The sequence below is a fragment of the Prosopis cineraria genome, unplaced genomic scaffold (assembly GCF_029017545.1).
Source record: "Prosopis cineraria cultivar Desert tree isolate PC_DT_omini unplaced genomic scaffold, ASM2901754v1 PC13, whole genome shotgun sequence".
Lineage (NCBI taxonomy): Eukaryota > Viridiplantae > Streptophyta > Magnoliopsida > Fabales > Fabaceae > Prosopis > Prosopis cineraria.
In genome coordinates, this window is record NW_026555344.1 from 15,674,036 (window position 1) to 15,746,124 (window position 72,089).

A 72,089-nucleotide genomic window follows, 5' to 3' on the forward strand; every position below is an offset into this window, starting at 1 on the left:
TTTTGTGCAGGTTACAACATCAACACTGTAGCTGTCATGACAGCAATTTAATGCTGTTATGACAGCACCTCCAGACCAAATTTCGAAGTGCGTCATTTCTCCATCTGATATCCGATCGATGTGATTCCAAAGCCCACACGAAGCTTATAAAAGGTTTTACTTGTGACCCAAATTTAGAGAAATCCAACCGTCAGATTAAGATTTGGACACCTGGATGCAAAAGTGAAGCTTTTTGGTAAAAACCATTTTCAAAATTGTCCAAATCTCATCCTAATGGTCACAAACTTGTAGGAACACTTTGGACACGTCAAATAAGACTAAAAACACCTGATAGAACATTCAAATGATAGAAAACCCCCATACATCAAAATTTGACCACCCGGGTACCATTTTCCAAAATGGATCCTAAACCTCCAAAATGCACAAATCATACAAGAGTAGTCACAAATCAATCTAAATATCATGTATTTATATAAATACATATGCTAAACATTTTCACTTGGCTCAGAGCTCCTTGTGGGGCCCACACACCCACTCTCTCTATCCAAAGTGTATGTTTGCTCATAGCACATCATTTACAATGCAACCACTTTGCATTTGCTTATAAAATCACATATATATCAAAATAAATATCTGCTTGTAATAGAAACTTAGTCTACTAAGTAAATCCATCAAAACCACACACCATAACCAAGTTTCCTAGCCATAAGTCTGCAAACAGACAAAAATTCATATACAAGCACACAATCCACACATATTCACACACACATACATAATCATATCCTACTGCACCCAAATCCTAAATACATTACAATATATTTGCTTAAAAGAAAAGGATTGCAGTTCTTTACAAATCACAAGCAAACCCCTAGCTTTGCTCCTTTCCCCGTCCACCACTAGATCCTTCACCTGGACCTATAATATTGAAAAGAAAGGGGTGAGACAACCATAGTCTCAGTAACAGAGAAATCTACATTGATTATTAAAAAGTAAGCCATAATCAAATAAATGAATAATAACTTTAACATAGTATATAATTTAGCCATTTAAAATGTATGAATGCATGACATAGGCCGGTATGGCCTTTCATGACCAACAGAATGCCCCCTGACACTCTTTAACTCACAGGTAAACCTTATACCTACTTGTACCTCCACAGGCACAAAACATAGTCTAAGGCATGATCTAATCCACCGAACCGCCTATGCCCCTTCAACGTGAATCCTGAGCAGTTAAAGTTAACTCCCTCCCAGAACCAGCCCGACTTACTCTCCATGTGAGGGCTATTTTGGCCTAGGCACTCAACCTCACACTTCATATGTCGGATTCCCTCCCCCATTGAGAGGTGTCGAACACTCAATACACTAACCACTTTAGTGCATTGAGCACACAATACGTAAGACAACACTGAGTACTGACAGTGTGCCATAAAATATCAAAAATCCACACCTTCTCATTGGTGAACTCCCACCAAGATCATGCCTTTTACTCTTGTCTATCTTTCCTGAGTATTAACCAATCAACATTCTAAAGAAGTATAACATTTATAAATCTCGTTTCCATAAAAACATTGTTATTAAACAATAAAAAAAATAATTGCACTATAATCAAAGTAGTACCCCATAACCCCTTATAAAGCACATTTAATCTTTTAAAACATGTAATGCATGATAACTAGTAATATTTATTCAAAAATAGCTAAAACAGAGTAATAGAAAATATAAATTTTCCCTGTTACCTCAACCCTTTGGTACCAAAAGGGTTCCCCTAATACAAAATAGGGCTCGGCTTGTTCCTTAATTTCTGAACAAATTCCACCAACAATTCCTACAACATATAAGTGATTCACATCACTTATCATGTCAAATAGCATTAATGAAGACTATAACTCATACCACACAACTTGAGTCTATGAGCCATAATCCATCCTAATGGTCCATATATTAAACCAACCATTCACATAGTATCACTTAACCACCAAAATCATTTATTAGCCATCACTAGGCTAATTTTCAATTTATATAATGTTTTAATCAATTAAAAACCTTTACTTAGTGCCACCAACTTTCACCATTAGCCCTTATAATGAAAATCAAACCTTAATTTAAATATTATTAGGCTCAAATAACAAAATTATAACTAAATCAATAGGCTTAAACCATTGAGGAGCAAAAACCCAATTTCTCAGGGTTTATTTTATGCCCAAAACACCTCTTTTCATCCAATTATTCACTCAAAACATTAGATCACTATATAGAAACTCAAAACATGCTCCCTAAGATCCAAAGAAATAAAAGCTTACAAGAATAAAGCCTTTGGGATCAAAATCTAAAAATTTTTCTTCCAAAAATTGAAGAAAATCAAGAGAAAGGGAAGAGGATTGAAGTAGGGAGTTTACCTATCGTGTAGCCGAGCTTGCAACGGTCGCAAAGACTCCTAGATCCAAGCCTAACTCCCTCCCTTTCTCCTCTCTTCTCTCTCTCTCTCTCTCTGCGTTTTATTCTTCTTTCCTTTTTGCATTTTCTGCGTCCAGTTTGCCTCTTAAAATGCTGGTAAAAAATTTTGGGAAAAATTACAAGAAAGGGCCCAACATTTTTTATTATTGCACAAAAGCCCGGGTCAACTTTGGTAATTTTTCCCATAGTTAAAAATCAAATAAAACTAAACTTTTGCTTAGTAAAATTCAAACTCTAGACCTCTATCAAATTATTCTAAATTTTAATTTAATTATAGATATTTTATTTTATTTTTATAAATCTAAGTTTTAAAATTTCGGGATGTTACACAAATCATGAAGGTTTTATATTTCAATTGAAGTTTGACATTCTGAATTTAAAATGTCTTCCAAAACTTGTTTTGAATATGTTAACCTTAGTAGACATTTGTAATGGTTTATTCTTTCTACTATGGTTCGTCTTTAGATAACTACAGTTAATTCTTTTCACCATGGTTGGGTACTCTTATGGTTTGGTCCATAATTACCTTGGAGTTGTTAGTTAAGCGTCAGGGTAATAAGGTAAATCTTACATTTAACAAGTTACCATGATTGAGTATGTAGATGGTATTGTCAACAAGTTTTCTTATTGAATTAACAAGTAGCATTAGTGAATTAACAAGTAAAGCTAAGATTTTAATAAGTCAATAGGATCGAATATGTAGAAGGTATTGTCAACTAGTTTTGCCATTGAATTAACAAGTATAATTATTAATAAATTAATAAGTAAAGTTAGAGTTTTAACAAGTTATTAGGATTGAATATGTAAAGGGGATTGTCAACAAATTTTGCTATTGAATTAACAAATAATATTGGTGAAATAATAAATAAAATTATTAACAAGTTAACTGAGTCTTGGTTTGAAAGTTTGGGTTGTTATATATTCCCTCTGGTCTTATTTATAAGTCATTTCTACTAACCTCATCAATACTAATACAATAAAAGTATAAGGAATAAAAGTAAGTGAAATTCCAAACATAACCCTTAACTAAAAAGCAAAAAGTAAGTCAATCATATAATATTATTTTTTATTTTTCTCTCTCTTACTTTTTAAGGGTAATTTGGAAATTTCAATTTGAAACAAAAAAATCCCATCAATAAATGACTTATAAAATGAACCAAATTATGCTTCTAAAAAGTGACTCATATACTGAACGGGAGGAGTATTATATTTGGTAGTATATAACTAAGAAGTATAAATGACTTAATGATTATTATGTTTTTGGTGCACTAAGGGGTCTTGGGTTCAAACCCTATTGCCACCTTAGGGTATTTGACTTCCAGCAATGGTCTAGTTGCCGAAGCTTTGGTGGTCGTTGTTGGGGGTGGGTGGCAACAGGGTTCTTGTGAGTTGAGTTTTTTTTAAAGGCATTATAGTCATTTCTCTTCAAAATATATTTTCAATTAAATCCTTTAGTCCTACAATAAGTTTTTAGAATTCTTTAGTCTTGATTTGATATAACGTCCAATTAGTGGTCTTATAATAAAATTCTTCCTAAAACTTTTTCAATTTTAGAGTAGTACTAAATAATAAATAAGTGTCAACAATTAATTATCCTAACATCAACGTTATCTTTCTCTCTTGGAAGAGGTCCTATGTTTGAATCCAGTATTGACCTGCTTGTGTGCGTGCGTCTCTCTTCCTTATGAAGAGACTGAATCCATGATCCTTTAGTTCCCAAAACACATTAAAATATTGAACAAACTAGGGGTGTTCATGAGACGGGACGGGACCGGGACACCTCTATCCCGTGACCTATCCTGAAAAATGATAGAGACTCAATTTTTATCCTGTGTCCCTTCCCATCCCGAAAGGAGTTGGGACAGGATCGGGACAGGATTGGGACGTCTCGAGTCATGACGAACTTAATTAAATTTTATAATTCAGTTATAAAAGATCTTTTAGAATAAATCAAATACTACAAATACAAAGCAAATTATAAAAGGTACTATCTAAAATGCTAACTTCTTTAAATCAAATACTTAACATGAAGCCTCAAATTGATCACATAATGTAAATAAAAACTTATTTTCTTTAAAGGTAATACCTCATTGCTAATGTAGATAAACCCAATAAGCATAGGATAAGATTAAAAACTCAACTACAGCAATATAGGCAACAATAATCAAGCATAAACTCAAACAAAGAAGGTCTTTGTCATTTGATTAACATGTTAATTTTATACATACATCATGTCCTACCCCAGCCCATATTTTGTTCACAATAATTATGCATCCATCTGTTTATTAGCTATATATAACGAGGGCTATGTTACATGTCCACCATCTACTCCTATATATAGTATATATTATATGTCTTACCTCTATCCATATTCATTGCTAGCTTTTAAGATTCCACTTTAATTTAATTTTCATATATACTGTACTACTACATATCAACCATAAAACCATATATACACACAAAAGGAAGCCTAATTAATTATAAATATATATATATATATATATATGTATGTATGTATGTATGTATGTATGTTATAATCTATTCTTCATAGGATGGAATGATCATATTAAGTGGAGTGATTTAGGGAGATGAAGAGAATATATAGGAATTAAGAGAGTGGGTGCATGCAAACAATTAAATATCAAATGACAAAGAGCTCGTGTGGGTAATACATAAATAGAATGAGTGCAGGCAAGCTGAGTTTATGCCTTTTAAGTTCATTAGACATGGGTTCAGCCCTATAATAATATAAAAAAGGGAGGTAGGGCGATGAAACAGACCTGCAACTTAGATGGGTGACAAACAAAAATGAAAGCTAGATCGAGAAGGAAGGAGATTTGAGGTAGAGATGAAAAGGAGGCGTCACGCCGATAGCCTCAATCGTGAAAAGGAGCTAAGGTAGAGAGGAGAAGAACTTAAGACTGTAAAGACTAGAACTATGACTTACTTGATTGGTGTAGGTGCTGATGGCGTGGATGGTCGCCTGACTTGCATCTTGTGTGAAGCCATGGTGGAATTGTGAAAATTGGAACTCGTGAAATGGAAGGAAAGTGTCGCAGCTATGCCCATCGATAGGGTAGAGAAATGGGGAAAGTGAGATTATAGGAATATGATTATTAAATTCGAAGGTTGCGGATTGAGGTTGTAAGGTAGTGATATGTACAATTTCAAAAAAATAAAAAAAATAAAACTATTATAAACAAGACGGGATGGGACGTCCCGATAGTGAGCCCGAGTCCTATCTTGTCCCATTCCTTTTTTTGTCCCATCCTATAGAAGTCTCATCTTGATTTTTTTTGGGCCGAGATTAACCTGTCCCGATCTGATCAGGACATATCGAGACGAGTTTAGGCTGATTAGGACGGGTCCATCTTAAACACCCCTAGAACAAACAGACCTTTAAAATATATAATGCAAATTTACATATATACATACATATATACATATATGTATATATATTATAAAATTTTAAAGCTTGTTCATGAAAATTTCTAGTTCTTAACGAGTTGCCAATTTCTTGTAGTGAAGTTGTTAAAATTTGAATATCCACTTATCAATATTTATATTGTCCATTTAACAACTTGTCAAATAACAACTTATCAAAATTCAAAGTACAATTTATTAATATTTAAATATGACTTGTCAATTTAAATGACCAACTTGTTTTTTTTTTACAACTTGTTTCTTAAATATTGACAAGTTGTCATTATCATGCTAAATCAAATAATATATATTAATCATAAATTTAGTTTCCAAGCTTTTCCATTAGTATTGTTAATTTTGAAAGTGTAGTTATCAATTCTCTATATTTTAAGTTGTTAAAATTTGAATAGCCACTTGTTGGTAGTTATATTGCCAATTCAATAACCCGTCAAATAATAACTTGTCAAAATTCAAACTAAAACTTGTCAATATTGAAATATAACTAATCAATATTCAAAAAAGAAGTTATCAAACCACATGTTTGATTTTTACAACTTGTTTCATGAATATTAACAAGGTGTCAATATTATATTAAGGGTAAATATAACTTTTGGTTCCTATATTTTACTCACATTTTGCTTTTTGTTCCTATATTTTTGTTTCAGTGTTTTAGGTCTTTATACTTTTATTTTTTATTGTTTTGGATCCTTTCAAGATCCCTATACTTTGTTCATAGAGGGACAAAAAATAATAAAAATAAAAATATAGAGACCTAAAACATCGAAAAAAAATTACAGAGATTAATAGTAAAATACAAGTAAAGTATAAGAACTAAAAGTTACGTTTTCCCTTATGCCAACATACATACATACATACATACATAAAGTAAATTTTAGTTTCTAAGTCATGAGTGTTGTTAATTTTGAAGTAGTGTTGTCAATTGTCCATAATTAAGTTGTTAAAATTCCAACAATCTCTTGTGAATATTGTCAGTTCAATAAAACTTGTCAAATAATAACTTATCAAAATTCAAATTACAATTTGTTAATGTTTGAATATAACTTATCAATAATCATTAAAGAAGTTGACATTTGAAAATCGACTTGTTTAGATATTAATAATTTCACAATAGGGAATTAACAATGTTTTTGAACTAGCACCTTTCAAAAAAATGCTTCTAAACAAAATTTATAATATATTTTATTTTGCATTATAAATTTTAAGGGCTTTAGCAAATTTAGCCAATAATATATGATTAAATAAAACTAATAACTCACCTTTTTCTAAATTAAGATAATGGCCGTTTTCTAATTTACCTTTGATACAAAAGACAAAATTACCCTTAAACATCACAATATCTTGATTTCCCTTTTTCACACTGGTTTTGCTTTCACCCGCTCAAAGATGTGGAGACGACACTGTACTTTCAGTCACGACGACGAAGAAACTGACAGTAGGCAATGAAACAGCTCAAACCAATGGATAAACAGAGTTAAAGATTTAGCCAGGAGACCACAGGAATGCGAGACGAGGTGAGGTAGACTGGAAGCTACATTTAGGTTGAAAAATAAAAAATGCAAGGTAAGGAAGTCTGAAACTGCAGCTTCTACATAAAGCCATATTAAAGCTACAGATCCAGGGTGAGGAAGTCCGATCAGACTTTGTTACAAAAATTAAAATTCAAGCAAGGGTTTGTTGAGATTTTGTTTGATCTATTTTAAGAAAATAATTATGTGTTTTTTGTGTTACTGATCTGCGACACTATATTATTGATATACGACTGTATATCAATTATAAATAAGTTTATATTTAATTGTTTGATTATGTTGATCTACGATAATATATCAGTGATATACTATTATATATCACTAACATATAAGTTATATCAGTTAAAACTTACTAATTTGTTTATCATATATATACAGTTGTATATCAATGATATAATATCGCATATTAGTAATGGAATTTTCTTTTCAATGTCTAATGTCCTCTTCATAATTTCTGGGAAGAACAGAGAGAAAAAGAGAGGAAAAGCTCTGCAATGAAGATGGTGATCCAGGAAAATTAGATAAAAAATTTTGATAAACAAAACCATTGTACGAGAGATGAATATGATGATTCAAGAAAATCAGATCCAAAAATCTAATGAAAAAAATATTCAGAGATGATAAATCAGAGAGGGAGCATGCACAATACGATTTTTGATGATAAAAATAAAAGATTCAATCAGCTAAATATTAATTAAATCAAATATATTATGTTTTAATCATAAATTTATTTTGACGATACAAAAAAAATACATCTAATTAATTTTATGAATGAGCCATATTTAAAAATATTTAAAAATTTAATCCATAATTTATGAGAGTTGTATTTTTTTAAAGCCATTAAACTAATTTTCTCTAAATTTTAAAGAATGTGTTAATTTAACAGTCTCGTGTTTTGAAGAATCAAGGAATCATAAGTTCAAAACTTCCCTTCAGTAACCCCTTTGCGTAATTGACCAGTTTGCCCCATTTTTAAGGAAATTAAGGGCATTTAATAATTGAACCATGATATTCAGTTGAAGATCTTGGACATGTGGAGATGTTTTTAAGATGGCTCTGGTTGAGATTTACGTACCTTCATCCCTTCTCACCCAAAGTTAAATTACATCCCGCTTTAAGGGATTTGATTGTAATTTTTAAATTCTCGAGTCTATTATTTGGAAACAAGTCTCTTATTTGGAGTTTCAACGTAATTTTCCCTTTTTTACCCGCCAATGTTCTGGCTCAGCGACTGCGTGATTCCGTATGACCAAGCCGGGGATTGAACGCGAAGGGATGGATTAACCTTGGATTTCGACTTCGAATTGGGGCAACCAAGACTAGATTGGGCTCCTGTGAGTGCTGCTCCATTGCTTCGTTAACGAAGGCAAGCCGAATCTAGTTCCTCGACGTCGTAATTCCTTGTTTCCCTTAATCAGTTGCAGTTTTTATCATGGGAGAACAGAAGCCAAGCCTTAAAAAAGTTCAAAATTCTTGCGGCTCCAAAATGACTCTCTGGTGGTTCTTTCTTGTAGCTGCCTGCATAAAAGTTCTTCTTTTCCCTTCCTATCGTAGCACTGACTTTGAGGTCCATCGCAACTGGATGGCCTTGACTCACTCTCTTCCACTCTCACAATGGTACTTTGATGAGACAAGTTCATGGACTCTTGACTACCCTCCGTTTTTTGCATATTTTGAACGCTTCCTGTCTATTTTTGCTAACCTGGTGGATGGGAAAATTGTGCATCTTCAGGAGGGGCTGAATTATAGCTCAAACACGGTGATTTATTTCCAAAGAGCCACTGTAATACTGTCTGATTTGTGTCTTCTCTTTGGGGTTTATAGAATGACTAAGAATCTGGATTCAAGAAGGAAAAAGTTGATCTGTTTACTGGTCATTTGGTCGCCAATGCTATTTATAGTGGACCATATGCATTTTCAGTACAATGGATTTCTCATTGGGATTTTGTTGATTTCAACTTCATATTTGGAGGAAAGGAGGGATGTGTTGGGTGGTTTTGTTTTTTCTGCTCTTGTGTGCTTTAAGCATTTATTTCTTGTGGCAGCACCAGTTTATTTCATTTATTTGTTGAGGCACTATTGCTGGGGTGGAAAGCTTAAAAGCATTAGTCGTCTCTTGTTTTTGGGAGCTGTGGTTATAGCAGTCATAGCAGCTGCATTTGGGCCTTTTTTCTACCTTGGGCAGGTAATTAGATCTTCTACATCTTGAATTTATCTATGCTGATTTTGTATCCCACATAAATCATTGCGTTGGCCAATTTAGGACTATTGACAAGTTTTGGAAGAATATTAGAGAATGTTTCGTTGAATTACTGATCTTTGTGGAATTTTAGTGGCAGATTAATGTAATTTAATTTAATTGCTCCATACAAGAGAAGTAGAGACTAAGAATTGTTGGCCTGGTGAAGAAATTTTTATTGTTAATAACTTTCTACATTAAAGAGAGTTATTTGTGATTGAAAAGGAAAGAGATTAGAAGTTTGGACTTGGGTCAATATTAGAGCCTATCGTGATTACCATAGATTTTTTACATTTTATGAAAGTGTTTCCTTTTTCTTTCCCCCCAAAATACTATCTCATAAAAGGCATTGCACAATAGAATAAGTTTATGTTTAGCAAAATCATTTGATAAGCACTTTCAAATTGCTATGAAGGGCATGCCTTTGATGTTAAAGTAAATATATAAAGATAATGGGAATAGGAGAGAGTAGTTAATGAGGGAAAATGTTAATAATGTAATATGGAAATTAATAATTTTAGGGGTATTTCTGTCTTGTGAATTTTAACTTTTTTCTTTTGTTTCAAAAATGAAGGTCCAACTTCTTACTTCCTTCCCACAACAAAAAACTTGCTTCTACCTTAAAGCTGCTTACCATTTTCCCCCTCTTCAAAGCAAACATCCCATAAAGTTATAAGTTCTTTTTTGAAAAAAATAAGCAACTTCTTTCCCCAAGTATGTTCGGCCAAACCGGCTATTGGAGAGATGATCAAGGTAGGATAAGATTCTGCAATTTATTATTATTATTATTATCATTATTTTTTGTGGAATGATCTTAGGATTATATTTTGGTTTTGGGAAGAAAAAAATAGGGGAAGTTCATTAGGCATTTGTTATCAAGTTTTCCATATAAAATAGCAAGTGGAGGACATTTTTTGAAAGACCCTATCTTGTAGGTATTGCCCACAAATACCTAAAAAGTTACATTTATGTTTTGTCCCTCTTGGATTATGTGTGTAATTCCTCTCAATCCTTTTTATACGCAGGTTGAAAACCATATTTCATCCTAAAACCTTCTCCCCTCTTTCTGTTCTTCAATATCATATTAGAGTTTCTGATCAATTGGCTAGAAATTCTGGCTGCCACTTTTTGTCTCAATTAAAATTAGCTTTTAGCACAAGGTGTGGTGGCTTGTGTTTTACCTACACTTAAAGCCCAAAGGGCTTTCAAGTTAGAAGGTGCGATAGAAGTAATGTTAAATTAAACCATTCATGAACATTCCCTTAACAGTTTAAGCTTTGAAGTTGAAACTTGAAAGGGCTCTGAATCCTTGTTACAGCCTTGGAAAATATTACATTGAGGATTTTTGTTTTTTAAAAAAATTGTGATCTTACAACATGGGTAATTCAATTTTATTTCTGCCTTTTGAGTAGCCAGACATCAGAATTATCTTATTGGTCAATATATATTGGATATTATTTGGTCCTTATATTATTTTTTTTTTCATTTCTCTTGATTTTTGATTTTATAGGTCAAGTAACAGAATTTAGGTTTCCACAGACTTCATGTCTCTTGATCTTTGGAACAGAGTTGCATGTTAATCTGGCCTGGATCGTTTACTGATCTATTGAAATTTACCAAGATCACTTCTCTTTCTCACATGCTTGTTAAGATGCCTACCAATAAAGAGGCGGGGGGAAGGAAAAAGAGATGTCTGCAAGGCTTTGTCTTGCAACATTTTAGCTTGTATAATTAGGAATGAAAATGTAGCATTCTGGTATGTTATCTTCTTCATTGCTTGACCAGTAGCAAGATACTGATCACCAAGTGGAATGGTAAATTGTAGGACATAAACGGAGGTGGTCTAGTGGACCACAAAAACTCATTAAGATAACCAGTTCCATGTCCATATCCATGTGAGATTTAACAAAATTTTATGTTGGTTATTGAGGGTCCAACATAACCTTCCTCCTTTATCCAGACTTAGGACCAGCTATAAATATAGATGGAGTTTAATTTAGCCAGTTCTGTGAACCAGAAAAGGCAGCAAACAACCAATCTAAAATAAATAAGGCTCTTTAACTGTCAAGATGAAGCTTCAGTAATTGATACTATGCATTGCTGGTCTTTAAGAAGAATTCTGCTGCTATTTTTACTGTTTACCAATTGGAAATAAGCACCTTTTTAACCCAAGTGAGGAAGACTGTATTTACTATTTACTGCACTCAATTCTAGGTAGAAAAGACTGTGTTAACTTCACTCAACCCAATTACATGTACATTTTTTCCTTCCATTTGGTTTTCTTAATGATTATTCAGATGTTAAAATGCAGATACATCAAATCTTCCACAGACTGTTTCCATTTGGCAGGGGGCTTTGTCATGCATATTGGGCCCCCAACTTCTGGGTATTTTATATCATATTAGACAAGGGCTCTCATTCATGCTCAGAAAAGTTGGTTTCAAAATCCCAACACCAGCAGCTTCATTCACTGGTGGGCTTGTAGGGGATTCCTCGCCATTTTCTGTATTACCTCAGGTATGCTCTAAGTGAGTAAAATTTGGCTGCAATCCAGGAGAAAAAATGCATGCATGTATATGTTGTCATCATCAGCTAGCTGATTATGTGCTTGCATCAAAATAAATTATTGACTTTAGTTGCTATCTACATTTAGCTTTCTGTGGTTATTTAGGACTGGGAGGTGGCCGGGATGGAGGAGGCGAGTAAAGGTAGAGACATAAAGTGGACCACCCTTTTCCCTTACTCTCCATTTCCCTCATTTTCCTTTCATCACCATTAGATCAAAGCCTTTCAATGGTTGACATTTAATATTTGATAAAATTATTATTGTATTTTTATATAAAATATATAAAAAATTATAATTCTAAGTTGTTTTAGATCAAATTTTAATAGTTCAAATATATTTACATATTTTTAAGTAAAATTAAAATGATGATTTTATCAAATATTAAATCAGAACTGTTTAAACTTTGATCTAACGGTAATTAGGGGAAAAGGAGGGAAATGAAGAGTAAGGAAGATGAGACACCCTTCTGCTGTTTGAGTTACGGGTTAAACAGGTCAAGATTTATCAACCCATTTATTTGAATAGGTTAGATACTCCGACCTTACCTAGTGCCAAAAAATTAAAAAGGTACCATTCATTGCAATCAAACAAAAAAACTTACTTAACTAGCTCAAGTTTTGTCATCCAACTAAAACAAAATAAAGTAAGTAATGAAATTCTTCAAACTTCATCTAGGGCTTATGAATCTTGTCTTGAAGGTTAGTTCTTGAACTAAAAGTTGAAATATCATCTGGCGTTTTTTTAAATTCCTAGGAATGATTAAACAAAAGGGTCAACCTAGGGTTATGTTGGTGGGCCCACTTAACCACGGCCAGCATGATGAGCACGCATGTGTGGCCAATGTGATGACATGCCCATTTATTTTGGTGGTTTGATCCATTTTGGCAGCTCTATTTTAGTGATTCTCCAAGCTGAGAATTATGCTTCTTGACTGAAGGTTTGGAAAACAAATCTTCAAGCATATGGGCTGATTAGTAAATTGATTTAGTTATGGTAAACCATTCCGACCAGACTTTAGGTCACACATAAACCAGCACAGCATTAGATAGTAACATAACATCAGCATCAGTCCAACTTTAGCATGCAATGTTTGTAAACATTAAGGTGATTTGATTGGTTGGAATTGGTAGAAGATTTTTTGATATTAGCATTTTTGTTGGCTTTAGTATGAGCTTATGCATGGCCTTGTCTGTTTCACTGAAATAACATAAGCTACTGAGTTATGTTTTTTCAAAGCTTATATACCCTTCATTGTTTCATCGAACTTTCATTCCCCAGTGCTGTCTCTCAAATGTAATTGGTTTCTGTTGTTTTTCCCCTAGTCTAGTTATCGTTTAGGGGCCCAGGCTTGTGTTCTTTAAGTCTTGGTGGCCCTCCTTTATTTTTCTTCATTGCATGGGCTAGTACTCTTGAACCTTGGATTCCTCGAGTGCTACCTTTTTTTCTTAAAATTTTATTACAGGTCCCAGATCTTAGGACGGTTAGGCCTTTTTTAAGTGTCTTGATACCATGCCAACTTTAGTATATGCGTATGCATGAACTTTTCTGTTTCACCAAAATAGCTTAAGCTACTTGTTTAAGTCTGCCACAAATTTACCCTTCATTTCTTTGTTGAATTTCTATTCTCGAACACATTGTCTATGTTTTAGTCATTGTAACTTTTCAAATGCTGCAGCTCAATTCAACTGACATTATTGGTTGAGACTGGTGGTTTTGCATGTATGTTAAAAGGGATGGTTAAGTTGTTTTAATGAGTGTAGCTGAGCTTTAATCATTCAATTTTGGTATCATTGAAGTATTCATTTTTTTAGTTAACCAGTCCAAACAATCTGCAGGTCACCCCCTTGTTAACCCTTACAATGGTTGTGCTTGCTTTATCTCCTTGTCTTATCAAGGCTTGGAAGAAACCCTCGCAACAGATGATTACCAGATGGATAGCCTATGCTTACACGTGTGGTTTTGTTTTTGGGTGGCATGTGCATGAGAAGGCATCACTCCATTTTGTCATACCTCTTGCATTTGTTGCAGTGCAAACTCTGGACGATGCTAGGCATTACTTTTTGCTGTCAATAGGTATGCTTGTTTATGTTAATTTGTTTCCCAGATCTTGAAAATTCACCCCTCTTTTTTAGCCGAAGAAAAATCATGAATAAGTAAAGTCAAAAGTAATATCAAACACTTTTTGGTGGAATATGTGTGTCTAGTTGTCTATAGTTATTTATCAATTGTAAATGCTTCTAATACCGTCAAAGGCCACTCCTACTCCATCTTAAGCTATTTAACGAGGGCTGTGTAGTTTTCTCTGTAGTCTCTAACATGCTGCTCTCGTATAGAGTCCTTTGGACTTGAAGCTTGGACATGGTTACATGAATAGACTCTTGGTACATAGTATTAAAATTAAAATTTGCAGAGGAATTGAGGGAATCGATTGATTTAATTTGTTGAATCAGCAAAGGGGGATATATACAACTGTGACCCGTGATGTTGAAAAGAAATAAATAATGTGCAGGAAATAAAAAACAAATTCTAATAGATTATATCCTTGATAAATATAAACATTTACAAAGATGTTTCCGCACTCCCCTTCAAGTTGAATCATAAATGTTAATCATGTCTGGCTTGCCAATGAAGTATTAAAACTTGTGTTGAGCTAGTCCTTTTGTGAGAATGATAGAGACTTAGTAGCATGGGATACCAAGTCCCACATTGAGTAGTATGGGATGCTCAATGGGGTATATAAGTGGGTTAGTTCTCCCACTTCAACAGCTAGCTTTTGAGGTAGGGTTCCCCATCCTACTTAGGTACCTATCGATATCTGCCATTCCTTCTTTGGAAGGAATGTAGACTAGGTGAATTATGCCATAATCTATCTTCTCTCTTATGAAGTGCATGTCAATCTCAAATGCTAAATCCTATGACGTTGAACTGGATTATAGATGTGTTTAGATTAAAAAATTTCGACCTGAGGTTACAAATTGAGGTTATGATAAAAGTTTATAATTGTAATGTGATTTATGTTCGGATATTTTTTTTTTAGAAATTAGTTGAATAAACTAAAATTTGTTTAGATGATTGGATTCAAAAGCTAGTTGAGATATATAATAATAAAAATGGACATGGGTTTTTTTGTATATAATTTTGTGACTAATTTGATGTTTTTAGGAAAAAATATTCTGCTTAAAATTGCAATTACAGTTTTTTAAAAAAGTAGATTAAAAATATAAAATACATTGATAAATAAAAAATCTTAATTTTTAAAAAGGACATGAAATTATGATATATATATATATATATGTATGTATGTATGTATGTATGTATGTATGTATATGTATATATATTTGTGACTTATTTGATTTTTTTAAAAGTATTAAATTTCATATCACAATTTTTTTAAAAAAAGGTAGAATAAAAAATTTAAAATAAATTGATAAATTTGATAGGCATAGAGAAAAGGAGATTTAAAAAAAAATTGATAAATTGATAAAAAAATCTTAAATTGATCCAACTTTACAAAAAATACAACAGTGACTGGCAAAGACAGATTAAAGGCGCAGAGAGGGGGGGGGGATAAACCAAAGCAAGGCAACGCACTGCACTACCAAAGCTACTTCAAGTAGCTTTTGGGAAAACCTTGGGTTGGGATAGGAAGTGCTTTAATGATGAAAGTTACCCAAACAAAAAGAATTGGCTTCAATTTACTTCTGGACTCAACCTAAGGTTTGGATGCACGTTTTGCTTATCCAAACATGCTCTACGTGATATGTTAATGGCAAGCATACTATCTGAATAAAGTTTGACCGGCAAGTTCACGCTTTTCTTCAATTCTTCAAGCACTCTCTTAAGCCATGTACCTTCACAAATCCCAAGTGCAACTGTTCTAAACTTAGCTTTTGCGCTGCTCCTTGCAGTCACACTTTGCTTCTTCTCTAGGTGACAAGATTGCCCCAAACATAAGTGCAATATCTAGATGTGGATTTTCTATCATCTTGGTGACTTGTCTAGTCTGCATCTATAAAAGTTTCCACATTCCGTTTGCCAGACTTCTTAAACAAGAGGCCTTTTCCTGGAGACACTTTCAAGTACCTGAGAATATTGTAGACTTCATCTAATTGTTTTTGCCTTGGATTATGAAAATGCTGACTGACTACACTTACTGCGAAAGCAATGTCAGGTCGAGTTATTTCAAGTACCTGAGAATCCTATAGACTTCATCTAAGTGTTTTTGCCTCAGATCATGAAAGTACTGATTGACTACATTTACTGTAAAAGCAATATCAGGTCGAGCGTGAGAAAGGTATATTAACTTTCCCACCATCTGTTGGTATCTCCCTACATCCATTGCTTTGCCAAGAGCCTCTTCATCACTGATCTTGTCAGTTCGTATGGGAGTATTGCTTGGCCTACATACCATTTTCCTTCAAAAGATCTAGATTGTACTTCCTCTGATAAATGTAAATTCTCTTCTTTGATCTCGCAATCTCCATCGCAAGGAAGTATTTCATCTCCCCAAGGTCTTTTATGTAGAATTCTTGGGCCATTGCAGTCTTAATATGCTCAATCTCTTTTGTATCATCTCCTGTAAATACAATATCATCAACATAGACAGCCAAGATAGCTATCTTACCACTCTGATGCTTAAAGAACAAAAGTATGATCACTCTGTCCCTGAGTATATCCCTACTTCTTCAAACCATGAGTGAGTCTCTCAAACCATGCTTGAGGGGACTGAAATTCTTCAACTTGCACACTTGATTCAGTTTCTTTCCGAGGAACTCTGTAGGAAATTTCATGTAAACCTCCTCCTTGAGTTCACCATTCAAGAAGGCATTTATGTCCAGTTGATGTAAGGGCGAGTCAAGATTACTAGCCAGAGACAAAATTCTAACTATATATTTAGTTTGGCAAATGGTGCAAATGTTTCAGTATAGTCCATCCCATAGATTTGGGAGAATCCTTTTGCAACAAGTCTGGCCTTGCATTTGTCAAGGCTCCATCTGCCTTGTTTTCAGGTGTAAATACCCATTTGTAGCCAACTGGCTTCTTTCCTTTAGGAAGATCAGCGGTGACCAAGGTGCCATTCTTTTCAAGGGCCTCCATTTCCTCCAAAATTGCTTGTCTCTACCTAGGAACAGCCCTGGCCTCATCAATATTACTTGGTATCGAAACGCTATCAAGATGAGAGACAAAAGCGTAGTACTTTGAGGAAAGGGCTTGATAAGAAACAAATCTTTCTATAGATGTTTTGTGCAAGCTCTAGGCTCCCTAGGCTTCTTCCTTACTGCAAGATCCAAGTCTTTAGCCACTTCACTTTCTTTAATAGTTACTTGCTCACTACCATCACAAAAAACGTGTTGACACATTGCATTTTTATTTGGAGTACAAAGGCCATAAAAAACGTGCAGGAGGCTAGCTAGCTACTTGCTGCTATTTGACTGAAATCTTTTAAGAGAACACCTTTGAATTCATTTGGAAGAATATCCAGATACTCAACTTCAACATCTAGTCGATAACCCTGGCGATACATTGCATCATTGACATGGCCATGAATTTTCCATTCGCTATTAAATATTTGCATTTACTTGGACACAGCATAATTAGTTGACAGCCATGCAAAAATTGCTTGGCATATCATTTGGACATGAATGCATATGCTTTATCCTTTTTTCTGAAGTTCACTTGGGTTATTTGTTTCATGTGCAGTATCCTGCTATTCTATATTCCCACTACTATTTGAGGCACAAGAATATCCGATCAAAATTCTTTTGCTTCTATTGCACTCCATTTTGATGTGGTCAGGATTTTTAGCGCAATTTTCTGATGATAATGATAATGAAGCATCAAGAGCACCTGCAGTTAATGCAAAGAAAACAAATAATCATGCTGGGTCTAAAGGTAGTCCAGGTGTAGCTGCAGAGAAGAGAGTGAGTTTGATTGGGTGGATTGAGAAGAGTTACTTGGTAGGTCTTGTGGTTGTCGAGATTTGGGGGAAATTTTTGCACCCTCTATTTTTGGGTGATAAACTTCCCTTCCTACCTCTTATGTTAATATCTGTATATTGTGCTTTTGGTATCATGTACTCGTGGATTTGGCAGTTACAATTCATAGTTCAGTCCCCATGAAGTTTTGTAAATTGGATTTTCCATAATTATGCACAATCATGCATCTAGAGATTGAGACAATTTTGGTAGTGTATATATGCGATCAATTTGTGATTGCAGAGGATTTATACTCAGTTTGCTGATGAACTTTTTCATAAATCAAATTGATGTCATTGTTTTGTTGCAGTTGGACAGTTTAGCATTAGTCGATCAGGTTTAACATTAGCCAGCTCGGTGCCTAACTCGAAATATTATTGGACCAGTATTCTTAAGTTGTGACCTTAGCTTTATGCTAAACTAGTTTGGGTTGGTACATGTAGTAAAGCAATTGAACGCCATTTATCTTGTGTCTCGCGAAGTAATTTCTTGTCTGTTTTTTGGGTACAATCTCATGAAGTAATTTTATTTACCCTTATATTGGGGTCATTTGTCTTTTGTTCCTTCCTATTTTGATGTTTTAATTCTTTAGGAAAATCACAAATAAGGACGTATTGAAAATATTAATAACAATTAAAGTGCGTGTTTGGTTTTTATTTTGTCAAAAATTCATTTATTAAAAGATAATTTAATGAAAGTCAGTTGTTGTGATGAAAATTGTATTTAAATATATTTTTTAAAAGTCACTTTGATAAATTAAAAGTTATTTGGATTATGATAATAAAATATGTTTTTGAATATACAATTATTAAAAAAATATTAATTTATGATAATTTGTAATTTTTATTACATAAATAAATATATTTAAAATATTTAAAAAGTGTGATAAAAATTTTAATTTGATTTATAATGCTATAAACTTGATTTTTAATTATCTGTAATTTTTTTAATTTGTACTTTTAAAAAAATGTGATAAAGATTTGTAATTTTATTATGCATTAATGTTAAAAATTAACATGATTAACTGTGTAATTTATAATGTTAAAAACTTGACATCTAATTTTTATTATTTAAATGATAATTATATTTTCGATGAATTAGCTATTTTTAAAATAAAAGAATAAGATATTAAATTTAGAGTAATATAGTCAAATAACATTTTACTTTTCAAAAGCTCCATCATTTTACATTCACCAAATCCATTTTCAATAACATTTTTAAAGTATTTTTAGAATGCATTTTCATTTTTTTATTTTTTTCCCCAAACAACATCATACATCTCAAATGTGAGAAAGTATTTCACAAAATTAAAAATGAGTTATTCAAATACATTTGAAAACTTTGAAACAAGTCGTGATTTTATTTATAATTTAAAAATAAATAAATTTAAAAATTTTCCTTATTACCAAATGAATAATTTAAACCAATAGAAGGGTACTTATGAATTTAAGAAAAATCAATTTTGAAGTTAAGAAATACCACTTGCAAATCAAAGGAAAAACAAGTGTAAATTCATAGATAATTTCATAAATTTATGCATCATTATTTATAAATTTAATAATAATCAATTATAAATCATTATATATATAAAAGTAGGGTTAAAAATTACAAGAGAATGTCATGTGTCTATTTTTAGGTTTGCTGCAATTTTGTGCTTCGAAATGTCTTTCCTGCGATTTCGTGCTTTGGAATTAGGTTCGACTAATTATTAATTTTTTAATATATATATATATATATATATATATGTAATTCAGGTTTGCAGTTAGGTATGGGATGACTTATTAATTTTTAGATATATATATATATAAATTATTTTTACCTATTTGAATTCAAATCTCATTATATTTGAGTTCAAATTAATATCCATCTATTTAAAGTTTTTATCTACTCTAAAGATATGTTAAAATTTAGGTTCATATGATCAAATATATATATGCAAATATATTAAAATTCAAATTTAATGAAAAAATGTGAATGGATATGGAAATTATAAAATATATAAACCTATTTATTTTAATCAATGTAAATGGATACGAAATTATATAAATTTGGATTTTTTATAAAATATAAAATATATTATATAAATCAATTTAAATATAAATATTAATTGTAATCAATTAATATTTTTAAATGTTTTATTTATATTATTTATATTTTTTGTTTTAGATATTACAATATAGTTTTTTAAAATTTAATTATTTTTTAACCATATTTTGAAAAGTATTTTCAATTTAATTTGTTTTATTTTATTTTTAAACGTGAATTTTTGTTTTAAAATTATATTTTTTATTATATATATATATATATTAGTATGATTTTTTTATTTTTAAAAAAATAAAAAAAATTATACGAGCCTTCGAGCTTATCCCTAAATTCTATCAATAAATGTTAAATTTGAAAAAAATACTTATTTCAGTAAAAGTTAGTTTATGAGCATGAGTCCTTAATGGTCAAGCTTATAAAAGTTGGGCTAACTCATATTAATAGTTTTATGTGCATCTCTTAAATAATTTTGTACTTAAGAAGTTAGGCTTTGTTGTTAGTTTGTAAATAGATTCAAGTTAAATTTTTAAATATTTATAAATAAATTAGAAAGGTGGTCGCAATATATATCTAAATTTATTTTAAAATATGATTTCAAATATTTACATTAATGGATTAACATCTTATTTTATGTAACCAAATTTTATCTAATTTAATTTGAAAATGTATTGACTTGAATTTTAAAGATACATTCAATTTTAAATTTTGAAATTTAAAGTTACTCAGAATAATTATTTATACTAAATATAATTCAAATTTTAAAATTTATTTCAATTATTTAAATTAATCTCATGTATAAAATTTTTTAGTGAGAGATTGTGTGAAAGTTATTAAATTGACTGAGCAATAATTATATTAATATACAGTCATTTGAATGCCACATGTAATTTTGTGTATATTTTAAATTGTAACACGTGTTCCTTTTTGAGTATTCTAAATTAATGTATTCCTTTTTTAGATCTATTCAAGTTCAAAAAAATATATGATTGATAATATTTAATATAATTTCATAAATCTAAAAAAAATTCTATTTGAATTTCAAAAGTTCAACAAATATGGGCATGAAGATCTATAATTTAGATAAAATTATCAAATTCAAATCAAATTTTCCTCCCATTTAGATATTATACTAATCACAAATAAGTGGTATTGCTTACTATTTTCTTTTCACACTTACGAATTTAATTAAGAGTTAAAGGGCAATGTCACTTTAAATGTTAATAAAAATTAACTTTAAATATTAGTTGAACAAGAAATTATTATAAAAGATTCAAAAATATAGACAAGGATAAATAAAGACACGAAAGGATCAAAAAATTTTTTTGGTCTCTTTTCTATAATTTTGAGGTAATTTTTAGTCAACTAACAATCAAAGTTATCATTAATTAATCGTAGGGTAATATTACACTATTTTTAAAGATTGAAGAAGGATATTGCAAAAAAAAATAAATTTAGAATATCATATACTTTTGGACCTATAGTTCAAGAATAAATTTATCATTAACCTTTTAATTAATTTTGTAAAATTATCAAGTCTTTTTTGTAAGACTAATTTATATAAATGTAAGATTTTATTTTGATATTCTTCCAATGATTTTGTACTTTGAAAATCAAGTTTGATTATTAATTTGTGAATATGTTTAAACTTAATTTTAAATTATTTATGTATACAAAACAAAAGGACGATGGTTGCAGGAAGATATATTTTTATCCATCTTCATCTATATTTAAATTTTTAAAACTCAAATTATTGAGAAATATTAAAATTTGATGAACTTTCATAAAATTCAATATTCTCATAAGGTTAAGATATTGATTGTTTCTAATGTAAAGTTTGAAATCTAAAAATACTCATATTTTCCAATTAAATAATTTTATTTGTATTTGCTTATTAAAAATAGTATTAATTAATTTAATGATATTTTAATTAACTAATCATTTTATTTAATTAATAAATATTGAGATTTGAAATTCAAATATGTTATCAAAATAAGTTAAAAGTGAAAAATATATCAACCAATTGAATGCACAAAAAATTATCTTTAAAGCATTTCTATGGTAAAATAATTCTCCCAAACTAATCATAAAGTTTGAGGAGTATTTAAAATTTTGGCAATGCTCATTTGAGTAAGATAAGTTAATAATATTGGTCAATATATTTAACTATTTTGGATTTTCAATATAATGTAGTTAATAATAAAAAGACTTTAGGTTCTTAATAAAAAGTATTTAAGTTTAAATTTTAAATTTTAAGCTAGATAAATTAAAATTTTAGTATATGATGATTAGAAAATATTGTCAATCTTATATATTATAATAATTAAATAATTAAAAAATGAAATACATTGACTTCTTTTCTGATTTACTTTAATTAAATATACATCTTTTTTATTTTTTAAACAAATAAAACCTTTTCTAGAATTAATAGTTTTAAAACAAAAACCTCCTTTCTATTTTATAATTTTAATTTCCATTCACCCAATTGTTAATTGACTGTTGAATCATATATTGAATCAAAATAATCTATTTAAATGTAGATGTTATCTAGCAATCATTCAATATATCTAAAAAAAAAGTCTAATGCATATATATTTTAAACAATTTAATCATATTTTAAAATTTTTAGTTTTGCAAACTTATTTATTCAATTATTTTTTCAAAATATAAATACACAATTGTCTAAAATAATATTTTAAACATGTATATACAAAAAACTTAATGAAATAGGGAAGTAATGCATAATGAGAATAAATTAGTTAGTATAATTTATGCTTATTTTTGTTTAAATTTTATTAGTTTGATCACAAAATTTTTAAATTACTTATTTCAAAATTTTCACATTTAATTATTTAAAGTTCCTTAACTTGAGAAGGAGAGAGAATATACAAATACATTACAAGGGCAAATTAGTGCTTTTAGGTTTTTTAATATAGTTAAAATTAAAAAAATTAAAGTATTTTAAAATTTTTAATTGAATATTCCTAACAGGTTTAACAATTAGATTAAAATGTAGGTTTTAAAATCAAAAGGAAAGTTTGTGTAATTTTAGCAAAATGGAGATTTTACTCTAATTAAAATAAATGGTATTGACTACCATTTCATTCTAGTTATATATTATACTAATTAAATAAGAAAGATTACTTTATAAAGTGTTGAAATAAAATGATAAAGATTGGAAGAGGAAGGATTGAATAATTAAACAATAAAAAATTATAAGTGAGCTAGCTCGCAAGTTGGTGGGCTCTAGTTAAATGGTGCAAGCTAAGACTAGCCAACATTTAATCGAGCTCCAAATTATACAAACTAACCTGTCACTTTTTTGCAAGGTTCGACCCATGGGCTGGACTAATATTATCAGTTCTAATTGAAATTAAAAAAATACTACAATCTAATGGGAAAGGTCTCAGAGATTAGGAGCTTATACTTTTACTTGACATGTCAAGTTTGGATGCAAGTGAAAACAAATTAATAAGAAATGAACTAAATTATGATAGGGTTGCATTATATGATGAATTGATAAGATTGCTTTAAAACCCTAACTTTTGAGGGGAAAAAAAAAGATTTACGATGATGCCGTTGAATTTAATGAAGGAGATTTTTTTTTTTTCATGTATGGATATGGTGGTGTTGGGAAGACGTATGTTTGGAGGACACTTTCTGCTTCATTAAGATCTAGAAGTAAAATAGTTCTGAATATAGCACTAAGCGGGATAGCCTACCCAGAGGCAATACGACTTACTCAAATTTTGTATTCCTCTTTCTAAGAATGAAGACACTATACATAGCATGAAACATAGCAGCAATTTAGCTAAATGATTAGTTTACATATCGTTGATCATATGAGATGAGGCTCTAATGGCACATAAGTTTTGTCTTGAAATTCTTAACATATGCCTAAAGGATATTCTAAAGTTAAGTAGCCTATTAGCTGGTAATTTTCCTTTTAGAGAAAAAGTTGTTATGTTTAGTGGAGACTTCAGGCCTTCATGTTATTCTAGGTGAGTCAAAGGAAGACATTATTTTTGTGACCATTAACTTTTTGTTTTGGAACAACTACCAACATTTGACACTAACAATAGACATGAGACTTATAGAAACAAATAACAGAGTATCTATTAGCACTCTTTAGAATTTTATTGATTAGATTATCTTAATTGGTAATGAAACTGCTGCAGGAGCTAATGAAGGATTTATGGATATTAAGATCCTAGAAATAAGGTTATATTAGCTCTTATGTAGGTTTTGATTGAAGAAGTAAACAAATACATGTTATTTTTTCTTTTTGAAAGAAAGTTGTATACATGAGCTTTGATAGAGTTATTAAACATTTTGGAGATATGAATTTGAGTTATTAAACATTTTGGAGATATGAATATACTTCATGACTTGTACTCTACACATTTTTTAAATTGAATTACAATGTTAAGCCTACTGAATTATAAAAGACTTAAAATGAGTGCCCCAATTTTAATGCAAATCAAAACATTGATAAATTTATGAGTTGTGCAATAGTACACGTCTTATAGTTACACGATCTAAAAAACATGTTATTGAAGCCCAATAAATGTCTGGATCAACTATAAAGATGAAAATATGTATACAAGATATTGCTATGTGTCTATCTGATTTAGGGTCATTTATTATGAGAAGGGAGTAGTTTCTCATTATGTTAGCCTTTGCAATGCTCATTAATAAAAGCTAGAATTTGATCCCTTATCATATTGGTTTGTACATAATTCATATGTTTTTCACCAATGATCAATTATATGTTGTTATTTCTCATGTTCAAAGCATGGAGAGTCTCTTAATGTCACTTATAAGGATGTCTTTGATAATTTGATTTAAATAATTATGAAATTTTATTAATTTACCTCCTATCTTATCCATTTACACAATATGCATTTAGTTTTTATCATTTAATTTACTTTAATATGTACATATAATGTTAATGATTATAATTATACAGCTCCACTGCATATATGACAATATATGAATAAAATATCTTTTACAAGTTATTATTTTAGACTTATTTATAAAAACGACAGTATAAAACCCGTGATGGGTACTTTATTAGTTTTAGCAAAAACACTTAAAAATTTATGAAAACTTATAGAAAGTGTTGTGCATGTTACTTAAAAATTTAAAGTTCACGCGTGAATCCATGGGAAGTTCTTTGTGAATAGATAGACGATAATAAATATACATATTTGTATATCTTAGATAACTAAATAAATAAATACATATTTACTTGTGAATTAAAAACAATAACTTGTAAATCTATGAATAATTTTAATTGTAAATATATGATTTACGAGCTTCTTATATTTTTGAATTTTTTTTACAACTGATTTTTTATAAATTCACAAGTGACTATTATTAAATTCACATTTTTTTTTCTAAAATTCATGACATTCCATTGACTGTTTTTTATAAGACTATTTTTTTCATTTGCAACTAATTTTTTATATATTTGCAAGTGAACTGAAAATTTATAAGTAACCATCTTTAAAATTCACAAATGATGATGCATAAATTTCTGAAACTAATTAAATTTACAACGAACTTCCTTAAATCCATGATCATTTCATGTCATTTAAATAATTTGAGATCTTCAAATTATTATCTTTTAAATCGTTATTTGTCATTTCCTCTAATTTTTGCCTTCGAAACATCAATATGAACAAAATTTATAACAAATTGATTATAAAATATTTTCATAACAAATTCATATCAACAATAAAGTTTATCCCAGATTTTTACTAACCAAAAAAAAAAAAAAGTTTACCTCAGATTCTAGCTCAGGAAAGCCTAATTTGGCATAATGCCCAATAGAACTCATCCTTGGGTAGGGAATTCGGTAATTCTCAAACGGTTTTTATCTTTCACCAATCAACTGGATATGTTTTCTCATGTGTTGTAGAGTTTTGCTAATGGACATTCAGTTTAACTAATTAAAAAAGTTGAATCAATTTATTTTAAAATTTTAAGTTTGAATTCTAAAATATGTAATTATATTAAATAAATATATTAAAAGTATCTTCAAGTATATCGCGAGACTACCATTGATAATAATATTCCCACGCAATGGCAGAGCTAAGTACACTTGAGGGGGGCATATGCACCCCCTCAACTTGAAAGAAATTATAGATGAGTAAGAGATATTTTGTCAATTTATCTTCTCTAACCACAAAATTTTGAACCCTTTAAACTCTAGGCCCTTTTTAGTGAATGTTTTAATTTAAATTCAATTATAAATTTACTAAATTCAAAACTCTAATATGATTTTTAGAAAAGAATACACTTATTTATTTAATTTCTTTAAATCTGGTTAATTATTATATATTTTTATATATAAATAATATAATAAACATAGTGACTTATATGAAAAGAAATATTTTTAATAGCATTTGACAATAAATAGAAGATAATTATAAAATATATAATTATTTTTAAAATATATTAAATAATTCTTTTTAAATTATTCTGCACCCCTGACATAGGTCCTGATTCTGCCACTCTCACATAATAGGAGTTCAAATTAATGGTAGTAATGCTCCTAGCCTCCTACGTTTCTCAGGGTACTGGATGATGGAAGAGAGAGAGAGAGAGAGAGAGAGAGAGAGAGAGAGAGAGAGTTGTAAGGCCTGCAATACTCTTTCGAATGAAACCAGACATATTCAAAAGAATATGCTTCCTTATAAAGATCACACACATAAAAACTGCCACCACTTTAGTAGAACAATTCAACAATGTGACGTTGATTAAAGATATAAAAAACCTTATTTCCATTATCACCCTTCCTAACTAAAAGATTAATACAACGATTTGCCTTCTCTATAAGCAAAGCTTTAAATTTACAGCCCAATTTTGTAACATAACAAACCTAGCTTCTTCTTAGGTTTCTTGAGACGGTGACATCAGTTGATTAGGTCCATATTGCGGGGGTAATGTTAAATATTAATCCTTTTGGTTCTAAATATATAGACTGGATAATTAATTCATATAGATTAAGAATATTAGTTTACTTAGTTATTTATAAAAAGGAAAAAAAAAGGTTAAAGTACACCTTTAATCCCTTAACTTTACATGAAATTTCATTTTGGTCATTTAATTTTATGAAGTGTCTTTTCTTAACTATAAGTCAATTCTATTCCTCAACGTTGAAAATTCCCTCCTTCATCACCCTAATATTAAAAACACTTAACGTCATTAGTCATTAGTGAGTCTCATATTTTTTTAATATTTTTATCTGGTTAAGAGTTATCGTTGTTTCTCAACTTTTATTTGAAAGGTCAGCGGACAACCGCAACTCAAATACTTTATAATAAAAAAATATTACAAAATGAAATGTAGGTCCTACTAATGATAAGAAAACGACAAGGTAATAAGAGAGAGAATTTTTAAAGTTAAGAGATAAAATTAATCCATAATTGAGTTTAAGATCTTCACTCTCAAGTTACTTTTTGAGTAAAGTTGAAAGGCAAAAATGACCCTTAACTCTAAAATGTAATTACTACTAATTTGCTTATATGTATATTATATAATTATAATTGAGGGAATACAATATAATTCCGTTTTATATTTCATAATTATATTATAAAGGTAAAAATGTACATACAAACCATAAAGAAAATAAATTTCAAAGGAAAACATCCAGAATTAAGAATCGGTGAATGGGAAACACATGAAAGTAGAAAAAGTAAAGTGAACAAAATTTTAGGAAAGGAAAAGATATTATATATATATATATATAATTTTTATATATAATATTTTCTCATGTTCAGGTTTGGAGTTTGGGTGGCACACCCAATGTGACCCCTTTTTGGATTCAACCTCTCTCTTTTAAAAGAAGCCTCCTCTATCTCTCCTTTAAAATAGAAAAAAATTTGGACCGTTCAGATTTAATCTGGATGGTTTAGGTTTAATTTTTTTATTTATATTTTTAAATAAAAAATATATAAAATTATAAATTTTTTCATAAATATATCTATCAATATGACAGTTCAAATTTAATATAGATGGTCTAAAATTAATATTAAATTATTTTAATAAATTTATTATTCTGTTTAAAATATATTTACACTATCCAGAATATATTTAAAAAGTTAATTTAAATTTTTTATATTAAATTTAAAGTATTTATATTAAATATGAACTTTCAGATTGATTAATATATTTATTAAAAAAATTTTACAATTTTTATAAATTTTTTAATTTAAAAATATAAATAAAAAATAAAAATATTAAATTTAAATTACTCAGATTAAATCCGGACGTTCCAAATTTTTTGTTTGCCTCAAATGAGAGGCAGAGGAGGCTTGAGAGAAGCCGACTTCCCCCCTTTTTGACCGTATTGGCTTGACTGGCATTGTGTCCAGGCGTACATACAAATGAAATTACTACATCATTCCCTTCTGGAAAAACTACCAAAATTAAATAATTAAGAACAGGAAAAGAGAAAGTATGGTACCAACAACAGATAGGTACAAAGAAAAGAACTAGCTTCTTGATTTGAATTAAACTTTGAATTCCTGTTAAAAAATATGTTTATATTTAATATATAACTGTATCTTAAAAAAATTATTTTCAATAAAAAAGATATATATGAGCAATAAAAAAAATTAACTAATAAAACTTCAATCTAGCAAAACAGGTTAGTCCCTTGCATAGAGACAAATTAATATTTAAATTCTTAATAAAAAAATATACTTATATCTAATGTCTAACTATACCTTAAACAAAACATTTTTTTAGTAAAAAGACACCTAAGTAATTTAAAAAAAAAAGAGGAGAATGGCAGATTAGAAAAAAATAGTGAAGCTCAAAACAACAAAATGTTTATCTATACACAGGTGAATCGATGAACTTGGGCTTATATATCGATAAACCTTCAATTGTTCTGAATTACCATCACTTTTTATTGAGAGAATGATAGAGAAGTCTCAAATGAACTAATTAATTTAAATTAGATTTTAAAGTGACAAACTTTGAGAATTTACAAATTCATTTTTTAATTTTGCAATTTCCTTATGAAGTTATACTTGTACAAAATTGAAGTAATAGTTGTAAATTACTGATAAATTATTTGTGAATTACTTGATTGATATAATGTATTTTTAATAGGTATATTATTATCTTTGCATTACAATTTCCAACTATACTTAGGTCTCAAGGGATGTAGATGTGGTTTTTGAATTTGTAAAATTTATACTAATAAAAACCCTTACTTTCTCATTATACCAATAAAGTTCTATGGGCTTATATTGGACCTAGTCTATTAAGGGTGAATAACCCAACATAAACAGACTTAAAAAAGTTGGCAAAACAAAAAAAACAGAAAATACGCATAACAATTGTACCTGTGTTTTAAATATTGATTTTATAAAGTTGATTTTACACCCTGTACTTTAATCGTAAGATTTTATACAACCTCCCTTTCCCAATTATTTATAAATCAAGTTCATCCTTCCATTTTTTTTAAATAAGCATACCATAAAAAATAATTAAATTTAAATATTGAGTAAATATTAATTTGATAATTTTATCATGTATGTGTATGTAAAAATATGAAATAGAATTGTACAAGTAGTTAAAAATAAATAATTATAATAACGAAAATAAATATATTTTTTCTCAATGTATAAATAATTATATGTCAACATAAATGATTATATAATTAAATTATAAAGAACTATATTTTTTTTATTTTTGGACAATGCAATTTTTTATAGCAATTACGTTATAGAAATATAAAATAGATTATTTTTATAAAAAATATAAGCAATAATTTCTTTTATTTTAGAATTTGATATCCCAATCATATTTAAATATAAATATTCTTTCTCTTTAAAAATAGGGTTAATATGAAATTTAAACCTTGAACTATAAGTTCAGAGTGATTTGAACTCTAAACTTTAAAAAGATGCATTTTAAACCCTAAACAATTAAAGTTGAAGCAATTTCGCCCTATCATTAACTTTCAACAAATATCCGTCAAATTCATTTAAAAATATTGCACTTTAGACCCCAATTTAATGAACGTTTGCTGAAAATTAACGATAGGGACAAAATTCTTTAATTTTAATTGTTTAGAGTTCATAATACATCTTTTTAAAAGTTTAGTATTCAAATCGCCCTTAAACCTGTAGTTTAGAATTTAAATTACATATTAATCCACAGTAATATTATAAATTTCTCAAGATATAAGAAGAACGAATGAAAAAAGATAAATAATAATGATGATGATAATGAAACTATATAAAAGAAGGCTATAAATTATAATAATGAGTAAAGTAATTTTTGGTGGAGATTATGGTAGTGGGTATGAATGAGACAATGTCAAGTTGACTATTTTTGTTTTTGCTGGATGGGTTTTTGGTAGGCCATCAATGATAGCAATAGGAGCATAACATAATCTTTCGCTATAAGTGCACTTTCATTTTTTTTCTATTTGTTCTTTCATGTAATAAAATCTCATGATAACATTTGTAAAAAAAACATTATCATTCTTTATTAGGAAAAAATTTAGAATAGATTCCTCTTCATATAATTTTTTTCTCTATTTCTTTATTTATCATAAAAGCATTTGGTTATGTTTTATAAATTTTCACTTTCATCGGTCATTCAAACCAAAAAACTTACGCACTCTTTCAAATTTTTTTTTAAAATTGATATAATTTGCAAAATATTTTTTCATTACTGTTGAATTATTATTAACTAGAGTGCATTTTTTAAAATATAAAAAGGTTATTATGCAATTTGGATCATGAACTATAAGTACAGGGACAATTTGAACACTAAACTTTTAAAAAGGTACATTATAAACCCTAAATAATTAAAGTTGGAGCAATTTCACCTTTACCGTTAATTTTCAACAAACTTTTGTCAAATTGGGCCTAAAGTATAATTTTCTCCAAATAATTTGACAGACATTTGTTAAAAGTTAACAATAGAAAGAAACCGTCCTAATTTTAATTGTTTATGATTCAAAATGTATCTTTTAAAAGTTTAAGATTCAAATCACCCATGTATTTATAGTTCAGGTCCAAATTGTATATTAATACTTAAAAATATAAGACATACTTCATGACCAACTAAATTTTTCTGCAGCATTTACTGCTGCAGTCTTTAATTTTTTAACAAATTTTTAAAATAAAATCACTGTAAATTACAGTGATATTTCTTTGTAAATCATTGTAGATCTACTGTGATAATTCAACGGATTTTACTATATTATTTGATTAAAGACATGGAGCGCATTTAAGCATGGTCCATGAATGATTAGTAGTTTAATTTCTGGCTTTGTCAGATTTAGTGGCGGAAAAATTACTCTTTTTTTTAATGCATAGTCAGACATAATTTGATAAGAAATAATTATTCAAGCGAAAGTTTTCATGTTAATTACCATTATATCTCATGAAAGAAAGTGTTATTTTTAAAATGTGATTACTAATAATTTCCTTATATATATATATATATATTATAACTATAATTGAGGAAATAAAATATAATTTCCTTATCTCAAGAAATTGTATTATAAAGGTAAAAAAGTACATAAAAACCATAAAGAAATTTAAATTCCAGAGGAAGACATCCAGAATTGGGTGAATGGGGGAATGAGAAACACATGAAAGCGGAAAAAGTGAAGTAATATATATATATATATATATATATATATATATATAATTTTTATATGTAATATTTTCTTGTGTTCAGGTTTGGAGTTTGGTTAGCACACCCAAACTGACCCCTTTTTGACCGTCTTGGCCTGACTGGCATTGTGCCTTGGCGGACATACAAACGAATTTACTACGTCATTCCCACGTGGAAAAACTCTGAAAATTAAATAATTAAGTGAAAGGAACTAGTTTCTTGTAATGAATTAAAGTTTAAATATATATATATATATATATACATGACATTGTCTTGAATAAAATTACTTTTACGAGAAAGATATATATAAGCAACCAAAAAATAGAAACTAACAATCTAGTAAAACATGATAGTCCCTCACTAATAAATTAAAATTTAAATTTTCATTGAAAGATATGCTTATATTTAATGCCTGACCGTATGTTAAACAGAATATTTTCTAGTAAAAAGATACCTAAGTAATTAAAAAAAAAAGAAAGAATAGCAATGACGGCTCCCAAATGGGGGGGGGGGGGAATAGTAAAGCTCGTTTACTCCTTCAACTTTCCATCTTCGAAATCCAACATAATCACCACATTTATATTTTGATCTCATAAAAGCTGTATTGTGGTCTTTGGCTTGCCTAAGTCCAATTTGTTCATCTATATACATATGAGTCAATGCTTGAGTATTAATTGCATTCCCCATTGTGTTTTTATTTTTCTCCCAACTCAAAACATATCAACATTTTATACACTAGCTAATGTGAATTGAGATTGAATTGAACAGAAGAATTATGGGCAATAGAACCATAGCTGACAATAATGTGAAATTTCATAGTGTGTCTCATAGAAAACAACCCTAATCAAAATAGTTTCACAAATTTGAATGACATTCAAAATTATATTAATCAATTCTTAAGTTTCACAAATTTAATTTATAAGGAAAGTCTTTGACTCCAAGTAAGAATAACAATCATATTATGACTCTTTTAGAAAAATCTAATGAATAACTTAAGCCCATAACCCATAATAGGCTATTAGGCCTAAAACATTGAAAAATACCTGAAAAACATGTATGAAGATACAATGAAAAATAGAAAAAACTGAAACCCAATTAACATGAATGGACTCTAATTAGACTAATTAAATTATTTTAACAATGTTTTTTTAAAATAAGATCGCTGTAGAATACAATGATTTTCTTTGTAAATCATTGTAGTTCTACTATGATAATTCAACAGATTTTACTATATCATTTGATTAAAGACATGAGAGGCATTTAAGCATGGTTGATGAATTGTTAGTAGAAATGTTTTGAAATTCAAATTAGACAGTTCAACCATCAACCATTCAACACAATAGCTTGGTTCAATCATTTAGAGCATTTGGACATTTGGATCAAGTTGACTCAGATAATTTTAAAAAAATCATAGTTAACCTGAAAACTAGAAAGCCAGTCCAAAGCCTAAAAAAAATTTAGGCTCAATTATTTTTTTTCTCTAATCTTTAGTTCTCTTTTTTAATCTGTAATCTCTTCTCCACGGTCTATGCTTAATCTGTAATCCCTCCTTCGGCCTCTACATCCAGCTCTAATAATTCAACCTTTGGCTAGAATTGGAAAACGGGCAGGCTCGGCCTTTATGAGCTTGGCCTATAGGTCCTTAAGCACGTTTTTCTTAAAATGTCTCATTTTTTAAAACTCGGCCCTTATATAACGGGCTTAGGCCAGGCCCATAAGTTCTTATTATTTTTTTTTATTTTTTGGAAGTTTTAAACATTAAAATTGTTAATTATAATATTTCATATATTTTTTAAAAATAAAATTTATAATGTTTAAAAATTAAAAATAAATAATAGAAATTCTAATTTTAAAGTATAAATATATATTCTAAAGTTTAAATTCAATTTAAAAATTAAATATATTTTATTTTTTAAGGAAAAAATAAAAATGGGCCTAAAAGAGTCACTCAAACCCGAACCCGTTTTTTCAGAGCCTATCAAGGCGAGGCTTGAAAGCCTGATTTCCTTAAAAATGCCATTTTTTTAAGCTTGACCTTATAAAAATGAGCTTAAACGGGTGGCCTTCTAAGTTCGACCTTATTCCCGACTCTACTTTTGGCATTAAGATTGACGGCTCGTGAGTTATGACATAACGGCATGCCTCTAGCTCCAACATTTTGCTTTAAGATCGTGAGCTCGTGCCGACATGCCTTTGCCTTCAGCTCCAGTGGTTCAGGCATATAGCCTTTGGTGTCAAGATCCTGAACGCCATTAACAAATTAATATTTTATTAATATATTTATATATACAAATATTATTTTTATTTAATTTTATATCACACGTTCGACTGTCAGTCTAACCGATTGAATCATGCAAACAGCAACCCATTACTCTTTTTGGTTTGACGTTCGATCCAAGTTTCAAAACATTGATAATAGTTTAATTTTGGGCTTTGTCAGATTTAGTGGCAGAAAAAATAATCTTTTTTTTAATCCATAATCAGAGATGATTTGATAAGAAATAATTATTCAAGTGAAGGTTTTAATGTTAATTACTATTATAAGAAAGTGTTGTTTTTAAAATGTAATTACTAATAATTTCCTTATATATATATTATAAATATAAGTGAGGAAATAAAATATAATTCCGTTTTATATATAATATTATTTGTGACATTTTTTAATTCAAAAGAAATTATATTATAAAGGCAAAAATGTACATAAAAACCAAAAAGAAATTTATATTCCAGAGGAAGATATCCAGAATTAGGTGAATGGGGAAATGGCAAACACATGACAGTTGAAAAAATAAAGTGAAAAAAATGTTAGGAAAGGAAAAGATATGATATATATATATATATATATAATATAATTTTTTCATATACAACATTTTCTCATGTCCAGGTTTGGAGTTTGGATGGCACACCCAAACTGACCCCCGGAGCTTTGACCATGTTGGCTTGACTGGCATTGTGCCCAGGCCTACATGCAAATGAATCTACTACATCATTCCCTCCTGGAAAAACTTCCAAAATTAAATCATTAAGAACAGGAAAAAAAGAAAGCATGTTACCAACAACGGAAAGTTAGAGAGAAAAGAACGTGAATTAAAGTTTGAATTTTATTAAAAGATATGTTTATATTTAATGTATGATTATATTTTTAATAAAATTATCTTTAATAAAAGAATACCTATAAATAATAAAAAAATTAACTAATAGGACTTATATTTGACAGAATATGTTAGTCCCTCACATCGTGATAAATTAATATTTAAATTCCTATTAAAAAATATATTTATATTTAATGTCTGACTATACTTTCTTTTTATAAGAAGACACCTAAGTAATACAATAAAAAGAGAATGGCAATAAGGGCTCTTGGGTGGGGAAAAATAGTGAAGTTCAAAACAACTGATTATACACAAGTGAATCAGTGAATTTGAGTTTGTTTATAGATGAATATTTGGTTATTCTGAATTATCATTACTTATTTTATTTATTTTTTTTGGAGAATGACATATAGGTTTCAAATGAACCAATTAATTTAAATTATATTTCAAGTGTTAAATTTTAAAAATTTATAAGTTCGTCTTTTAATTTTATAATTTTGTTGTGATGAATTTATAATTTATTTTTAAAATTTTAATATAGTTGAATAAATTTTGTTTCTCCTATTAAATTTTGGAACACAGTTGTAAATTCAACACAATAAAATTACAAAATTGAGAACCGAATTTGTAAATTTCTATAGTACGACACTTAGGATCTCATTTGAATTAATTGATTCTCTTAAAATTTATATATTACTTTTCTTTTTGTTTTTTTATTCTTCTCTAGGGCCCTCGGAGTCATTCTCCCATTAAAAACCCCCACGTTTGGATGCTGATTAGGCTCCGAAATGTTGTCATAAAAAAATCACAATGCCCCAACTAATTTGAGAAGACACAGTACAGTTCTCCGAAAACTTCATGTTTTTGTCAATAGCAATAAATGCTTCAGACTTGAAGAAAAAAATAATAATGAAGATCTCAATTACGTACTCAAATTGACGAGAACGGGTAGATTAGTTAAGATATATATATATATATATATATCATTTTCATTGGTGTCTTTACAGTGTGGAATATATACATGTGTTAGTTATTGCCTTCTCTAGAAAGAATCATCACATAAATTCAAACTCGGAGCCTTTCACATAACTTTTTGTGGGTCAAAGGAATCAACACACATTTTGTTGACGTTAATATGACGATAACATTCAATACTCCATGGTCCATACCCATAAGCAAGTGTTCGAATTCAAATCTTCTAGATAAAAGAATTTACTTTAGAATCACATCAATAAAAATAGCAAAAATTAGTCATTTAATTTATATAAATTTGATTTAATTATAATAGTTTTCTGAATTTTAACTCAAGGCAACCAAAATTTTATAGTTTTAACTCAATAGTAATTCATTCTTTATCATTTTAATAATTTAAAATATTAGTCTTTATATTTTAAAAAATTTTAAAGAATCTTTATAATGATACAGTTTTGGTAATTTAAAATAATGATTTCTAAATTTCTTAATAATTTTAATATTTATAATTTTATTTTTAAAATGTAGGGATTAATATTTTAAGTGGTTAAAATTATAAAAATTGAGTTGCAATTGAGTCAAAACTATAAAAATAAAGTTAAAACAAGTTAAGGTTTAGTAATTGAGTTATAATTAAGTCAAAATTATAGAAATTAAATAATTAACTTTTTATAAAATATAATCTATTAAAAAAGTGCCCACATCTAATGTCTAATGGTATCTCAACAAAATTGTTTCCAGCATAAAAACTACCTGTATATAATCCCCAAAAAAAAAAAATCTAACCTCACTAACGTCTAGAACTAGTTAATATGAATAACAACATTACTAGAAAATGCAAAATAATTTATCCCCAAAAAGAATATATTTTGGTGATCTTTATTTTCCACAACTCCAAGCTTGCGAGAAAAGCAGGGCATGGCGGCCAATGGCATAATTGTAAGTCAACTTAAGAACTCATAATATTGACAATTAATTAATTAATAATTAATAATTTTACTTGTTCTACACACACAGACACACACACACACACACACACACGTATATAAAGCAACTTGCTTTCTTCATTATCTAATAAAATTTTCAAGTCAAATAAAGGCAACGATACATCTCATTCCCAATGCTTTAGGTGGGGACTAGGGACATGCCAAACTGGACTACCACCACTACGTCAAATTATTATAGCTACTCACTACTTTATTATTTTATTATTTATTCTCAATAATTTATTTAATTTAATTAACAAAGTGGGCACAAGAGATTAAACAACACATTAGTGGGAGTAGGTAGTTCAGTTCATCTATATGTACCCTCTCTTAGCTTTCTCAACCAAGCCAACACATCATCTTCATCATCATCATCTTCAACATTCTTTCTTCTTCTTCCTTAAGCTAGAAAGTAATTAGGCTGTTGTGATTCTCTGAGAAAAAGAAGAAACAGAGAGATCAGTCATGGCTGCTTCTTCTTCTTCTTTGATGGCTCTGCTTCTTCTTCTGGTTGTTCCTTTTGTGCATGGAACAGACCATACCGTTGGAGGCAACGCTGGCTGGGGCCTTTCTGGGAATTATGCCTCTTGGGCCTCTGGACAAACCTTCACTGTTGGTGACAATCTTGGTGAGTTTCCCACTATACCCTTCTATACTGTTTGAATCAACTAATTCTAAGATCTTGAATTTGCATTCTGAAATGTGCAATTACATTAAATAAAAATACCAAAAACATCTTCAAGATATCTATGAGGCTGCTGTTTATAATAACAGTCTTATACAACGAAAGTTCAAATTAGTCTAGGTGGGTGATGGTAAACCTAAGTTTTGTAGGATTTTTTTTTTTTAAAAAAGAGAATAACTTGCCTTATTTATTACCCCAAATGAGTCTGAGAACTAAATTAGTGTTGATAGTGTTACATGAAAAATTATTTTTTAAATATATTTTCTTGTCCTGTTTGACTGTATTAACTGGCATTATAAGAACAATTAAATCACATGTCAACATTACAGTTTGATTTTTTTTTTTTTAAAAAAAAAATTGTGCTTACTCTTATGAAGGAGAGTCGTTTTCATACCAAACGCGGTACTTACTCTGTTTTTGTGGTTTGTGTTATACTCTGTTTTCCTGTGTTTTTCCATTGATTTGAGTTATTAGCTTCATACACTCAGAACTTTTAACTTTCTAACCCCTTAAATTCTTTTTTTTTAAAGAAAAAATTCACTTTATTTTCTTTCAAATTATATTTACATTGTATATTGACATCTACAACTAAAGTTTCTTTATAATTTTAATCAACACATAAATGATTCGTTTGATTCCTTGCATACTTTATGCACAATTCACAATCATACTTTTCTATTTTTTATCTTTTTTTATGTGCAAATTTTCTCCTCTTGAGAAATTATTGGTAAGTATTTAATTAATTTTTGTTTTCAAGGACACCAAGCTAACCAATCATATTGATTTATTTTGGCAAACAGTTTTCACATATGACACCAGCCATGGAGTGGACATAGTTAATGAAAATGACTACAATAGCTGCAGTACTGGCAATGCCCTCAAAACTTATAGTGGTGGAAACACAAAAATTGCTTTGTCTTCAGCAGGCAAAATGTACTTCATTTGCCCTACTCCAGGCCATTGTGGCTCTGGCATGAAGCTTGCCATCGATGTAGTTGCCGCCGCCTCCACCCCCACCAGTCCGGCCACCCCGTCGACCCCGAATTCCCCATCAACACCGTCTACTCCATCCACCAACTCTTCAACAACTACCTCGCCCCCCCCTTCGAGCAGCGGGGCTGCTGGTGGCTTTGGGAGCTTGATGGGATCATTGGTTGTGTCATTGTTGATGTTGGCTTTCATGTGCTAGGAAAGAGGCAGTGCTATTTTTTGTGGTTGTTTTAATTATATGATGGTGATGATGATTTTCATGATCATCATGTTCTTTGTTTGTTTGGATTTGTGTGATTTGTATTCAATGAGGAAGTTAGATTTGATGTTGACATATGTCATATCTTTTTAAATTTAAGTGAGTAAATTTTGTTCAGATTTTTATGGTGAACTGGTAATTAATCTTATTTTTCTTTATGCTTAAACTATATAGTAGTTGTATCATAAAAATTGCATTTTTTAAATTAACTAAAAAAATCATAAAATATAACACCAACTAGCGTAACCTCAAAGTAATGTGTATATATATATATATATATATATAATCTTCTCTTTCGCTCCATGTTATTGCCCCATTCAAAGTTGAGCCTTTTATATTTTCCTTTTAACAAAAATAATGTATATCTTGTAACATAATAAAACATTAATTATGTTTTAGTTTTTTTTTTCCCTTGTCATGAACAGTTTTGGTTAATTAAATTCTGAGGGGTCCTTAAATTAGAACATATTATATAATATTGAAAGCATTGACGGGAATATTTATAATTTTTTTTTTGAGATATGAAGTTAGTTTTTATCAGCTAAATCAACTTTATTGATGTCAAATTTTATTATTCAATACTTAATTTCTGTACTTTGCTCTATCTAGATCATAATATAAGCCATAAATCTTAATTGATTCAAAATATAGAATATTAAAAATAATTTATACTTTTTTTACGGTTATACCCATACTTTATTTATTTTTTTAAAAAATTATATTGATGTCCAATTTTATTATTTTATGCTTAATTTCTGTACTTTATTCGGTTGCTCAGATTTTTTCCCCCCAATATATATCATTCTGTTTATGAGACTTATAATATTACTTGAATTGAATCAAGTCAGATTCTTTGAATTTCTTATGAAGATTTTTTTTTTTTTCATTCACTATATTTGAAGGTATTAAAAAAAACTAATTCTAAACCATTAGGTTCAGACAAGCATTTTTTGTAAGCCAAACGTGCACCTACTCAATAGGATCAAAATCAAAACCAACAGTATTGCTACATCTGCACTTGGTGGGGTCCACCGTACAGCTCAAGTGACGTGGCGAATTCTCATTTCTTTGTTTGTTTTTGAGAAAGTAACATGCACTTGACTCATTCATTCCTACTTTATTATTAATAAAAGACTTGGTGCTTTGAATCATCTCATTATCAAAAAGAGGACTTTGATTCACAAGCTTTGTCCAGATTGACGCTTCATTATAGTTCTTTCTGGTCTTTTTCTAATGGATGTTAATTCATTCAAATTGATAAATCATAGCGATTCCAAATCAATTTAATTATTGGTGTGGAAGAATGTGAATGTCATTCATCTTAATTCACCAAAAAATAATAAGATGTGAACCACATGGAAATTAAATTTATATTCTCTCACCTGCTTACTTTTTTGTTGTTGTTAAAGTACGCTTTTAATTTTTTAATTTTATATAAGGTTTTAATTTGATCGTTTAATTTTTATAAAATATCTTTTTAATTTTTTTAATCTTAACTTTGTTAATTTCAATTAATTATTTTTTATATCAATCATTATTATTTTAAAAAAATTAAACTTATTATGTCAACATTCGAGAATATTTTATCAATATTTAAAAATATAATATAAAAATTTATTGAAATAAAACTAACAGGATTAAAGATTAAAAAGTACTCTATAAAATTAATAGATTAAAATCAAATGCTGTATAAAATTAAATAATTAAATTTATACTTTAACAAAATAAATAAATAAAACATGCCAACTTAGAATAGGGAAAATCACATTTAACTCTCAAAAGATTAAATTAATAATAATTTAATCATTAATAAAATTTTCTAAAAAATAATTTATAAATATCAATTTAAATAATCATAAATTCAAGAGTTTCAATTGTAAATTAGATATTTAAATTATAAATATAATTTTCAGTTCACAATCCAAATTCCTGTTTATATATTTTAAAATCGATATTTACAATCCATTTTTCATAAAATTTTGTTAGAAATTTAATTATCATTAATTTAATTTCTTAAAATTTTATTATCATTCTCCCTAAAATGGTATTGGTGATAGCTTGTTCTTGCTCCTTAATAAATGATGAAGTATTGGATTCCTACCCTTTAGGTATAAACTATAAAGTAAACTAAGTTCAGAGGTTTAGTTTGCTCCAATCCTATGATATGAATGATTTATATATATCTACAAAGTTAATATATTTTACTACACCAAAAATAATGAAATAATTATAATCTTTTATTTGTTTTCAATTCAAATGTAGAAATGCGAAAGTCCAATTTAGCGATTTATTCTCACCAACCCCATCTTTAATTTTTAATAAATTTTGAAAGAAAATATGTTAAAATGACTCTCCGTGGTGGCTAAGCCAGCGACAACGACTCCTCTTTTTTGGATTCTTTTTGGTGTCTATCTTCTAAAGCAGGTCACATCATTCAATGGGTCAAAGAAGCTTAATATATCTCGTCTTTTTCCTCATTCGAATCTTTTTTGCAAACAAAAATTAATATTAATTTTCTAAAAAAAAAATAATACATATATCTCCAATCTTTTTTGAGCCCTTTTTATATATTTATCAAATTAAGTTGGATACGAGCATTCCCGAACCCAATTGAAAACATATCCTTTAATATCATATATATATATTCTATATTCACACAAATTCAAATTCAATATCCCATGCTTGAGCAATTATATTTTCTTCCACTATAATCAATGTCATTTTTTTGGGAGAATCACGTCCAAAGATTTGATAAAAAAATTATTTACATATGAAAATTAATATATAATTAATTATTATTAAAATAAAAATATGAACTTGTTATTGGTTTTTGCCTACAAAAAACTTTCTTCTCATGTCCTTGAATGCTATTCTCCCTAGTTTTTTTATTTAATCTATTCATTAGATCAAAGATTAATCTAGTTAGTAAAGACTTAACCTATAACTTGATTAAATCTCATTATTAGTATAAAGATCTTGTTGGCATTTTAAATATTTTTATTAACACTCTTTGAATTTATAAATATGCTTTAACTCTAATGAACTCTCAAAACTCAACTCACTTAAAATTTTCTTACGAAAAAAAATAATTTTTCTTAAAAAATTATACATGTATCTCTAATTTCTTTTGCAGACAGAAACATGTTGTGTTATGTTTTACTTTAATTTTATTTTCTTAACTTATTATCTTTTAATCAAAAACTCTTTTTATCCATTTTTTTTAGTTTTTAAATGTATCATGTTGGCAACCATGAGACTAATCAATCAAAAAATTTGAGCACTATTTAAAGAGTTGTCCTCTTCCAAATGGTGGTTTCCATACATACATCCAATAATCAAACTTTGAGATAATGTTTAAGGGTTAATTAATAACTCTTTTTACCCATTTTTTATCACAATGAAAATCTAGAATAAAGTGTATTTTAAAAAAGATACTCTTCTAGTTTTATTTATAGGATGGAGAGAGTGTGTGTTTATTTTAGTTTTATTTATAAGGCACTTCAATGATTATTATATTCATCTTAATCATTTTGCCCTTATTAAATATTAGAAAGCTTATTAAATTCTAAATTATTTTATTTTAAAATAGGGATATTTAATAGGAATGAAGTTAAAAAATTTTGAATTTTTAAACAAAGTTAGTAAAATTTAATATTTTCTTTAGTTTTGATAAAAATGTTGAAAATAACTTGTAAATAAGATTAAAGGGAATATCATGTAATTTTAATATAACTAAAAACGTATAAATTAAGCAAATCACGCACAATTTTCAGGTGATACACAACTAACTCGCTGCCTCTCCTTTTGCCCAACAAATAACTTTCTCTTGGTATGAGGAAAAAAAAAAACATAAATTTAAGTCTTAACACTTTATTCAGGTTTTATTATATATCCTTGCACTTAGGAAAAAAAAATGTATCACACAATTTAAAAAATTAATTAATTATATTAATTATGCCTGAAAATAAAAAATTAAACTACAATACTCTTTATTAATTGTGTTAATCAAGCCTTCATTAATTATTTTTTATGGTTATGAATGATAAAATTTTGATAAATAATTTGAAAAGTTTGCAATAAATACCTATTGAGAAATGTGATTTTGCTTGTATAAAGATAGAGGGAGTATTTTTCCCAAAAAAATTAACAATATATTCCTATAAAATTTTTTAATTATGCAAAAAACTTCCTAAACGTTAATCTATTGTTTCAAGTGTAAAATGTCAAAATCACTTTACATGTGACTTGAAAAATAATTTACAGATGATTTAGATTACTAGAAACTTGTTCCCACAATTAAAAAAAAAAAAGGAGATTAAGAGAAGATTCTTTGACGTTTGACTTGTCACGTTTCAGTTACGACGTAATGTACAAACAAAACACACTATACAATAATTATGTATTCGGTGTAAATTTATAAATTGATAACAACATTATTATGATATTATCAAACATATATTAAATTTTGAAAATGATTTTGTATTCTTTAACCGGCACGTTACTTTTTGAAAAACAAGTTTCAAAACATCACAAAAAAGGATAATTTAAGCCAACCAACATGTGCCTCTGGAAGCGAGGGGATTAAAGAACAATTGAGATATGATGTATAATTTATTTGATACAGAGCACACCTGGCAAATTATTTTATTTAATGTATCCATTGATTGGGAAGAAACTAATTAAAAAATAAAAAGTATAAAAAGTTTAGAAAAGTAATCCTCAATAATAATATATTATTAAATAATCACATTCATTATCTCTTCCACCAACCCACCTGCCTTAAAAAAATAATTGGTATTTATAATCTATGCTTAAAGTCATGAGTTGTTGAGAGAAGGTCAATGCAAGCAGCGCGTTGAGGCTGTATTTTTCCATGGACTGATTTTTTTTTTTTTTTTTTGCACTCGTAAATTTTTTTAAATTTTTTTAGTATATGACAAATAACCAAAATCTTAGCATTAAAAAATAGGTAGAATAGCACCCAATATCTTCAGAATGGAAAAAATGATACTTAAGGTCCAATATATTTTGAGTTGTTTTTATAAACATAAAAACCCCCAAATGCAAATATATTTATTTGTAAAAAGATACATTTATCCTTAACCAAACAAATTTTGTATAATAAACATATATTGTTTTGTTTATGTGTGAATTTTGTCATGTTTTTTACAGACATTGTGTTGTTTATATATTTAAAAAATTTGCATATTATTATTCATCTTAACCACACGAATTATATATAATAAATGAACATTACTTTATTCTCATATGGAGTTTGTAATTTCCTTTATGGATATTATGGTATATATACATCTAAAAAATTTATATATTATTATTCAACTTAAGCATATGAATTATGTATAATAAATGGATATTGTATGGTTTATAGACCTTGTTATGTTTTTTTATGAATATTGTATTGTATATATACATGAAAAATTTGTATACTTAAAAAAAATAGATCTTTTCAAGAGGAAACATGCTCCGCCTGCATGAACAATTCAAAATGTATTTGACTTTAGGTATGATTTTTTTTTTTTTTCAAAAAACTAGGAGTCTTTGGTGCAATTGTCCCATGAAGTGCCACAATGGAAATGAGATTTCACAAGACTTCTTTGTTTGGATATTTATATAGTGCCCTTTTGTTTTGCTTTTTTTAAAAAAATAAAAAAACTTTTTTGGTACTTTTAATACTTTCGGAATGACATGAGATAACTAACGAAATATTTTTAATAATTATAACAATTTCACGATACAAACTATTACACATAGAGAAAGTTGAAGACTTTTTTTTTTCCCCTAAAAAGTTTCAGAGCAATTCCATTATTATAATTATTATTATCAATTTAAATTTTCACAAACACTCTTAAGGCCTATTTGGTTTTTTTTATTTTTTATTTTTAAAAGCTGTATTTTAATACAGTTTCATAATTGTTTTTCAAATAAAAAAATAAAAGTAATGACAGTTTTAGAATTAAAAAAATATATTGATCGTGATTGTAGTTGGCGATTAATGGTGGTGATTTATGTTTAAAATTGATCAAGCTAACAATAGTTTTAAAAAATTAAATGTAGTGCATTTTGGAAAAAAATAAAAATAAATTTGAGATGTTTTCATTTTTTATTTTTAAAACAAAAAAGAGAACATTTTTGAAAACAATTAATCTAAAAACACTAATCCAAAACAAGTTTTTTTTTTAAATTTTGTTTTTAAAAGCAGAAAATAGTTTTTGAAAATAGAAATCAAAGATGCCATTAATCGTTAAACTACAATCATCGCAATTATATCTCTTTATTTGAAAAATAATATTAGAAAAATATAATTAATGAAACTTTATTTTTGTAAAATTATCTTATATTTTGAGATAATAAATTAAAAGTTATCTTATAGTAATTTGGAACAGAGGGAGTACTTAATAGCAGCATTATAATTCATAAGTGTGCTGAATTGTGACTTATAAGGGCTAGTCCATTAATGCAATATCAACAGCAACATTAATTAATACTTAATAGAAACTAATCCATTAATGCAATATTATTATGCGATTTCAGGATTTTATATAAAGCTGAAACTGTAAGTCAACATGACCCATATAGGTTAGCCCACCACAAGCTGAAGAAAATTACACTGGGTTGGGCTAGTAATTATTTTTTTGTTGGGTTGAGATTTTCTCGTGGTTAGTTTTGAGGGCCAACCCACGTTCCCCATCATAATTTCACTTAAATAAATCAATAGAATTTCTAACATTATGCAAATAAAAATGATACTATCTCATTCTTATATTTTTAAATAAAATCAAACGTAAAAATAAAATTTATTAAATATAATTTATAATCTTATTTTTTAAAAATAAAAATATAAGCTTTTAAAAATTTTATTTATTTAATACTTTATTTATGAAAGGATATTAAAGTGAGAGAATATATATTAATGGTAATATTAAAAAATATTATTAATAAGAAATTATTTTTGACAAAAGTATCTATATTTTAGGACATTGAATCTCTATAAAAAATGTTTTATAAATTGAGTCAGAAAGTACATTTTATATATTTTTTAATACATTATAAATATATTATTTCTTTAACCAAAGCATGATAAATATAACTATATATAATTCCTACATGTAACTAAATACTTGTTAATTAAATTATATGTTTATAATCTTTTAATTGAAATATAATAAGAAAAATTATGCTTAGAATAATCATATAAAAAATTACGTACAACCCTATTAATTCATAAGTCATAAGTCCAACCATAGGGAGAATCACAGCTAGATTTTAAAAAATTAAATTAATGATGGTTAAACATTTAAATTTTTTTATTAAAACATGATTCATAAATATCAATTTAAATAGTTATAAATAAAAATTTATGTTACAATATAAGAATTATATTTGATACTTACATATTTATTTATGATTAAAGCTCTTAAATTTACAATTATTTAGATTAATATTTTTAACTTACTTTTAAAAAAATTACCAAAATCTAATTTAACTGTTATTAATATTTTGATACTTAACTGTCAATCTCCATCACATAGATCTCAAAATGGTTGAAATACTTGTGATGCAAATCACACTAACAAATCAGAGTTTGCAAACTTTCCCTTTCATAATCATATCTGTCACCCAGAAAATTAGCCCTCCATTTACAAGCGAGGCTAATCAACATTTATCGCTCTCAATTCACTTCCCTTTACTTAGTGTTATCTTCATTCCAAATTATAAAATATTTTTTAAAAAATTTTTGACATTTCAAATGTAAAATATTTTGATAAGATTAAAGTTTTATTGAATATGCTTATTCTAATATTATCCCTTTTTTTATTTAATTTATGTCCTCCTCTATTTTAAATATATTAAATGAAGAGTGTTTTTGAAAATTTATATTTTTATTTTTTAAAAAATAAGATTGTTAAATGTATTTAATAATATTTATTGGTATGTGAAACTTTATTAAAAAAATATTTTATAACTTGAGGCAAAAAGAATTGTTTGGGATAAAATCTAATTTTGGTATCAAGCCTAACTATTTGGACTAAAAAGTGTATTTTGGCCTAAAGCTAACCTAAAGCTTCTAAAAAAAAATGTGGTTGGAGGGAACATTTGGTCAAGCAATGCACCATTTCAAAAAAGTAAGAGCTAAGGAAGTCATGGAGAAAACAACAACTAATGATCCTAAAAGAGTAAAATATGAAACATGAAGAAAACTGTCACTTTGTGCCTACAAAAGGGAAATCACAACACATATTTTTTCTTTCTTCAACTCTACATACAACTCTACACATATTTCTTCAAACAATTTCTTTAAACAAGTTAAAGTCTACTTGCTTAGTATAAAAACATTGATGTCATTCTTTACTTTGCCTAGCGCAATTCCTTTTATCATTTAGTAAATTCGACATAATGCCCTTAGCGAACCATTCATCCAATAGAGAGTGCTAAAGTCCTCTAGCAATCTGTAGAGCATTAGCTCCTAACATAGTAGTAACAATAACATTAGCACTTTTCCTTTCAATTTTCCATCTTTTGTTTTTGTTGTAATTTCCTTTTTATTGTTATCAATAACATAGCTACTCTTGTCATGCAAGTCTTGCATGTTTCTCCATTTTTAGTCTTTCATTTCCTTTACTTTTAAGCACTTGTATTTAAAAAAATTGTGATAAAGGACTCGAAAAACTCACTATTTAATTTAGAAGTTAAAAACATCGCACCTTTTAAGAATGTATTCCTTTGGCACACCCTCGCAACCAAAAAACATCATAAATAGGATTTTTTTTTTTCCATCAATAATTTTTCCCAAATTTGGTTTCACCAAGCATTGTTGAGAGATAGGGGAAGGGTGGCAGAGAGGAAAATTGGAATTAGGGTTTGAAACTTTAAACTTTCCTTTTCTATTTCTTTCTTTCTTTCTTGTCTTTTTTTTTTTTTTAAATAGGGCCAGCCATCCTAGGGCTTAATGGTTGAGATAGACTAAGCCCATACTTCTTTTTCGATTTTTTTTTTTTCCCGTTTGGAGACCTAAGTAGGTAACATCATGTTGGGCCCAAATTCCTTAGTCCTGAATCTTATATTTTATCTAATAATATTTTTAAGAAGATTAATTTTAACAGGAGGATATTTGTAGATAACAAAAAAAAAAAAAAATCTTATATTTTGCAAAATACACCATATCTAGTTTTTATTATATGACAAATCTAACTACTTATTGAAATTAATAAAATGTGGTTAAGTCATTAAATAGACTAAACTTTTAATTTTACTCATATTTAAGAAAAATTTTAAATTTGTATTATTTCTCTCTCATAGTTAATGAGTTTAAATAAGAAGAGTATATCAAAGAAAATATTATATTAATGAGTTCACATTTTACCCATAATATATCATCAAATGTTTTATATTGAATATTATCAATCGTTCCAACAATGTCTTATGATAAAAAATTTTTTGCCCCTTATTTTCTTATGTATTACAATTTTACATTCTCAGTTGCTTTCATTGTGTATAAAACTTATTGTTTTGAGTTTGAATATAATTTTGAAGGGTTTTAGGAGTTTCAAATATTTTCAAAGATTTTATGTTATATTATTAAATCGTGCTATTATTAAGGTAAGTTTATGAGCTTAATGACTCCTAATTACTATTGTACGTTAAATTGTGGTAATTATTTGACAATATTAAGGTAGACATTACACATCTTCTGTAGATGATATTGAAATAGTAGGTTATTGTTGACTTCTAAGCAATTGGTAAGCCTTCTAGTTTATTAAGTAACATATGGTTGATCTACCTCTCTACTCAATCCATGACCCTAAAACACGCTTGTTGTTTGGCATTAGACTATGCCATCTCAGAAACGTTTTGCTCCATTATGATATATTCTAGCCTAATCAAAGCACCTTCGTCTGCATCCTCAATTAGAAGGTCAATCATTTGAATCAGGGGGTGGGCTGATGATTTCATTAGTGAAACCTGAGGAAACAACCATTTCTCTATGAACATGTTCTCCATTCACTCCTTCTGATTAAGATAAAAGTATTTGTTAATCAATTGGGGATTGAGTCTAGAAGTATGCTTCCAAAGAAATTACAATCACCCCATCTTTGACTCTACAGCAATATGAACATAAATTTTGGAATTGTAAAAGAATGAACCTGGCTAATGCCATGTCAAAAAGACTAAAAAAAATATGAAGCTCATACTTAATATATATCATATTATTTAATAATGATAACCCATGCCTTGTTCATTGCAAATCGGTAAAGGTTTGAAAGGAATTTATCACATCCTGATATTAAGGGTATGACCAGCACGAATATGAGATAGACTCACATTTTATAAGCTATAATTAACTAATTAATTCAAAATAACAATATAAATTTACATCTAAATTTAAAATTTATAAAGTTTTAACTATTCTGTATAAATTTCAGCAAAATTTGTCCTGTAATTAAGACCATTGAATATTTCTATAATGATAAAACCTGTCAATCAAACCAGAAAGGAGCTTAGCTCCATACCAACATATTTTCTAATAATAAAATAAGACTAGGATCTAACTACAGTATATGTGGAGTGCTAACTTAACATCTAATAATAAAAAAATATTTACATCAAAAGTAACTAATACATACTTCCACGGTTTAAAAAAAATAATTGTGCCATTCAGTGATTAGTAGGAGGTGCATGGTCAATTTCAATATTTAAGACTAAAGAAAATTTTTTTGGTGAGTGGCATCGCAATTCATAGTCAAAGGAAACAATGAAAAACAATCAATAAGCCAATTATAAATTTATTAAAATAATCAATTGAAAATAGAATAAACAAAAAATACATAAATACAAATAAAATTATTAAAATTTTAAATTCCAAATTATTAAATCTTTACACATGCTTAAAGATCTTGGTCTCTCTGTGTGTGTGTATTACTCAATATAAAATTCACATAGTAAAAAAAAAAAATACAATTTGCTTCCTGAGATCAAATTTTAAAAAAATATTTTCAAAATCTCTTCTGTAGTGAGACTTAATCAGAATGATTAACAAATGTGGACACACAATCTACGAGGGTAAGTAACACATCTGGTGTGGCAAGAAATCACAAAAAATAAGTACAGGCATAAAGCTCACAAATAACAAGCGTGGATTATATCCACGAAACTACATCCTCTATTCCACATATGTTGGCCAGCACACAAGGCTAGTATCTTCAATGCACCTTGCTAGTTAGATGTACCATGATGCGCTAAGAGTTAACGGAACTGTTATTAGCATCCAACATTCTGAACTCAGTCCCCGTAATTAAATCAAGCATGCATGGAGTTGAGACATTCATTTAAAATCATTTCTTTCAAAATATAATACTCAACTATCAAATTTTATTTTTAATTTTTTTTCATACACGAATCATCGTGTTAACCACTGCCATGTAAATTATAAAATTTAAATCAAAAAATACTTAAAATAAATAATCAATTAATGATGTACTTGATTCAAATATTCCTTAATAATAGCATAATTCTTAATGAATATAAAACATATTTTATAATAAATCAATTAATATAAAAGTGAGGTAAGTAAGAAAAATAATATATATAATAAAAATAGGATTAACCGAAGAATTTAAACAATTTATAAGGGAATAATATAAAAATTTAAATAAAAAAAATTTATAAACACGTTGTAAGAAATTATTTAGAACACTACCCACTTACCTGAATTTTTTTTTTCAATAACTCTAAAGCTTGCTTCACTTCAATTTCTCACTTCCAAGGGTGCCATTAATTTTCCTAATAAATTAATCACAATTCAAAAATTACTTATTCATTCTTTTCTTAATATAAATAAGTAAGTGTTTTAATATCCTAATTATCAACGATTAACAAAGTTACTTTTACTCTAACAAGTTCTCAAACAATTATTGACATTCAAATTAATTTTAAATAATATCACAACTATACATTTTCAACTAACAACTTCCTTATCATATTATTAACTTAACAATAACCCAACTAAAATAATAAAAGATCTTTCTTAATTATTTCAATGAACACTCCACAGACATTCCAAGTGAAGTTAAGAAATAAGCACCTTGATATAAAATAGATAACTCACTTTCAAACTCAAATGTAATTTCGTAAAGTATTTTTAACATTAACAAAATCTCTTAATTCTAAATATAATTTCCTCCTTCCCATTAGTAAATTTCAAATTAAATTATGTTAATTGATTAATATATTCACTCTTCTCATAAACATTAAACAAATACCCTGGAGCATTTTTATTTGCTCACCACAAAACCAATTCACATATATCCATTTCAACTTCTCATCATTAATAAATTCCTAAATCAAACTTTTAAACACTACTCAAGCATTATTAAAAACATAAAACATCTCAAAATAAATACCAATCAAACGTTTGAATCACATTAGAGAGTAGTTAAAATGAGCATCTTCAATTAAAAATTCAAATATATATACACTCATTCAACAAGCTTCTTCCTTCAATAACAGCCAGCTAAAACAATTAAAACAAAATTATAGCTCCCTCCTTCAACAGTCACAGCAGCTCAAAGAGAAAAAAGAATGCATCCATCGGTCAAGTGAGGAAAAGAATAAGCTTACCACATATACCCATGCAACTTCCAGCAGCTAGGAAGGAAAGAAATTGAAGCTCACACACCATACATGCCGACGATGAAGCAAGAGAAGATCATGAATGAAGCAGGGGCGAGCAAGAGCAGAAAATCCAACAACTCCACTTCACCAAGGCAGATCGACGCTGGCGGGAGAAGGGTGGTGGATGACCTATGACAGTGAAAAGGGCAGTCGACAGTAAGGAACAGAAACGCAGACTAACGGTGAAGAATCAAATGAGCTTATGTCGGCGAAGAGAAGGAAGAAAATAAACCGAAAGGGAATGCTCTGTTTCACGCAATAGATATAAAAATTCTGAACAAAAAGAAAAATTGGGAAAACTACAAGAAATAACACAAGAAAAAATTACAAGAAAAGACACAAATTTTTTTTATAATTTAAGACAAAGTAAAATCAAACTTTTGTTCGGTAAAATTCTAAGTCTAGATCTTCAAGCAAGTTATTAGCATAAGTTCTAAACTACCACCCCTCCACTTGCTATAAAACTAATTTAAATAAAATATTAATTGAGAGAAAATTTATTTTAATTTAAATTTAAAATTTAGTGTCATTATAGAAACCTAGTTGTCATTAATGATAATCTACTTCTCTACTAAATTCTGGCAATTGTCCTAGATATTTTAAATAAAAAATTTGACTAATCAAAGCATCTTTGTTTTCATTTTCAATAAAGAGGGTTAGTCTTTTTTTTTTTTCGCTAGAAAGAAAATTCATTAAAGAACAAGTAATTATATTAGAACAAGTCATAAAGTCTAAAGAAAGCAAGTCAGAAAAAGGGGGAGGGGGAGAAAAATCCCACCCGAAAGGGTACACTTCTTGAAACATTCTTTAGCTAACCAATCACTAGCTAAATTAGTAGTCTTAGGGATCCAAGAAATGGACCAAGTATTATTATTCAAAAGGAAGCCTTGAACAAAAAGGATAGCACAAGGCCATTCTAGGCAAGTGTGACCAAAATTGATTGCATCCATTAAGACTTTATAATCTGATTCAAATGTAATTATCTGGAAACCTTATTGTCCAGCAAGGGAAAGAGCTTTGGAAAGTGCAAAAACTTCACTCATGGATGGTGAAGTGGCACAAATTCTTTCTCTGGATATAGCAAGAAGAATACCATGATAGTTTTTGAAAATGATCCGAATACCTATAGTGCTAGAATCAGCATGGTAAGACGCATCAAAGTTGCATATCACTATACCTATATTAGGTGGTTTCTAGTTTTCCTTTCGAACCACTTCCATGCATTGGCTGTGATCTCGTTTAGTAGCATTGCACCAACCATTGACAGGCCAAAATTCAAGAAGAGCATCCTCAGCATGTTTGGAAGTTTCTAGAGGCCGAAGAGGGACTTTGTCAAAGTAATGAGCACACTTATTTTTCCAAATATACCAGCAGGTCATAACAAAAGGAGCTGACTGCCAATCATTAGTCATAAGATTTGAACAAAAATCAAGGAACCATTTATCAAGGCATAGCACATTGGAGCTATCAAATTTTAGGCCAAGTGTTGAGGCAAACCAAACCTTGTTAGGCCACTGACAGAGAAGGAGTAAGAGTGTTAGTCATTTAAATCAGGGGATGTGTTGATGTTTTTGCTAGCTAGTGAAATCTAATAAAAAAAAAAATCATTTCTCCGTGAACATATGTACAATAAAAAACTATTATTTAATCAACTAGGGACTGAGCCCTAGAAGCATGCTCCTAAAGAAACTGTCATCACCCAGTCTTTGACTCCACAACAATATGAATTTTTTTTTTGGAACAGTAAAAGAAAGAACTTGGCTCTAACAATATGTGAAAAAGACTAAATGATATGAAGCACATACTTAAGATGCATCATATCATTTAATAATGATCATCCACACCTTGTTCGTGGCAAATTGATATTCGACTGATACATCTCTTTTCAATTCTTACACAATCATCCTTGAAATTTTAAAAGAGCTTGGTCATTTAAATCTTCCATGACCCTCGGATGCACTTGTAGTTTGATATTTGACTTCGCCAACTCAGAAATGTTTTGCTCCACTATGATATGTTCTAGCCTAATTAAAGCACCTTTCTCTACATTCTCAATTAGAAGGTCAATCATCTGAATCAGGGGAAACTTGAGGAAACAACAATTTCTCCTTGAACATTTTCTTCATAATGATAAAAGATATTAGTTAATCAATTGGGGACTAAGCCCTAGAAGCATACTCCCGAAGAAACCCATCTTTGACTCCACAACATTATTAGTTAATCAATTTGGATTAACTTGAAAAATTTTAAAGCTGAGCTTAAAAATTTAAGAAATTCTTGATACTTTGGGTTGATTCAGGTTGCCCGAATAAGGCTGAATACTCTTTTTAAAAAATATAATTAATGAAAAGGAAAGGAACTAAGAGGGAACCTTGGTTCATACTTGTCATGGTTTCAAGTTTTAACCTTCATCGCACTTCACACACGTAGTCACTCTTCGCTCAATCCATTCACATGACAGTTCATAGTCACTTTGCTTTCATTCTTCTTTTTGCTCTTTCTTGGCAAACTTGACCTTCCTTCAGATTCGAGCTTCGTCGTTGTTTTTCTTCCTTCTTCTTTGCTTGGCATTAGACCCATGCACATAGCCATGTTTCGTTTAAATAAGATCAAGAAGACAAGAACAAAGAATCCACAATCACGAGCTCATATCAGATTTGAATCTCTATCTTCCTTGTTCATTTCCTTTCATCTACAGCTAACGACCCAGCCTCCTCTCTAAGGCTCTACCTCCTTCAGATTCAAATCTCAAAGGCAAATAATTGAGGGTGCGAATGTAGAAAGAGAGAACAAAAGAGGATATATGTGCACTTGGTATTGGAATTTGGAAGTCCAATATAATTGTTCAATTCCTCTGCTACATGAAACTTGAATTCGAGTACAGATACCTTTTTATCTTCTCAATATGCTTTGCCTTCAATAGGCTTGAAGCAGTTAGGGCTAAGCTTAGCCTTTCGACCTTTTTCTATAAATTTAGGTCTATTTGAGCTAGCTCGAATTGAACTCGATCTACTTGAATTATCCATTCTAAAAATCATTTTGGAATTGCAAAAGAAATAACTTGACTTTGATACCATGTCAAAAAGATTAAAAAATATGAAGCCCATACTTAATAATCATCATATTATTTAATAACAAGAAAAAAATGGTCCATTCTGTATATATAATGAATATTACATCATACACGCACACACCAATCTCATACCAGGCTAAAAATTCAAAGATGCCCAAAAACACAACATCTAATATTTCTATACAATCAAATCAGAAGTGATTTCTTCACAAACCTTAAGCCAACAAAAAGCCCCCAACACAATATATGTAAAATGAACAATACATAATAATATATATATATATATATATAAATCATAGAGGAGGTTTCATAGAGATAGTTCTTAGTTTTTCGCTCAGCGAAGATTCTCGTATAGTGAGTTATATATCATGATTATAAAAATTGGCAAGTAAGGAATTGGTGGCTTGTTAATATCAACGATGGTAGTGAATATTGTTAATATCAATGATGTTGATAATGTTAAGGAAGGATGATCCTTAGGATAATCAAGCAGCTGGTTATGAGTTTTATTTTACATGAATTATATGTTATCAAAATTCTTGAGTCCAAATATGTGAATTTAAAATTGATTTTAAAAATTAAAAATTAATAGTTTAATATCCATATTTATCTGATTTTGTTTTCTTTTCCCTTACGCAATTTGAATTTAAAATTAGTCCCAGACAAATTTAATGTCAATGCATGCAACATTGATGATTATAGAATATAGTTTATGTTGTTATAACACAATCTACAAAAAAAAATCTAAAAACTTAACTTTCTTTATCATTTCATCATGATGGATCAAGATGCTAATCAACAACCAAAAAGCTGATAAATAGGACTCATATTTGGATTAAAAATTCCCCAATTTTGCTCCACAATGCCTTCCTTCTTGTCCTCATTAAACATGGCAAATATGAATGCATCCACGCCTTGTCCTAGCTTTCTTGGTGTACCCTTGCCACTCTGCACAAACCCTAAAAGCTTCTGGTTATATATTGAGCTTTCTCTATACTTGTAAATGGCTCATTCCCTTTTGTAGGCCATCCTGTCTCACCCACCAAATAGGCACATTCCCAAATCCTATCTTCTCCATTGCTGCATTAATTACATCAACCATAGCTTCAAACAAACTAAAATACTGCAGGTTTCCATCCACCACAGGACTTGAGGATTGAAAAGTTGCATACTCAAAGGAAATATGCTGTGGGTCTGATACATAAGCCATGTAAGGATACGTGTTTATCATAAGAGGAGAGCCTGTTTTATTAGAGAGAAAGAAGTCAAAGAAGTCTCACATCTAAAAATTAGTAGATGGATTAATTAAAAATATACTCCTTCCATTTCAAATTATAAAATACTTTACACAAAATCACGCATATCAATAATACTCATTAAATATATATACTTTATAACTTGATTTTTTTCAAAAGGAAAATATAAACTTTTAAAGAAATCTTTCATTTAATACTTCATTTATGAAAGAATATTAAAGAGATGGAATATAAGGAAAAGAGTGATATTGAAAAAGCATCATTATTGGAAAAATGCCTAATCTTTTGGATATTCAATCTTCTCTAAAAGTGTTTTATAATTTAGGATGGAGGAAGTATAAAACTTAGGGTATGTGTAACTAAATGATTTAGCTATTTTAGTAAAGTATATTAATATAAAAAAGTTTAACCTGTTTGAGCGAGAAAAACTTGATGCGCTTCTCATCACTTCCACAATCTCATCTGCAAACACACCGTTTGATGGAGGGTATCCATTTCTGAGACCAGCCATGGAGATTGCTGTGGTAACTCTGATATCGCTTGTTGGGCCTATTAAGGAGATCAAGGCATTGTGGAGGTTTTGCATGGCTTGGGTGACTAATGTGGCTTGAGGTCCTGGGATGATCTCATTCCCTACGGTAATCCACTGGATGCTGACATCATTTTTGTATGGTGCCACGTTGACGCTCACCCATTGCTTGGCCGCTGCTAGGCTTGAAGCTAGGAGTTGAAGGTCATCATTTGGAATCCGAGGCTTACTCTAAGGTTTGAGCCTCTTAGGGCTTCCATTACTTCATGGCTTGGATCAAAGAGACGAATTGATTGAATGCCACATCTCTTGTAAAGGGCTATCACTTGTGCTGGAGGTGGAAGATTGTCTGCTACACGCATAATTTACGCCGATGCCACCTTGTGTTTAATTAATTTGAATTAGAGAACAAATGTGTCTCATTTAATGGTATTTAAAATTAAAAGTAAATAAGAGGAAATACACATTTCATTAATGAAAGAGAAGAAAAAATTTGTGCTCATTAATTAGGATGCATGTTTGTATAAACTTAATTGCACACAAACATTATTAAAACTTGGAGACTTGATATTGAATACCCTTATTTAAACTCGCACATAACTTCCTGGCACAAATTAACCTATCATCTATTATTTTGCTAACAACATGTGAAATATAGGTGCTGGTCATGGTATTGAGCGATATCAGAGATTGGCATGGCCCCTACGCATGGATGACATGCACAAATCAGAGATGCATTGTTTGTCAGTTTGGAGCCTCCTCATGAGCTCCTAAACTGGTTGTATTGAGATACTTTAAGGATTATATAAATGATATTTTAGTTCCTTAAAATGTCATAATTCCTTTAAAATCTATAGGGACTTTTTTGTCATTAAATAATTAATATAAAAAATTAATTGATCTTGATTTAAATAAAAATCCTAAGCCTTGAAACAGATACGTTGCACTCTTGACTTGCAAGTTTTGTTCTAAAATTGACAATTTTTCTTCTTAAATCACAAGAATTTACCAGCAATTTGTAAGTTTGTATTTGAACTTTTGATATTCTTCAAGTGTTACAAATATGAATTTTCATTCGCAAGTTTTGTTTTAAGATTCACAACTTTTTCTATTAAATTTGCAAGAATTTAACATCAATTTGCAAGTTTGCATCTAAAATTTTGATATTCCATAAATGTTGCAAATGTCAATTATCATTCACACATTTTATTCTAATATTCACAACTTTCTTTCTAAAATTGTAAGAATTCAATAGTAATTGACAAGTGTTTGTTCTAAGGCTTGAGATTTTTATTTCAATCAGGGCAATTTGATCTTTTATATTACTTCCTTAATGATAAAAAAGTTTCTAAAAACTTCAAGAAAATTATAGCATTTTGAGGCATCAAAATGTTATTTAGATAATTCAAAGAAATTTTAATATCATTTTCCCATACTTTAAATATTTATTATCCCCTTTTGGTTAAAAAAAAAATTATTATCCCCTCGTATTATTTCTAATAGAAATATTGTTTTGGCCTTACCTTGTTTTCGATTAAAAAAACGTACACATATGATTTTAAGTTATTATCAGCATATAATTCAAAATTTAAAGAAATTTACACCCGAAATTATGTCGTCACTGGCATACTATATGTCTCACCAGGAAAAATACATGAATTAACTATATGATGGTTGTTTTATCGTGAAGAAAATCATATCATCTAGGTCAATTTCATAGAACTTTCTTACATTTTTAAACTAAACCAAACTGGCATACAATCTATGGGTATGAATGATCGAGATTAATAAATAATAATATTAGTTCGAGAAACACACACACTTCTCTGAACCAAGATATAAGGTATTAGTAACTAATTCACCATTATCAAAAAATGTTAGTTAAAATCTTAATCTCCTAAAAAAATTACATAATTTATAAATGCTTTGATAATATTCTCTCCGTCTCAAATTATAAGATACTTTTAGGCAAATCTCACATATTAAAAACCTCATTAAATACATTTAACGGCCTTATCTTTCCAAAATAAAAATATAAACTTTAAAAATACTCATCATTTAATATATTGAAAAGAGAAGGGATAGAAATTAATTATAAATAGAGAAACAGTAATATAAAATTAGTGCATTTAATAAAATTTTAATTTATGCAAAGTGTTTTACATTTTAAGATGAAAAAATTTCTTTAAAAGTGCCCTATAATTTAAAAATGGAGGAAGTAATATTAAAAAAATTTCAATGCATCATTTTTTTCAAAAAAAGTAGTAAATAATGTAAGAGTATATTCGAAAAAATAATTATAAAAGTTACCAATATCCTATATTTTGAAGCAAGAAATAATGTTTTTAGAAGATTCCTTATATTGTGGTTCAGATGGAATATAGAATGTGTGTGTGTGTGTGTGTTAATGAAGAACTTACCAACAGAGATAGGCATAAGAATTGCAAAGAGTGAAGCTGCTGTTACAAACATGAATCCAATCCCCCAATATGAATCCATGATCATTGAGTTCATTTTTTCTTTCAGCAATAAAATAAGCACACTTTGCGATCCGTTTCTCACTTTGGCTTTGATGATATGGGTGTCTATACACACAAACACAAGATTAGTTGACTGTTGACTAATACGCATTAAATTCCATTGTTTTTCAAGAGAGGGAGGATTAATTAGTGTCACAAATGGCATTAAATAGTCTGCTGAAAATAAAGACCTAATATGATATGATATGGAACAAAAATAACACATACCCACAAAGATAGAGTTAAGACCATGTTACTATTTAAATAAATGCCTGATAATTGTTTGTTTGTTTTTGTGTTAAAATTATAATATGCATTAATATATTTCAAACTTCCTTGTGCACATACCATAAATTTACTTTTGGTTATTAACTTTGTATAACTGTGATTTGTGACATACAACTACTCAAGGCTTCATTCCTTTCAAAAAAGATTAACAAAGGAAACAAGTTTAAATTAGAAGCTGATTGTTAATGAAATTTATATTATCTAACTTTAATTTGCATGGTTCATATTTTATATGTTATTTTCTTATTTTTAAAAATTAAATACTATTTTTTTCATCAACACTTCAAATAATTTCTACTTTTAATTTTATTATTATAAAAAATAAGTAAAATAACAAGAGTAAGATAACAAAGGGCAATATTACATTTTTGATTATATATATATTCTATATAGTTATAGTTAGGATAGTTATAATTATTGTCGCACTTGAAAATGGGACGCGAATGGCACATGTGAGCGGCAAGGAATTAAAGGAGTCGCCACCAAAATTTTAAGGAAAAATCTTGAGAAACCTTTAAAAGAAAATGATCAAAAGGATGGTTTGTGAAAAATGATATGGGTTCAGGGGTCGATTATATGTAAGGAAGGTTTAGGCATCCCACACATCCGTTTGTGAGAGCGATTACCTTAAACTTGTTGTGTGAAAATCATATGGTCATTTATTTTAACTCCTATTCAATTGTGTATAAAATGCAAATAAAGAAAATATTTATTTAATTACAAGGGGACTTGATTCAAAATTAACTTTTGAGGCCTAAGTACCTTTTTATAGGGATCAAAGTCATTCTTTTTAAAAATAACTTATCAATTGCAAATAAATCAATTTCCTAAAATACAGGTTGGTGTGCTTTAATTTATAAAGATAATTTAGTTTTACTTTCTTGCTCCCATTTTTTATATTTTAAAAATGTTTTCGTTATTATACCTTTTTTTTTATTTTGAAGATTCACTTTGTCAACATGGAAGAGTATTTTTTTTTTTTAAAAGAAAGTTTTCAATGTGCCTATGGAGACTTATGGTCACTCATAAACATTTGAATGACCTTAATACCTTTTAAAAATCTATATTTTTCTTACAATATGAAATCTTAAATTATTTACAAAATATTTTATTTTAATTTTTTTATACATTAAAAATTTAGTCAATGTGCCAACAAGGACTTTTATCACTCATGACAAAAAGTATGATAAAAAATTATTATTATTATACTAGCAGAGTCTTATTAACTCTCACGGTAAAATGATTATTCTAAATGTTTGTGGAAATTTTTGTTTAATCTCACGTGACAAGAGGATCTAACCATCTAAGTATAATTATAATTTAAATACTTTAATTTAATTAATTAACAATTAAAGAAAAACAAGCATTTATTATATTATTATTTACAACATTCATTTATTTACTTATTATATAAGTTAATAACCACGACATCTGCGAGGACTTATTATCCTTCATAATGAGGCAATTAAGCTGAATATCTACATAGTTTCTTTAAATCTCTCATGATACCATTCAAATATTTTAATTGATTATAATTATATTTGAAAAAAAATAAAAAATTGTTCATTTAACCACACATTTAAAATCTCAATATGAAAATGATGTCATTTAAAATTAAAATTATCTTCAACAATTACTCAGTTAATCTCAAATGAAAATTAAACGCAAAATAGTGTATGATTTTGAGAACAAAAGAAATAGAAATCAGACTTAGATTGATCAATATTCCTTCATGCTAAAAGACAAACTTAAATCTAACTTATCACTTAGCCTAACAATCTCAACAATTTTACAATGTTAGAACCAAAAACATTATGGAAAAGTATCATAACTAAATCAATCTCATTTGTGTAAGCAAATAAATACATGTTGGAGCATATTTAAGATGTTTAAATAAACAGCCCCAAACAAGATCTTGAAACACAGCCAAACCTATGATAGCTTTGAGTCTCTATTATTCAAACAATCACATATAATTCTCACCATCATCAAGATTAACCTATATCATGATCTAAAACAAAAAGTTCTATCAAACTAAACAAAAGAAGCCATTCAATTTTTTTAAAAAAAATAAAGCAACAAAATTTCAATATTTAGTGTCAAACTACATACTGCAACAAGAACCTAAATACACAGCATCTAAACTAGAGATGATTTCCTCTAGACTGCACATTCAACCACACAATAACGCAAAGTTAGGCAATTCTAGGCAACACTTTTAATTGAAATTTTAGAAGCTCTTCAACAACTTACTAGCTATTGGACTATGAAATAATCCCTTAATCATAATCAGAAACATAATTAGAGGTTAAATTTCATCTACCACATAGCAAGGCAATCGGATCATACAAATAGAGCATATGATCCATCCTTGTTCATACAACAGTAAGCTAGAAGCAATGCCACAATAAAACTTTGATGAACATTAAAATAACTATATCAAAATGGGTATCTTTTTCACTTTCAAACTCTTGATTTGATCAGCCTTAGGTTGCCTCCTCTGCTTCAGCCCATATCACTCTCAAATCTCAGAAGCAAATGATTTTCTTTAAACTTTTGGTCTTCTCTCAGAAATCATCCTTTTAGTCAAAAAATCTTCAAAGCTCTCCCTCCCTTTAAGCTCTCGGTTCAGTCTTTTTATATAGAGTAGAAAGGATGGTTATGATTACTCACCGATTCACCTAATTTTTGCTCCACATGCTTCAATGTTTGATATCCATCTCTATCTTGTGCTTTTTTCCTTCTTCTCTGCTGTATCGTCGTGTTTACTCTCTTCCTTCCTCTACTTGTGTGACTGTCGTGTGTGTGTCTCTCTGTCATGTGTTGCTTGCTCTATGTTTGCTTTCTGCTTTTTGTCCTGGGTTTCTCCTTCTACCTTCATTTGCTTTCATGTGTGGCTCACCTTACTCATGTGCTGCGTCTGCTCTCTCTCTCTCTCTCATTTCTCTCTTCTCCTTTTTCTTCATCTGTGTCTAGTCGAAAAGCCCCTTTAGGGTTTCTCTTTATGTCTTCTCATCGTGCCTCTAGTCTGCTCTTTTTCCTTACTGCTCTACTCTGGCCAAAGACCCCTTTTAGGCTGTGGTGAAATACTGTGTGTTTTATCCAGCCCATTATACTTATTATACAGTATTTCACCACAGCCCATTATACTTATTATTATTTTTTATTAATTACTTTCTTAAAATTAGATTAAGGGATTTAAAAATCTAATTTTGGATTTAAACAAATATTTATATATTTTTAAATGGAAAACAATAAGATTTAAGGAGAGAAATTTTGAAAATAGTTAGATCTCAAAAGTTGATTCCCAATATTTTTGATTGGTTGGAATAATTTGGAAGATATTTTTCAAGATTTAAGAAAGATTTTTTTAATTGTTTTTGAAGACCAATTAAATTTATTTATCTTCTTTATGTTATTATTAATTTTTTTCAAAATATAATCCTAAAAAGAATTGAATTTTGTTTTTTGTATTTTTATATTTTGGTTGTTTTAACGAACTATAAGAAACAAAATCCTAACTAACAAAGAAGAAAATTAAACCTTATTAAACAAAGATTTTTTGTTATTAAAAGTTCATTTTTGGTTGATTTTATTATTTTTTTTAAAATGTAAAATATGTATGGACAAAATATAGTGTTCATAACTATTTTATTTTCTCTTATTATTTTTTAATAGATCTTTGTTTTATTTTCTGATAGACCTTGATAGATCCTTTTCCTTTATATAAATATATCTCATTGAAATTAATAATATAAGTCATTATTTTCATAAATTGTATTATGCTGTTAGAGCCAGTGAAATATCTTTGTTATTATCTTCCCTCTTTGCTTTATTTGGTGCCTTTGGAACCTTATGGCACTTGAACCCATTGTTTTGCCTTCTACCATTATGACTACTCTAGATGCTTTTACCTACTAATAGAACTGCTCAGTCTTCATCTTCTTTTGCTTCTTTGACGTTCACTTGAGATCAATACAACAAGCTTCTCACTCTTGTGAAAACCCTTGCACCTACTACTTCATCAACTCCTTTGGCACAAGTTAATGTTGTGCTGCCTCTCCTTCCACTCCTTCTCTCAATGCTTCTTTTACACCATGTATATCTCACATACTTTCCTCTAAATGCCTTCCATCTGCCTGGATCATTAATAGTAGCATGACCGATCATTTGATTTCTTATTTTTTGTTTCATTCTATAACCATTTATCTTTTCTCTTATTTTTATCTTACTAATGTTTTGTTTATTTCTCAAATTGACTATCATTTGATTTCTCTTTCTAAACTTAGTTTTTACCTTCTATTTCTTAATCCTTAATAGCACTCTTTGTTTCATTCAAGTCTTGGTCTCTTGGAAGATGATTGGTATAGCTGAGGTTTAGAATGGTCTTTATGTTCTTCAAGATCATGCAAGTAGGTTCTCACCTTCTTCAGTTTTTCTTGTTACTTTACATTCTAAATCTGTATATTCTTCTGATTTGTGGCATCTTATGTTAGGACATGCCTCCTCTGCTACTATTAGTATTCTAGGTTAGAAATCATCCTCAATCACTTTTAAACCTACCTTAAATAAAAGTTGTGATGCTTATCATTTTGCCCAACAAAGAAAATTGCCATTTCCTGTTAGTGTTTCCCATACTACTCGTCCTCTTGAACTTTTACATGTTGATATTTAGGGTCCATTTGATATCACTTCTATTTATAGCCATCATTATTTTTTGACTGTTTTTAATGATTACTCTCTCTCTCTCTCTCTCCTTGGGTCATTTTAATGAAATTAAAATTTAAAACTAGAATTTATTTGGAGCACCTCATTCTATTTTGTGGAAAATCAATTTTCTTTTGTTGTAAAAATAATTTGCTTAGATAGTGGTCCTGAATTCCTCATAAATTCTTTCTTTAATTCAAAAGGCATTTTTCATCAAATAACTTGTGTTAAAACGCCTGAACAAAATAGTGTTGTGGAATGTAAACACCAGCATATTATTAATGTTGCTCGAACTTTATTGTTTCAAAGTCATTTACCTTTAGCTTATTAGTCTTATGCCATTTTACATGCTGTTCACATCATTAATCATCTTCCCACCCCTGTTTTGTGACAGCAAACACCTTTTGAACTTTTTCATAATGCGTTCGCTGATTTTTCTAATTTTTATGTCTTTGATTCTCTTTGTTTTGCTTTTACTTCTGTCTCTCATCGCGCTAAATTTTATCACTGAGCTAGGAAATGCATTTTTCTTGCTTTCACCTTAGCATCAAGGGTTTTGTATATCTTGATTTACATTCTTTCGATATTTTTATTACTTGGCATGTCATTTTCTATGAAGCCAAATTTCCTTTTTCTCCATCTTCCACTTCATCTCCTTTTGCTGACTTTTCTTTGCCACAATGTACACCTTTACTTGATTATCTTGATCTTTTTAACATTCAATCCAATTTCTCTACTTTTTTTATTTTTGTCACTCTAAATTCTTCAACTCACATTTTTCCTACCTTTGTGGATCATTCTTTTGCTGATGTCCCTTCTTCATTACCTTTACGTCACTCTTCTCTGTCCCATAACCCTCTTTCCTACTTGCATAATTATCATTGTTCACTCCTTGCCTCAACACCATCTTCTTCCTTTAGTCTAATTGTCTATTATCCCTTATCTTTTGTCCTTCTTACTTGTTCATTCTTACAAACACTTTGTTCTCTTTGTTTTTGCTTCCTTTGAGCCCAAGATATATAATCAAGTAGTGAAATATCTTGAATGGAGGAAAGCTATGCTGGTTGAAATTTTTCCTTCAAGCAAAATAGTATATGGATCCTGATTGAACTCCCCATAGGCAAACATCCTATTGGTTGTAAATGGGTGTTTTAAAAGAAGTTTAAGGATGATAGTTCTCTTGACAAGTATAAAGCCTGTTTGGTCACTAAAGGTTATACATAAATTGAGGGGATTGACTACTTTGACACTTTCACTTATAGCTAAACTAACCATAATTTGTTTAGTTTTGGCATTAGCAGCTACCAACTCTTAGCTCTTAGAGCAGTTAGATGTCAATAATGCCTTCCTTCATGATACTTTGGATAAGGAGGTTTATATGGCTCTTCCTCCTGGTTTTGTTTCTCCATCACCCAATATTGTTTGCAAACTTTAAAAGTCTCTTTATGGTTTGAAGCAGGCTAATCGCTAATAGTTTGCTAAGCTTATAATCATTCTTACTTTATATGGTTATCTCCAATTTAAAGCTAATTATTCTTTATTTGTCAAAAGACTGATTCTTCATTCACAATGTTATTGGTTTATGTTTAAATTGCAATTATTAAAAGTCTTCTTGATCAGCTTTTTAGAATTAAAGATTTGGGTCAGTTCCTTCATTTTCTTGGTTTGAAAATAGCTTGAACATCTTTTGGTAAATTTGTCTACCAATGAAAATTTACTTTAAACATTCTTTCTTATTGTGGTTATCTTGCTTGCAAACTAACTTCTACCCCTATAAATAGGTTTGCCAAGCTTTCTAAAGATGATGGTACTCCTATTGCTAATCCATCCACTTATCAGCATTTCATTAGTCGTCTCCTTCATTTGATAACAGGTTGCCCTGACATTACTTTTGCTATCCAACAGTTATCTTAGTTTATGTCTGATCCGTATAGTTCTCTTGTACAAATCGCTCATCACATTCTTCATTATTTTAAGTCCTCTTTAAGCAAGGGCTTTTTTTCCTATTGACTCTGATCTTAAATTGAAGGCTTTCTCTTACTTAACTCTGAGTGAATAATATCTATTGCTGATCCATTACTAGCTTTTATGCTTTTCTTGACAAAGCTTTGGTTTTCTAGCACTCAAAGAAACAATCCACTGTTTCTCATTCCTCTTTTGAGGCTAAATATCGAGCTCTTGATTCCATGACTTGTGAGTTACAATTGTAACACTTGCCTCAAGTGTTATCCAAAAATCACATAATTCAAATAAACTAAGTGTGGTTAAGGAGTTAATCCTCTAACCAACTTAAGAAATAAATCATTTAAAACCTAAAAAAAATTATAGATTATACTTATAGCACGGAAGCAAGCTAGACAAAAGTGGAATAAAAAGATGCTGTCATGACAGCATTAAATTGCTGTCATGATAGCCCTCCCGTGCCAACTTTTGGGAGGCGTCGTTTCATCATTCGACCTCCGATCAAAGTGATTTTAAAGCTCACACGTCACATTCAAAGGGTACTATAAGTGTACTAAATTTTAAAAAAATTCAACAGTCGGATTAAAAATTAGACATGTTAAAAGATTGATTATTTTTGCTGTCATGACAGCTAAAAAGCACCTCCGGACTAACTTCTGGGGTGCGCCATTTCATCATCCGACCTCCGATCGGAACGATTCTAAATCCCACATGTCACATTTAAATAGTACTATTAGCATATCAAATTTTGAAAAGATCCAACGGACAGATTAAATTTCGTACATGTTACAACATCAACATATATTGCTGTCATGATAGCACCTTTGCTGTCATGACAGCTCCTCCGGATCAAATTTTAGAGTACGCCGTTTCTCCGTCCAATATCCGAACAAAGTGATTCCAAAGCCCACACGAAACTTATAAAAATTTTGACTTGTGACCCAAATTTTAGAGAAATCCAACGGTTGGATTAAGATTTGGACACCTGGATGCAAAAGTGCAGGTTTTTGGTAAAAACCATTTTCAAAATTGTCTAAATCTCATCCTAATGGTCACAAACTTGTGGGAATACTTTGGATATGTCAAATAGGACTAAAAACACTTGATACAACATTTAAATGGTAGAAAAACCCTTTATACCAAATTTTGACCACTCGGATGCCATTTCCCAAAATGGACCTTAAACCCCCAAAATGCACAAATCACACAAGAGTAGCCAAAAACTATTTCAAATATTATATACATATATGAATACACATGTTAAATATTTTTACTTGGCTCAGAGATCTCTGTGGGGCCCACACACCCACTCTCTCTGTAACATCCTAAAAATTTTAAGACTCAAATTTATTTTAAAAATAAAATAAAATATCTATAATTAAATAAAAATTTAAAATAATTTAATAGAGGCTTAGAGTTTGAATTTTACTAAGCAAAAGTTTGGTTTTATTTGATTTTTAACTATGGGAAAAATTACCAAAGTTGACCCAAGCTTTTGTGCAATAATAAAAAAATGTTGGGCCCTTTCTTATAATTTTCCCCAAACTTTTTGACCAGCAATTTAAAGGCCAAAACTGATGCAGAAACTGAATTGGAAAGGAAAGGAAAGGAAATGCAGAGAGAGAGAGAGAGAAGAGAGGAGAAAGGGAGGGAGTTAGGCTTGGATCTAGGAGTCTTTGCGACCGTTGCGAGCTCGGCTACACCATAGATAAACTCCCTACTTCAATCCTCTTCCCTTTCTCTTGATTTTCTTCAATTTTTGGAAGAGGAGATTTTTGGATTTTGATCCCAAAGGCTTTATTCTTGTAATCTTTTGTTTCTTTGGATCCTAGGGAGCATATTTTGAGTTTCTATATAGTGATCTAATGTTTTGAGTGAATAATTGGATGAAAAGAGGTGTTTTAGGCACAAAATAAACCTTGAGAAATTGGGATTTTTCTCCTCAATGATTTAAGCCTATTGATTTAGTTATAATTTTACTATTTGAGCCTAATAAGATTTCAATGCTGTCATGACAGCACCTCCAGACCAAATTCTGAAGTGCGTCGTTTCTCCGTCCGATATCCGATCGACGTGATTCCAAAGCCCACACGAAGCTTATAAAAGGTTTTACTTGTGACCCAAATTTTAGAGAAATCCAATGATCGGATTAAGATTTGGACACCCGGATGCAAAAGTGCAGCTTTTTGGTAAAAACCATTTTCAAAATTGTCCAAATCTCATCATAATGGTTACAAACCTGTGGAAACACTTTGGACACGTCAAATAAGATTAAAAACACCTGATAGAACATTCAAATGATGGAAAACCTCTATACATCAAAATTTGACCACCCGGGTGCCATTTCCCAAAATAGACCCTAGACCCCCAAAATGCACAAATCATACAAGAGTGGTCACAAATCAATCCAAATACCATGTATTTATATAAATACATATGCTAAATATTTTCACTTGGCTCAGAGCTCCTTGTGGGGCCCACGCACCCACTCTCTCTATCCAAGGTGTATGTTTGCCCATAGCACACCATTTGCAATGCAACCACTTTGCATTTGCTTATAAAATCACATATATATCAAAATAAATATCTGCTTATAATAGAAACTTGGTCTACTAAGTAAATCCATCAAAACCACACACCATAACCAAGTTTCCTAGCCACAAGTCTACAAACAGACAAAAATTCATAACAAGCACACAATCAACACATATTTACACACACATACATAATCATATCCTACTGGCACCCTAATCTTAAATACATTACAATATATTTGCTCAAAAGAAAGGGGTTGCAGTTCTTTACAAATCACAAGCAAACCCCTAGCTTTGCTCCTTTCCCCGTCCACCACTGGATCCTTCGCCTGGACCTAGAATATTGAAAAGAAAGGGGTGAGACAACCACAGTCTCAGTAACAGCGAAATCTACATTGATTATTACAAAGTAAGCCATAATCAAATAAACGAATAATAAATTCAACATAGTATACAATTTAGCCATTTAAAATGCATGAATGCATGACCTAGGCCGGTATGGCCTTTCATGACCAACAGAATGCCCCCTGGCACTCTTTAACTCGCAGGTAAACCTTATACCTACTTGTACCTCCACAGGCACAAAACATAATCTAAGGCATGATCTAATCCACCGAACCTCCTATGCCCCTTCGACGTGAATCCTAAGCAGTTGAAGCTAACTCCCTCCCAGAGCCAGCCCAACTTACTTTCCATGTGAGGGCTACCTTGGCCTAGGCACTCAACCTCACACTTCATATGTTGGATTCCCTCCCCTACTGAGAGGTGTCGAACACTCAATACACTAACCACTTTAGTGCACTGAACCCACAATACGTAAGACAACACTGAGTACTGACAGTGTGCCATAGAATATCAAAAATCCACACCTTCTCATTGGTGAACTCCCACCGAGATCATGCCTTTTACTTTTGTCTACCTTTCCTGAGTATTGACCATTCAACACTCTAAAGTAGTATAATATTTATAAATCTCATTTCCATAAAAACATTATTATTAAACAATTAGAAAACATATTTGCACTATAATTAAAGTAGTACCCCATAACCCCTTATAAAGCACATTTAATCTTTTAAAACATGTAATGCATGATAACTAGTAATATTTATTCAAAAATAGCTAAAACAAAGTAATAAAAAATATAAATTTCCCTGTTACCTCAACCCTTTGGTACCAAAAGGGTTTCCCTTGTACAAAATAGGGCTCAGCTTGTTCCTTACTTCTCAATAAGTTCCACCAACAATTTTCTACAACATATAAGTGATCCACATCACTTATCATGACAAATAGCATTAATGAAGACTATAACTCATACCATACAACTTAGGTCAATGAGTCATAATCCATCCTAATGGTCCATATATTAAACCAACCATTCACATAGTATCACTTAACCACCAAAACCATTTATTAGCCATCACTAGGCTAATTTTCAATTTATATAATTTTTTAATCAATTAAAAACCTTTACTTAGTGCCACCAACTTTCACCATTAGCCCTTATAATGAAAACCAAACCTTAATTTAAATCTTATTGGGCTCAAATAGCAAAATTATAACTAAATCAATAGGCTTAAACCATTGAAGAGCAAAAACCAATTTCTCAAGGTTTATTTTGTGCCCAAAACACCTCTTTTCATCCAATTATTCACTCAAAACATTAGATCACTATATAGAAACTCAAAATATACTCCCTAGGATCCAAAGAAACAAAAGATTACAAGAATAAAGCCTTTGGGATCAAAATCCAAAAATCTCCTCTTCCAAAAATTGAAAAAAATCAAGAGAAAGGGAAGAGGATTGAAGTAGGGAGTTTACCTATCGTGTAGCCGAGCTCGCAACGGTCGCAAAGACTCCTAGATCCAAGCCTAACTCCTTCCCTTTCTCCTCTCTTCTTCTCTCTCTCTCTCTGCGTTTCCTTTCCTTCCTTTCCAATTCAGTTTCTGCGTTCTGCATCAGTTTTGGCCTTTAAATTGCTGTCAAAAAGTTTGGGAAAATTACAAGAAAGGGCCCAACATTTTTTATTATTGCACAAAAGCCCGAGTCAACTTTGGTAATTTTTCCCATAGTTAAAAATCAAATAAAACCAAACTTTTGCTTAGTAAAATTCAAACTCTAAGCCTCTATTAAATTATTCTAAATTTTAATTTAATTATAGATATTTTATTTTATTTTTAAAATAAATTTGAGTCTTAAAATTTTTAGGATGTTACATTCTCCCCTCCTTTAAAAAGGATTTTGTCCCCAAAATCCAAGCTAATACATGAACCAAAGAGATAAACATACCTAGGGAAATAACTGTGGATATTCCTTCCTCATTTGATCCTCAGTCTCCCAGGTTGCATCTCCCGGAGCCGTCCCTTTCCAAATCACTTTTACCAACCAGATTGTCTTATTTCTGAGTTGCTTATCCTTAGCATCCACAATACGATCTGGTTCAGTCCAGTGGGTTAAATTCTCTTGAATTTCAACCTCTTCAGGTTCTATCACATGCGATGGGTCTGGCTGGTACTTCTTCAGCTGTGACACATTAAACACATTGTGTAGACCCGCTAATTGAGGCGGCAATGCCAACTGATATGCCACCGGCCCAACTTTCTTCAAAATCTCAAAAGGACCCATATATCGAGGAGATAACTTTTTAGCCCGAATTGAGCGTCCAACGCTCGTCAATGGGGAAACTTTGAGAAAGACATGATCCCCAACCTCAAAAGACAAGTCCTTACGACGATTATCTGCATAACTTTTCTGTCTACTCTGTGCTATAAGAAGCTTTTGTTGGATCAATTTGATTTTCTCTGTAGTCTCATCTACCATATCTGGTCCCATCATTGTCCTCTCACTCAACTCATACCAACAAAGAGGCGATCTGCACCGTCTTCCATACAATGCTTCATAAGGAGCCATTTGAATACTGGCATGATAACTGTTATTATAAGCAAACTCTGCCAGAGGTAAATGCTTATCCCAGCTTCCCTGAAGCTTAGGGCACACGATCTCAACATATCCTCTAATGTCTGGATCGTCCGCTCAGTTTGTCCATCCGTTTGTGGATGATAAGACGTACTAAACTTCAGATCCGTGCCCATAGCCTTTTGCATAGCTTGCCATAAATTTGATGTAAATCGAGGATCACGGTCTGAAACAATATCCCTCGGTACCCCATGTAGTCGCACAATCTCCTTAATGTAGATCTCAGCATACCTATCAACCGTATAGGTGGTCTTGACCGGTAAGAAATGTGCCGACTTAGTCAAACGATCTACAATTACCCAGATAGAGTCAAAACTAGCCTGGGTCCTCGGCAAACCAGATACAAAATCCATTGAAATACTCTCCCATTTCATTTAGGAATCTCCAAAGGCTGTAATAACCCCGATGGCTTTTGGTGCTCTATTTTGACCTTCTGACAAGTCAAACACTTACTAACATACTCTGTGACATCCTTTTTCATGCCTGGCCACCACCAATGACGCTGCATGTCATGATACATCTTAGTAGCACCGGGATGAAGGGTGTAGCTACTTCGATGTGCCTCATCCAACAATTTCTTCCGAATAGACTCATTGTTAGGAATACATACCCTATCCTTGAAAACCACATACCCATCATCATTAAACCAATAGTCCATTATCTCACCATTCTC

General features: G+C 29.6%; 2 protein-coding genes and 1 pseudogene across 2 annotated transcripts; 2 read left to right on the forward strand and 1 right to left on the reverse strand.

The window, feature by feature from the left end:
- Positions 1 to 8,566: 8,566 nt before the first annotated feature.
- Positions 8,567 to 18,515, forward strand: LOC129290245 (probable dolichyl pyrophosphate Glc1Man9GlcNAc2 alpha-1,3-glucosyltransferase). Its single transcript, XM_054926967.1, is given in 5 exon segments — positions 8,567 to 9,611; positions 11,977 to 12,076; positions 12,079 to 12,182; positions 14,067 to 14,304; positions 17,932 to 18,515. Coding segments are annotated over 5 exon segments (1,614 nt in total). The 5' UTR covers positions 8,567 to 8,858; the 3' UTR covers positions 18,351 to 18,515.
- Positions 18,516 to 37,289: 18,774 nt separating this feature from the next.
- Positions 37,290 to 39,002, forward strand: LOC129291474 (uclacyanin-3-like). Its single transcript, XM_054928840.1, has 2 exons — positions 37,290 to 37,579; positions 38,437 to 39,002. Exons 1-2 carry the CDS (start codon positions 37,417 to 37,419, stop codon positions 38,823 to 38,825), a joined length of 552 nt encoding a protein of 183 aa, XP_054784815.1. The 5' UTR covers positions 37,290 to 37,416; the 3' UTR covers positions 38,826 to 39,002.
- Positions 39,003 to 55,443: 16,441 nt separating this feature from the next.
- On the reverse strand, positions 55,444 to 56,795 carry LOC129289925 (probable glucan endo-1,3-beta-glucosidase BG4; annotated as a pseudogene).
- Positions 56,796 to 72,089: the final 15,294 nt, after the last annotated feature.

What these genes read in the sequence shown, in the direction of transcription:
- LOC129291474 (XM_054928840.1), top strand. Translation starts at nt 37,417, where the DNA reads ATGGCTGCTTCTTCTTCTTCTTTGATGGCTCTGCTTCTTCTTCTGGTT. An exon ending in CACTGTTGGTGACAATCTTG is followed by an intron (nt 37,580 to 38,436) that starts GTGAGTTTCCCA and finishes TTTGGCAAACAG; the next exon opens with TTTTCACATATGACACCAGC.